General features: G+C 38.1%; 1 protein-coding gene and 1 pseudogene across 5 annotated transcripts; both read right to left on the bottom strand.

Annotated features, from left to right (window-relative positions):
• Window positions 1-1,188: 1,188 nt before the first annotated feature.
• Window positions 1,189-2,938, bottom strand: LOC101049564 (chromobox protein homolog 3 pseudogene; annotated as a pseudogene).
• Window positions 2,939-9,545: 6,607 nt separating this feature from the next.
• TMEM267 (transmembrane protein 267) lies at window positions 9,546-52,793 on the bottom strand. Of its 5 annotated transcripts, none has more exons than XM_074386072.1 (4): window positions 52,711-52,793; window positions 49,502-49,663; window positions 21,234-21,619; window positions 9,546-10,351 (listed from the first exon to the last, which is right to left on the bottom strand). In XM_074386072.1, exons 3-4 carry the CDS (start codon window positions 21,543-21,545, stop codon window positions 10,016-10,018), a joined length of 648 nt encoding a protein of 215 aa, XP_074242173.1. In that variant the 5' UTR covers window positions 21,546-21,619; window positions 49,502-49,663; window positions 52,711-52,793; the 3' UTR covers window positions 9,546-10,015. The 5 variants fall into 5 exon arrangements, with proteins under 5 accessions (XP_074242173.1, XP_074242178.1, XP_010334934.1 ...); XM_074386077.1 differs by lacking the exon at window positions 52,711-52,793 and adding an exon at window positions 52,631-52,664; XM_010336632.3 differs by lacking the exon at window positions 49,502-49,663 and having other exon boundaries at window positions 52,711-52,760.
• Window positions 52,794-53,207: the final 414 nt, after the last annotated feature.

Raw genomic sequence — 53,207 nt, 5'->3', positions numbered from 1 at the left:
GTCTAAGGAAGATCATGGTATGTGCTAGAACTGTAAGTTGACATTCCCCTCCTGTTCAGGGAATTATGGGGCTGGCGGAATTGGAATGCTGCCCAGACTCTGAAGCAACAACATTAATAAGCAATACTGGATATGTAAGTCAAACTAACTCCTTGTAAAGTCAGAAGAAATGGTAAAATGCTTCATACACCCTTTCATTATTGTTGTTATTTCTGGCAAGTAAAGAAATGCCAAGGAGATGCAGGTGGCAGAGCCTCAATTTATGCAAAGTGCAAAGTAATTGTGGAGACTGATTATTAACATGAGTTTCTCAGAACGAAATGGCTGTGAATCTTCTGGCTCGGCATAGATCTTGCTATGTAGCTGGAGTCTGATGAAATAACAAATTACATAATAAGGACAGCTGTGTGGGCTTAAATGAGGTACTGAATCCAATGTGGAAATAGAGTAGCTTATCAATAGCTCACTGACCCAGCAGGACAATCAGCACCAGTCTGAGGTGCGTTGCAGAGAGAGTCAGGCGCTGGTGTCAGGTCAGACTTGCTCTGTAGACTGAGAACTGGATTTGTGATAGGAAATGGAGATACCTCTGTGTCATATAAAAGTATACATGCTTATTGTAAAACATGACACAATATATAAAGTAAAGGCAGAAGTTCCTCATGACCCACTTTCCAATTCTTGAGGGTTGTGAATCATTGTGAATTGCCTGGTAGCTAGGTTTCAGAACTGTTTTCTACACTACACATGTGTATGTGTCTATTTTACAAAAATGGAATCATCTTGTTTTATTACTGGCTTTTATTTTAAAAATATTTCATACAGACATTTTTGCATATCATTACATATATCTACTTCATCCATTTAAATGATTTAGCCATTAGTATTTCATTGTTTGTTGCTAATCCTCTAGTTAGACTTTCAGGCAATTTCCAGTTTTGTCTCGTTTTATTTTTGCCATCTGAAGCAGCCAACAGAAATCCCTCTCCTTTGTAAACTTACCTGTTTGTTTCTTAGAATAAATTCCTAAAATAAAATTTGAGTGAAATGGCTTGTACTTTTAAAACATCTTACCACATTTCTCTCTAGTAAGAAAGTGTGACTTTATTGTTTCACCAACACTGCTCATTTCCTTACACCTCTTGCCAAAACTATTATCAATCTTTTAAAAATGTGTCAAACTGAGAATTTTTTTAAAGGAATATAAAATTATTTATTAACCACTGTTCACCAGTATTTACAATAAAGTAAACAATATACAGAACCAGTAAAGCAAGTAACTGAAAGACTGAGCCTACATGGAAGGAATGAGTTGGAGTAAAGAAAAAACATGCAGGTCAACAGGTTAGATTACAAAAGGTTGTTCATACATTTATGTCAGCAAGTCATAAACTGCCAACATCTCCATCTGATTAGGTTTCTATGAACCAAATCTTAAGAAGTTCCGTGAATCATGACCTTTTAGTCAATGTAGCAACAGGGATTTCAACAGTTTGTTAAGGAATGGCCTTCTAGCAGATTTTTCAATGTTCATTTAACTTAGTTTTATTTAGCTAACGAAAACACACTAGCACTTGTCTAGTTTCCTCATATGGATGGGGAAACCTCCTGTAATGGTAGTGATAAGTTTTCCTTTTAGGAATTTTGCCAACAAAAAACTGCATTTATATAGATGCTTTAAAATTATCCAATTTAAACTGTCCTATTAATTAAAATCACTTACTTCTTCCCATACTTGAAATGTATGGCTTCAGGAAAAATTTTAATTTAACTTGAAGTGATTAGCTCTTATTTTGCTCAGAACAATGGCATCTCAGAAACATGGGTTTACTTGTGACTTTTTGGTGAATGTTTAAAAACAACAAAAAAATTTTACATATGCATTTTATGTATAGATACATACACACACACACACACACACACACACACACACACACACAAATATATAAAAAACCCAGAATGGTCCTTAGGCTTATGAGAACACAAATTTTGATTTAGTAATGGCTATGCACATTTCCCCTAACATTTAGAAAAGCTGTTAATGCAGAGAAAATAATATACCATGGTATCAAATGTTCTTTTCTGATCAAGGAAGCAATTACAGAAAGCTTTTATTGATTGGTTCAAAGTAACCAGTGCTATGGATGCAAAAAACCCCCAACAACTCTTCCAACACTACTTTCAAAACGAACATATCAAACTTGATTTTCATTGGATGTAGTTATTTCGTCACACTAGTAAACCAAAAACAAGACCCAAATTATATATATATACACATATATATATACAAATATATATACGTATATATATAAAAAAGTGAACAATTATTGAGCTTCATCTTCTGGACAAGAATGCCAAGTTAGTCTTTCTTCATAAAAAGCAATTACAATTTGAGGACACTTCATATTTGCCTCTTTCGCCAGCACCAAGTCTGCCTCATCTGAATCTTTCCATTTCATGAGAAACATCAATTCTCCACTGCTGTCTGTGGCACCAATTATTCTTTCAGGATCAAGACCTCTGGCGAATCTTCTTGGTTTGTCAGCAGCATCTCTTTTCTTCTTTGATTTGCTGTCATCAGATTCACTGTCAGATAATGATTTTCTTTTTGTACCATCTTTTTCTTTGCCAGCTTTTTGAGAATTAAGAAATGCTTCAATCAACTCTGGACAATCTAAATTTTCTTCAGGTTCCCAAGTATTGTCAGCATCTGTAAATCCCTTCCACTTCAGGAAATACTCCACTTTCCCATTTACTACACGTCGATCTAGTACTTTTTCCACCACAAATTCTTCAGGCTCTGCCTCTTGAACTTTTTTACTCTTTCCATTCTTTTTCTTTCCTATTTTTTGCAATGTATTTTTATTGGAGGCCATTATTTATTGCAGACTTGAAGAGCTATTATTCACCGCCTCCGAGCTGCTCCGGGTCGCGGGTCTGCGGTGTCTTCCCAAACTGAGAATTTTAAAAAATGCTCTTTGATGTTTTATTTTGCATTTTAGTTATATTAAATATCTTGGGATTTACATTTTAATAGATTGTTTCTATAACATAATACTTACAATACTTGTAATAATTTGCAATAATCATAAATAAACGTTTATTTTTTGAGATGGAGTTCCGCTCTTGTTGCCCAGACTGGAGTGCAATGGTGTGATCTTGGCTCACTGCAACTTCCACCTCCTAAGTTCAAGCTATTCTCCTGCCTCAGCCTCCCAAGTAGCTGGGATTACAGGTGCCCACCACCATGCCCAACTGTTTTTTTTTTTTTTTTTTTCATATTTTTAGTAGAGACGGTTTCACTATGTTGGCCAGCTAGTCTTGAACTCCTGACCTCAGGGGATTTGCCCACCTTAGCGTCCCAAAATATTGGGATTACAGGCATGAGCCACCGTGCCTGACTGGGAATAAGCATTTCTTGATGTAACTGAGAAGTTAAAAGTACCCCAAACACAAAATATCTATAAATTCATAACAAAACTAGATAAAAATCAACCTCTTACCACATCTGCCAATTCCATTAGAATTAAGTATGTCTTTTCATCACATGAAACAGACATAAAGAGTCACATAGAAGAAATTACTAAATAAGATATTCTTTAAGGGCTCTAGCTTTAGAACTTTGTGAATAAAATTTAGATCAACATTTTTTTTTTAAGGTCATGATTTGGGCCCAGAGGGAAAACCATAGGAAAACAAATAGAAAACTTTTGACAGACACATTATTATTATTATTAGTAGTATTAGTATTAGTATTTTGAGATGGAGTCTTGCTCTTGTCGCTCAGCCTGGAGTGCAATTACATGGTCTTGGCTCACTGCAATCTCTGCCTCCCTAGTTCAAGCAATTCTCATGCCTCAGCCTCCCAAGAAGCTGGGATTACAGGTGCCTGCCACCATGCCCAGGTAATTTTTGTATTTTTAGTAGAGATAGGTTTCACCATGTCGGTCAGGCTGGTCTCGAACTCCTGACCTCAAGTGATCTGCCCACCTTGGCTTCCCAAAGTGCTGGGATTATAGGCATGAGCTGCTGCGCTGAGCTCAAACACATTATTATTTGGTCATATATGTATTATATTTTGTAGTTAGTGCATCACGGACCACCTAACATGACAGATATTTGGCAGAATGCTCTGGCACACTGGTGAACTCCCATTAAATTCTTTATCTCCCCTACATGCATGTGTGATGACATTCGAAAGAGGGTATGAAATATATAAAACTACAGTAAACACCACTTGCTAAATGATGCATAACTGTTTTCAGTCCCATACATTTCCACTGAGATCCAGCCATATACGGCAGGGAAGAAACCAGCAAAATTGTCAAAAGTGCTTGCTCATGGTAGCTAAACTCCTCAGCATGGCACCCACACCAGCCATCAAGGAGTGAGAGTCACTTCTATGTCCCATAAATAAGAAGACTTTCGTAGTTTCTAATTTGTGGGGTAGACATGTAGACTCATCATATTTGTATTTTTCTGTTTCATAATCTGGTATATGAAATGGATTATGGTGGCTAAGTTTGCTTTTCAGGGAGAATTTTAAATACAACACAATATATGTCATTATCCATGCTCAGGAGGCCATGGCAGATTCAACAGAATTGCACACTTAGAGGTTTGAGTATGTTACCTACTCCATCATCCTGATGTTTGCATTGTTGCCATAAAATTGTGCAAGGTGCCAATGAGTCTTATAGCTCTGTTATACCACAAATCAGACTGTATGTTCAGACTGCATACAGATAATGTGGAAAAAAAAAAACAACAACCCTTGTTTTCTTTGGAGCAGGATATAAAAAGCAGAAAGACTTTGAAATTCTCTTGGAAGCTGTAAAAGTAGGCTTGACGATCACTGGGCTCATCCAATTAGAAGGCAGAGCATGGGATTGAATGACCTCACTCATCATTCTGTAACTCTGGGAAATGGAGTCCATCAACCAAACCTCCCAGTAAAAAAATATATCCTTCAATAAAAGTCCACGGAATGGATTGAAAAATGCCCTCGGCTTTCATATAAGTTGAAAACATAAGCCAGGTGCAATGGCTCACACCAACACTTTGGGAGGCCAAGGCAAAGGATCACTTGAGGCCAGAAATTTGAGACCAGCCTGGGCAACACAGTGAGATCCTGCATCTACCAAAATAAATAAATAAATAAATAATTAGCAGGCATGATACTGCACCTGCAGTCCCAGTTACTTGGGAGGCTGGGGTGGAAGGATTGCTTGAATCTGGGAGGTCAAGGCTGCAGTGAGCTGTAGTCGTGCCACTGCACTCCAGCCTGGGTGACAGAGCAAGACCTTGTCTTAAAATTATATATATATATATATATATATATATATATATATATATATATATATACCTTTACCAGTTTTTCATACTTTGTGGCTTGTGCTGTCTGCTTTCTCTTCTCTAAGGTTCTAAGGTGCTTTCTCTTCTCTAAGGAGTTGGTCGAAATTTCTTCATCAGGCCAATTCCAAAGACTCTAACCTGCTGTCAGTTGGCAACACTTGGGTCAAGGGTCAAGGGCACACTCCTATGGTATGTCAGTGTGGGGGAGGGGGGAATAGAGTGGGGTCATGTGGTATGATCAGTTATGCTTAAGTACCCACCCAAGTCTATGCCACTATCAGAAAGATGTGGTGTAGCAGATATTCCGTGTTACAATATTACACTACAGTCTTTAGTAGTGAGCAACACATTATCAAGTACATGGCTGAAGTTAAGATTGCATGAGTTGTAGTAAGTCAAGTCAGCACACTTCCGTAACTACTTCAAAGACGTGGCCTAAAGTCGAAATGGGAAAAGCCGACTACATGGATTATTCTGGATTGACTAATTGTATGGTACATGAGGAAATGTACAGTAATTTACACTGTACTGTACATTGTACTGATGGGTGACTGAACTTATAGCACTGTACAGGTAGGGCCTGGGAAGAGTTAAGTGTATCCAGCAGAGGGCTGATGGACTTGGTGATGAGGGATATTGAAGAACAATTGAAGATATCAATAAGGTAGTGTAACTGGCTCAATTAAAAAAAGAGAGACGAGGAAAATGAAATTAAAGAAGTACAATGGATCCAGAGTAGTGGTCTTCAACATATCATTCCTGAACAGTGGCATTGGCATCAATTGGAAATGTGTTGGAAATGTGTTAGAAATGTAAGTGATCAGGACCTACCAAATCAGAACTCAGGATGGGTCCCAAGTGATATGGGACCCCAGTCCATGTTTTAACAAGCCCTGAATGTGATTCTGATGTATGGGAGAATGTGAGAACTACTGGTCTAGAGAAAGGAAGCAAAGCTTAAGATCTCAGAGGTGACAGTATCATCTAAGAAGGAGGTACAGAGGCCCTCTGTACTGTTAAGTGGCTGATATGATGTGGCAATGAGAGTAGTGGCATAGATAGGGGAATGCACAAGTCGAGGTTTCAGGCAGGTCATCTGTAAGTGAGAGAGAGAAAAGCAAGCATTGGAATAAAAGGAAAAAGCAGATCCTTTTTGCTCATATCATCAAAGAAGGGGAAAGTGAGTCTTAGAAGGTGAGGAGGACATGGAGTGAGCAACATAATGAGCTATCAAATGAAAAAACAGAGAACTCTGCAGTGGTGAGCAAAGACCAGTTGGTTAAACGAACCAAACTAAGTCATCATTCCACCAGCCACAACAAACAGGAGCCAAGGGTGTCTGCCTAAGGGTCAGAGTGGAAGGGCTGCTGCCTCAGAGTAGAAAGGGCCAAGTTAAAGAGGGGAGGATTAAAAGAGGAGTTTTAGCTGGGCACAGTGGCTCATGCCTGTAATCCCATCACTTTGGGAGGCCGAGATGGGCGAATCACTTGAGGTCTGGAGTTCAAGACCAGCCTTGCTAACATAGTGAAACCTGTCTCTACTAAAAATTCAAAATTATTGCTGGGTGTGGTGGCGGGCTCCTGTAATTCCAGCCACTCAGGAGGCTGAGGCAGGAGAATCGCTTGAATGTGGGAGGCAGAGGTTGCAGTGAGCCAAGATCATGCCACTGCACTCCAGCCTGGGTGACACAGCAAGACTCTGCCTCAAAGAAAAAGTAAAATAAAATATAAAATAAAATAACATAAATAAAATTTAAAGGCGAGTTTTTACCCATTCACAACAGGGATTCTTAAGCCTCCATTAAAGAAAGCTGGGCTTGGGGATGAGTAGAATGTAGTTCAGTGGTGGAAGTTGTCCACAAGCCAACATGAATAACACAACTCAAGAAAAGAGAATGGTAAACTGGGAGGTTGGATCAGTGAAACAGCAAAGAGACAAACAATAAGTGAAGGCAGTTAGTCTGGAGGATTGAGAAAAATGCACATGTGCAAATAAGGTACAATTTAACTTTCAAACACAATGTTATATTGACACAAATTCCTTCACTACCAGCAAGAATAAAGTGCTGGCACGGGGAAGTGGTTGCTGGTTTTCCAGAGATTACAATCACAACTTTGGGGTCCATTTAAAGCAGGGGTCCCCAACACCCAGGCTGTGGACCGGTACTAGTCCATGGCCTGTTAGGAACTGGGCCACAGAGCAGGAGGTGGGCTACAGAGCAGGAGGTGAGCCACAGAGCAGGTGGGTGAGCGAGCATTATCACTTGAGCTCCGCCTCCTGTCAGATCAGCTCCAGCATTAGAGTCCCATAGGAGCAGGAACCCTATTGTGAACTGCACATGCAGGGATCTAGGTTGCAGATTCCTTATGAGAATCTAATGTCTGATGATCTGAAATGGAATAGTTTCTCCCGAAACCATCAGCACCCCCACCGCTCCCCAGCCATCTGTGGAAAAATTGTCTTCCACAAAACTGGTCCTTCCAGTCCCTAGTGCCAAAAGGCTGAGGACTGCTTATTTAGAGGACAATGAAGATTTCTGATGGTAGAGGTAGGAACTAAGATGAACCCACATGTAAAAAGGGCAGTATTGTTTAAGCAAAGAGTCATGGTCAAAGGTGGGTTCCCATTCTAATAAAGGAAAATTTTGACAACCCCAAAAATGCATTCTTGTTTATTTTATTTTTTATTTTTACTTTTAAAGACAGTTTCCCTCTGTCATCCAGGCTGGAGTGCAGTGGCCCCATCTCAGCTCACTGCAACCTCTGCCTCCCAGGTTCAAGCCATTTTCTGTCTCAGCCTCCCGAGTAGCTGGGACTACAGGTGTGTGCCATCACATCTGGCTAATTTTTGTATTTTTAGTAGAAACGTGGTTTCACCATGTTGGCCAGGCTAGTCTCGAACTCCTGACCTCAAGTTACCAATCTGCCTTGGCCTCCCAAAGTGCTGGGATTACAGGTGTGAGCCACCGTGTCTGGTTGCTATGTAGCATTCTTAAATAAGGCCCTATATTTTAATGATATTTATTTGTTTAATATGAAGAAAGAAAAAGTAGAAAAGGTTTTATAATTTAGTCAGGAATTGCTACACAAGATACAGACTTTATTTCCATGTATTTCTGAAGTTGGATACTTAAAAAAATCTCTAATCAAATTTATCCCCCTATATAATACTATTATACCAACCAAACTTATACAATAATTACTCTTGAAAAATAATAAGTAGACTGTAGTATCTAATCAATTGAAAATATAATAAATTGCAAGCAATTTGTTAACAAGGAAAGAAACTCCCCTAAAGAGCTTGAAGCTTCATAATAATTTACAGAATTCTGTTTAACTTAATATACAAAAAAATCTGCTGTGGATAAGGCATTGCTTTATGAACCCTCCACCCTTCCTCAGAGAATAAGGCACAACAATCACCAGCATTATAAATCACAAAACTGTAAGAAAATCTGAAGACAACAGATGGCACATATGCCAAAAGAAAAGCAGGTACCTTTAGGTCACTGACTTGAGTATCAAAGTAACATGAAACTGCAAATTTAAGATGTATAGCAACTAAATTTTCCTTCTTTACTAAAGAGGAATCATTTTAATAGAAGATCAACCTGAAAGAAGAAAGGAAAAAGCAAATTTCCTAAAAATTTATTTTGAAAAAAATATATCCTGTCTTTCAGTATCAGGATGATAAAAAAAAAATTTAACTCGTAAAGTGTTTTAGAATAGTATATAAACAAACTGATAGCAACTAAAACAATTTTGATGGTACATTCAGGAATTTACATTTGAAATGACATTCCTGGTCATTATTTTTTTACGTGAATTAAAATGTTATGGTTATGATCCAAGTATCAATATTTTATTAAAGTTATTTATTAACAAATATTAAATTTAGTTTTTTTTTTCAAAACAGTTAAAACACTAACACACAAGATTCTAGGCTAGAGATACTAAAAAAATACAACTTCAGTAAAGTGTTACTATAGCTAACATGTTTTAATAATTATTTCCTAAATTAATTTCTGAAATAAGCTAGATCTAATGTTAGTTACTGGATATTATAATGATGTGTCACAAGTGCTCTGAAGAAGATTCTGCCAGTAATCATAACTCATAAAGCATTCTGCAAATTAAACCAGTCAGGATCAACATTTATGAAAATAAATACATATTAGCATTAACTATACATTTGTTCAGTTAAATGATTCATATCATTTATTTGGCAATTTCACTATTTCAATATCTCAAGAAAATGTGGATCCAAATACAATGTTAACACTTTAAAAATTAGTTATCCTAAAATATGAGCTGTTTTTCATTAAGAAATGGACAAATTTCAGGTGTATTTCCAGAAAATTAACAGGATGTTAATCTAACAGAACTACTAGTAATGCCAGATAAACAGAAAAAAAACCAATAAAAATATATCATGGAATAAATAAAACTCTAATATTGCACTAGAGTTGTCATAGAAGAGAGAAATAGAATAATAAAAAGTATAATTTTTTTAAAGTTGTACATGCTTCCTGAGCAAGAGCAGAATTATAATAATTAAATAATATAAACACCTGTGTTTTTAAAAATTAATTTTAATGGTGGCTACTCTTAATTATCATCATCTGAGCCATTTGCTTCTCTATGACTGCCGTGTGGTTACCTCAGACATCAATACGAATTCCATGTTTTGAAGACATCATTTGTCTGGTTCCTGTTAAATACATAACGAATGAACAGATATGAGGTAAAGATGATGTGATTATTACATAAAGCCAGAATGGCAACGGAGAAGTTTTTCCAAATGGGCATATCCACAAACCATGACGAATCCCATCTCGGATATGGTGTGAAGTCCAGGATATAAATAACATCCAGGGAAGAAAGCACCATGAGTCTTTGAGCTTGAAAAGGTGCATAGTAAATTTCAGGGTCAGAACCACAACAGGTATCACAGAAGAACAGTGAAGGAAAGGTCTTCGTGGAAGAGTCAAAGCGGCCTGAGGGAGCAAAGTAGTAGCGAGTATCATTTCCTTTTCAGCAAACAAAATTTTATACATGCTTCTTAATATTTTAAAATATTTTCCACAGTCTATTGGACATGCAAAAGAAACATGTTCTATGCCACTTCAGAATACATATACCAAAATTACATATAAAAAAAAGAATATAAAAGTGTGAGCAGGATATCCTTTTCATTAAAAATAAAATCAAGGTCTCAGAAATATGGTGATTAATTTTTTAAGCTTCCCATTATTTGCTTAGAAAATTCACAGTATGAACATAATTTATATCCTAAGCATATTGTTTGTGTAATTTGGAGTCTTTATACAATTATCCAGGGCCTCTAAGAGTTCTGAAACAATATCTCACAACCAGATAAAATATTCTTTAGTTAATGAAGGCAAAAAGGGGAAATATTTTTAATATACCCATTTTATATTAGTTGTAAACACTTTTGAAATTTATTTACAACATTTAGAAAAATTATATTATTTTAAATATGTATTCTAAAATTGAATTGAATAAACTTCAGTAAAATTTCTAAACCACTACTAAAAAATATACTCAATATCTGAACGAGTAAAAATTTCAGGCTTAACCCTTGAATGATTAATGAGTAGGGTTTTGTTCCCACTTACTTTAAAGACTAATTTATAGCTAGATAATCCCTAAACAAAAATAAAGCTGAGGATAATGATGAATGTCTAAATCTGAATCTCCATACTTATCCTCTAAAAATATTATAAAACATGAAGGACAAATAAAATGATATAAAGTCTCAAACCCTCTGCATAAATAGAAGTCAGAGAATGCCCAAATTTGAAATTACTCGTAAGTATTAAAATGAACACCAAAACAGAGGGTTCTGTCTCTCACACTTTCATCCAAGTCAGGAAAAACTCTATTGAAGAGAGAAGAGGGGAAATCTAAGATTGATCTAAAATTAACACTAGGAAGTTCAGTTTAAGTGTGAAAATACTGAAGAGTGTCCTAGTAGGTCAGAGCATTGATTACAAGAAAAGGACTTAAAAGTGGGCCTTCAAGGCTCTGAAAGGTATTGATTCTGGGGAAGAAGACGGTAAGAAAGGGTGAGGCACCCTTTGGAGACTGGATGGTGAAAAGGAAAAGAAGTAGTAAAAGGAAGAAATTTAGTTTCCTGTCCAAACAAACAAAAATCGGACAATGTTCCCATCATGAAAAAGTTACTTATTAAAGAGACTGTACCTTGTCCCACTGTCAAATCAGACCACGCTTAAACAAGGAATCCTATAAACTCTCTCTTCAAACTAGTATACTTTACCTCCCACCTACAACTGAACATCAAAGACTTTATTTGATGCTCCTCTTTCCCTGCCTTCTCCTCCACATTTTGTTTTACTTCTACTTCATCAGAACATGGATCATTTCTATCTTATTATTCTACTTTTGTCTTCACCTTTGTTTTACAATTTTATATCCACAATATGTTAAGTTCATCATTGGTCCTTTTGTTAACACTGCCTTAACCAAGAATATGTTAGAATAAAGAATCACTTAATGTTATGAAATAAAGTGATAAAATAGAACAAATCTATAAAAAGATAGTATGGGAGAAAAATAGAAACAATAAAAATACCTTACTCTTGAACCCTGTTCCTAGAAACAAATACAAAAAAAAAAAAAAAAAACCCAAAATGATTTTTAAAAACTACAAAAAGCATATAAAAATTTATATCACAAGACTCCAAACTAAATTAAATCTCAAACAACCATATGGGGATATTAAAAAAATTGTGAATCAAAAATTCAAAAATGGAAAAAAAAAATTTAAAAACAAAGATAATAATTGATTAAACTCAGTATGGAAAAAAAATTTAAGAAATGACTATATTGCAATGTGTCCAAGGGAGAATAGGTAAAATGAAAGTTTAATAAGGCATATTGAAAAAATGAATATGAAAATTAGCTGGGTATGGTGGCCCATGCCTATGATCCCAGCTACTCAGGAGGCTGAGGCATAAGAATCCCTTGAACCTAGGAGGCAGAGGTTGTAGTGAGCTGAGAGTGTACCACTGCACTCCAGACTGGGCAACAGAGCAAGACTCTGTCTCAAAAAAAAAAAGAAAAGAAAAAATGCAGGAAATCAATCATGGGAATAAAAATGACATGAGGAAAAATGTAAAAAGAGTCAGGTAGAAAATAGCTGAAATAGAACACAGGCAAAAAGAAACAACATATGTATAATTGAAGGCCCTAAAGAAGAAAAACAAAGGAATGGAATGGAACTAATATTTAAAGCTACAATCCAAGAAAACTGAAAATAAAAACTCAAATCTATGAAAAGAGCTCATCTTAAAAAACCGACTCTAAGGGATATGCAGAAGATGGCCATCAGAAGGCAACACCTGAATGCAGCTCCCAGTGAATGAGATGCAGAGGGCTAGAGGACTTCACGATTCCAAACGAGGTGCTGGGTTCATTTCAGTGGGACTGATAGGACACTGAAAATAGCCCAGGGAAGAAGCTGCAGGGCGAGAGCTGCCCAGGGGCCAAATCAAGACGGGAGGACATGTCCCCATCTGAAACGTGCAGCTGGCTCAGAGGGTCAGGGGACTTCACCCCCTCCTCGGTGCTCTAATTCGGAATCTGTGCTTGTCTTATCCCTCCTACAAGCCACAGTCCACAAGAGCCCTGCCAGACTGTGGGGTGCTGTGGGTTGTTGATGCAAATCTGAGAAGCAGCTCCTGCTAGGAATGGCAAGTAGTCACATAGATCTGGGCGGAAGTTTGAACTAATGCCAGGGGGACAGACTGTCCACAGAGGGAGGCTGAGTTGAAAGCAGGGAAACAGACCATAAGGCCTGGCAGGCCCCATTTCCATAGAACTCAAAATATGCCCTCGCTAGAAAGCTTGGCAACAAATACACCAGTTTGACCCCAACCAGGATGATCTAGCTCTGGGAGAGATGCCATTGGGAAGGCGGGGCCGATCTCACCTGCAAACAAACTCCAGGGAAGGACCACCTACCCAACAACCTGACTAAGCCTGAGAGAGCCCAGCAATGCCCTCTACAGGCCAAAAAAGATATAGCTCCAACCTCAACAGAAAAAAAGCATCTACTGAGACTCCTCCTGAAATCACCCACCTCAAAGATCAAAGGGAGATAAATCCACAAAGATGAGAAAAAGTGCAAAAAGGATGAAACCATCAAAGAACAGAACATCTCTTCTCCTCCCATCAAGAGAATGAAAAAAGACAGAGAATGAATTTGATGAATTGACAGAAGTAGGCTTCAGAAGGTGGGTAATAACAAACTTCTCTGATTTAAAAGATCATATTCTAATCCAATGCAAAGAGACTAAGAACCTTGAAAAAAGGATAGATGAAATGCTAACTAGAATAACCAGCTTAGAGAAGAACATAAATGAGTTGATGGAGCTGAAAAACATAGCATGAGAACTTTGTGAGGCATACACAAGTTTCAACAGCTGAATCGATCAAGCAGAAGAAAGGATATCAGAGATAGAAGATCAAATCAATAAAATAAAATGAGAAGACAAGATTAGAGAAAAAAGTGAAAAAAAAATGAACAAAGCCTCCAAGAACTATGAGATTATTTGAAAAGACCTAATCTACACTTGATCAGTGTACCTGAATGTAATGGAGAGAATGAACCCAAGTTGGAAAACACTCTCCAAGATATCATCCAAGAGAACTTTCCCAACCTAACAAGGGAGGCCAACATTCAAATCCAGGAAATACAGAGAACATCACAAAGATATTCCTCAAAAAGAGCAGCACCAAAGAACATAATTGTCAGATTCACCAGGGTTGAAATGAAGCAAAAAATCCTAAGGGCAGCCAGAGAGAAAGGTCGAGTCACCCACAAAGGAAAGACCATCAGACTCACAGCAGATCTCCTGGCAGAAACCCTACAAGCTAGAAGGGAGTGGGGCCAATATTCAACATCCTTAAAGAAAAGAACTTTCAACCCAGAATTTCATATCTGGTCAAACTAAGCTTTATAAGTGAAGGAGAAATAAAATCCTTTACAGACAAGCAATTGCTGAGAGATTTTGTCATTACAAGACTTGCCTTATAAGAGCTACTGAAGGAAGTACTAAACAGGGAACAGAACAAGCATTACCAGCCACTGCAAAAACATACCAAATGGTAAAGAACAACAATGCAATGAAGAAGCCATGTCAACTAACGGGCAAAACAACCAGCCAGTAACAAAATGGCAGGATCAAATTCAAACAACAATATTAACATTGAATGAAAATGGCCCAAATGCCACAATCAAAAGACAGAGACTGGCAAACTGAATAAAAAGTCAAAATCCATCAATGTGCTCTATTCAGGAAACCCATCTCACACGCAAAGACTCACATAGACTCAAAATAAGGGATGGAAGAAGATCTACCAAGCAAATGGAGAGCAAAGAAAAGCAAGGATAGCAATCCTAGTCTCTGATAAAACAGACTTTAAACCAACAGAGATCAAAAGAGACAAAGAAGGGCATTACATAGTCGTAAAAGGATCAATGCAACAAGAAGAGCTAACCATCCTAAATATATATGCACTCAATGCAGGAGCACCCAGATATATAAAGCAAGTTTTTAATGACCTACAAAGAGACTCAGACTCCCGAACAATAATAGTGGGAGACTTCAACACTCCACTGACAATATTGGACAGATCAATGAGACAGAAGGTCACGAAGGATATCCAGGACTTGAACACAGCTTTCGATCAAGCGAACCTAATAGACGTTTACAGGACACTCCACCCCAAATCCACAGAACACACATTCTTCTTAGCACCACATCGCACTTACTCTAAAGTTGACTACATAATTGAAAGTAAATCACTCCTAAACAAATGCAAAAGAATGGAAATCATAACAGTCTCTCAGACCACAGTGCAATCAAATTAGAACTCAGGATTAAGAAAAGCACTCAAAACCACACAATCACATGGAAGCTGAACAACTTGCTCCTGAATGATGAATGGATAAACAATGAAATAAGGCAGAAATAAAAATCTTCTTTGAAACTAACAAGAATGAAGACACAATGTACCAGATTCTATGGGACACATTTAAAGCAGTGTCTAGAGGGAAATTTACAGCAATAAATGTCCACATGAGAAACAAGAAAAGACCTAAAATCGACACCCTATTGTCAAAATTGAAAGAGCTATAGGAGCAAGATAAAGAAAACTCAAAAGCTAGCAGAAGACAAGAAATAACTAAGATCAAAGCAAAACTGAAGGAGATAGAGACACAAAAAACCCTTCAAATATCCATAAATCCAGGAGCTGGTTTTTTTGAAAAGATCAACAAAATAGACAGCTAGCTATACTAATAAAAAAGAAAAGAGAGAAGAATCAAATAGATGCAATAAAAAAACGATAAAGGGGAGATCACCACCGATTCCTTGTAAATACAAACTACCATCAGAGATTACTAAAACAACTCTATGAACATAAACCAATAAATCTGGAAGAAATGCATAAATTCCTGGACACTTGCACACTCCCAAGACTAAGCCAAGAAGAAGCTGAAACCCTGAATAGACCAATAACAAGGTCTGAAGTCGAGGCAGCAATTAATAGCCTACCAACCAAAAAAAGTCCAGGTCCAGATGGGTTCACAGCCGAATTCTACCAGACAGCAAAGAGGAGGTGGTACCATTCCTTCTGAAAATATTCCAAACAATACAAAAAGAGGGAATCCTTCCTAACTCTTTCTATGAGACCAACATCATCCTGATACCAAATCCCAGCAGAGACACAACTAAAAAAGAAAACTACAGGCCAATATCCATGATGAACATTGATGAAAAAATCTTCAATAAAATACTGGCAAACTGATTGCAACAGCACATCAAAAAGCTTATCCATCATGACCAAGTAGGCTTCATCCCAGGGATGCAAGGCTGGTTCAACATACACAAGTCTATTAACATAATCCACTACATAAACAGAACCAAAGACAAAAAAAACCACATGATTATCTCAATAGATGTAGAGAAGGCCTTTGAAAAATTCAGCAGCCCTTTATGCTAAAAACTCTCAATAAACTAGGTATCAAAGGAACATATCTCAAAATAATAAAAGCTATTTAGGACAAACCTACAGCCAATATCATACTGAATGGGCAAAAACTGGAAGCATTCCCTTTGAAATCTGGCACTAGACAAAGATGCCCTCTATCACCACTCCTATTCAATATAGTATTGGAAGTTCTAGTTAGAACAATTAGGCAAGGAAAAAAAAGGGGGTATTCAATTATGAAAAGAGGAAGTCAAATTGTCTGTTTGCAGTCGACATGATTGTATATTTAGACGAACCTATCATCTCAGCCCAAATCTCCTGAAACTGATAAGCAACTTCAGCAGAGTCTCAGGATACAAAATCAATGTGCAGAAATCACAAGCATTTCTATATACCAATAACAGAGAGCCAAATCAAGAGCAAACTCCCATTCACAACTGCTACAAAGAGAATAAAATACCTAGGAATACAACTAACAAAGGATGTAAAAGATCTCTTCAAGGAGAACTACAAATCACTGTTCCAGGAAATAAGAGAGGACACAAACAGATGGAGAAAAATTCCATGTTGATGGTTAGGAAGAATCAATATTTTGAAAATGGCCATACTGCCCAAAGTAATTTATAGATTCAACACTATCCCCATCAAGCTACCAATGACCTTCTTTACAGAGTGGGGAAGAAAACCACTTTAAACTTCATATGGAACCAAAAGAGAGCCTGCATAGCCAAGACAATCCTAAGCAAAAAGAACAAAGCCGGAGGCATCACACTACCTGATTTCAAACTATACAACAAAGCTACAGTAATCAAAACAGCATGATACTGGTACCAAAACAGAGATATAGACAAATGAAACAGAACAGAGGCATTGGAGCCAATGCCACACATCTGCAACCATCTGATCTTTGACAAACCTAACAAAAAGAAGCAATGGGGAAAGGATTCCCTGTTTAATAAATGGTGTTGGGAAAACTGACTAGCAGTGTGTAGAAAGCAGAAACTGGACCTCTTCCTGATACCTTACACTAATATTAATTCCAGATGGATTAAAGACTTAAACCTAAGGCCTAACACCATAAAAACCCTAGAAGAAAACCTAGGCAAAACCATTCAGGACATAGGCATAGGGAAGGACTTCATGACTAAAACACCAAAAGCACTGGCAACAAAAGCCAAAATAGACAAATGAGACCTAATTAAACTCCAGAGCTTCTGTACAGCAAAAGAAACAATCATTAGAGTGAATTGGCAACCAACAGAATAGGAAAAAATTTTTGCAGTCTACCCATCTGACAAAGGGCTAATATCCAGAATCTACAAAGAACTAAAACAGATTTACAAGAGAAAAGTAAAGAAACCCATCCAAAAGTGGGCAAAGGATATGAAAAGACACTTTTCAAAAGAAGACATATATTAGGCCAACAAACATATGAAAAAATGCTCATCATCACTGATTATTAGAGAAATGCAAATCAAAACTGTTGAGATACCATCTCACACCAGTTAGAATGGTGATCATTAAAAAAGCTGTAGACAACAGATGCTGGAGAGGATGTGGAGAAATAGGAACACTTTTACACTGTTGGTAGGAGTGTAAACTAGTTCAACTATTGTAGAAGACAGTGTGGCGCTTCCTCAAGGACCTGAAAATAGAAATTCCATTTGACCCAGCAATCCCATTCCTGGGTATATACCCAAAAGATTACAAATCATTCTATTATAAAGACACATGCACATGTATGTTCATAGCGGCACTGTTTACAATAGCAAAGACCTGGAACCAACTCAAATGCCCACTGATGATAGACTGTACAAGGAAAATGTGGCACATATACACCATGGAATACTATGAAGCCATAAAAAAACGATGAGTTCATGTCCTTTGTAGGGACATGGATGAACCTGGAAACCATTATTCTCAGCAAACTGACACAAGAACAGAAAATCAAACACCGCATGTTCTCACTCATAGGTGGTGTTGAACAATGATACACAAGGACACAGCGAGGGGAGCATCACACACTGGGGTCTGTTGGGTGGACCAAAGGAGGGACAGCAGTGGGGTTCAGGAGAGACAACATGAGGAGAAATGCCAGATATAGGCGACAGGGGGATGGAGGCAGCAAACCACATTGCCATGTGTGTACCTATGCAACAATCCTGCATGATCTGCACATGTACCCCAGAACCTAAAGTACAATTAAAAAAAAAAAACAAGGAAAAAAAAACCAATAGTGCTTCTAAATGAATTAAAGGATAAATACACTGTGTAGTCTGAATACCTTTTAAAATTATAATAGAATAAATTCTAGATGAATGCATTTATGAATTACATACTTTATAATACTTCATAGCTTATCCCAGTCTCTAACATTTATTGTTAATATTTACCAGGCCATGTCACTTATCATGCCTACTTAATCCTCACAACAATCCCACAAGGTAAGTAATGTTATAATCCAAATATATAGATGAAGAAATTAAAACCTAAAGAACAGGGGACATAATTAAACTACAGAGCTTCTGCACAGCAAAAGAAATAATCAAAAGATTAAACAGACAACCTACAGAATGGAAGAAAATAAGGGCTCATTTGACGAAGGGCTCATACCCAGAACCTACAAAGAACTCAAAACAACTCAACAAGAAAAAAACAACCCCATTAAAAAGTGGGCAAAGCACATGAACATATATTTTTCAAAAGAAGACATACAAGCAGCCAGCAAACATGAAAAAATACTCCACATCACCAATAATCATAAAAACGCAAATTAAAACCACAATGAGATGCCATCACACACCACCAGAATGGCTATCATTAAAAAGTCAAAAACCAACAAATGTTGGCAAAGACGCAAAGAAAAGGGAACACTTATACATTGTTGGTGGGAATACAAATTAGTATAACCTCTGTGGAAAACAGTATGGAGATTTCTCAAAGAACTAAAAATAGAACTACCTTTTTATCCAGGAATCCCACTACTGAATATCTTCCCAAAGCAAAAGAAGTTATTATATAAAAGAAATAATTGCTGGGCACAGTGGCTTATGCCTGTATTCCCAGCACTTTGGGAGGTTGAGGCGGGAGGATCACTTGAGCCCAAGAGTTTGAGACCAGTTTGGTCAACATAGGGAGACTCTGCCTCTACAAATAATTTTTTAAAATTTAGCCTGGCATGGTGGTGTGTGATTATGGTCCCAGATACTCAGGAGGCTGAGGTGGGAGGATAGTGTGAGCCCAAGAGGTTGATGCTGCAGTAAGCCATGATCACACCATTGTATTCCAGCCTGGGCAACAGAACAAGACCCTATCTCAAAAAAAATCATTATATAAAAAAGCCACCTGCACTTGTATGATTATCACAGCACTATACACAATAGCAAAGTCATGGAATCAATCTAAGTGTCTATCAGTGGATGACTCGATTAATATGTGGGATATAATTACACCATGGAATACTACTTGGCCATAAAAAATAACAAAATCATGTATTTTACAGCAACATGAATGGAACTGGAGGCCATCCTTAGTGAAATCATGCAGTAACAGAAAGTAAAAAAACACATGTTTTCACTTGTAAGTGACAGGTAAACAATGGGCACACATGGACATACAGAGTAGAATAATAGACATTGGAGACTCCAAGAGGTAGGAGGGTGAGAGGGGGTGAGAGATAAAATACTATTTGGTACGATGTACAGCATTTGAGTGATGGGCACACTAAAAGCTCAGACTTCACCACTATGCAATATATACATGTAATACAACTGTGCTTGTAGTCCTAAATCCATTAAAAAAAACTTAAAAGAAAAGTACTCCGCTAACACCAAACAACCAGGATTCAAACTCATCTTCTCATTTCAATCTTAAACAAAATGTTATGCTAACTCTACTTATAGTAAAAAAGTTTATCTTTAATTGCAATTACTGATTCTTTATTAAGTTTCTAAATAAGTGAAACCATTTCTGAGAAATGCCTGGAACTTGACATATAATAGGAAAATGAATATTTCTCATTCATTCCACAAACATTTCCTGAATATCTACTAGGTAAGCCAGGCATCGTTCTAGGCGAGGGGTGAATGAAACAAAGTCCTTGCTCTATGAGTTTAGATTTCTTTCCTGAAATATTTATGATTATAATCACATAAAAAGTAAGCAAATCTTACATTTAGAAAACATTATCTGAACCAACATTTTAAGTTTAGTTCATTTGTGAACTATATAACTAAACTCCTGAATGCCTCAGTGAAATTCCTCAATTTCTCCACAAGGGACTGTGTTCTAGCTAGTCCACTGAAATACATGCCTTTGGCCCCAAAAGGGACTGGAGGAATTAATCCGTTCAAGTCATTCCTCAGGACTGGGAATCATCTTAAAACTATTCAACTTTTATGGAGTACTTAGGAGCTGCATACTAACTGTAAAACATAAAGAATAAGGGAGAAATGTTAGGTGTGCTCCTGAAGAAAATAGACTGATACAAAAAGAACTAGGACCACCTTGAGAATGACCCTTGTTAATCTAAGGCGGTTTGCTAATACTTTCTTCAAGACTTGGCTAAAAACATCTTCTATAAGCCAGCACTGAACTCCTTAGGTATGTTTAGTGGGTCTTTGCTCTATGTGAACCCATAGCAGTTTGTGATGGCAAATCATTTGATTAGCAGCATGTCTGTGTGTAGCTTTAGGGAAGTACTAAGTGATAAAAAAGGTTAAATGAATGTGCTTGCCTATTTTAAGACAAATCCTCTCTAGCCCTAAATTATGCTATAAAGATCAGCAAAATAGTGCTAAGGAAAGTAAAGACCAGAAAAATTAAACCTACACATTTTACCTTTAAAGATAGGGATCCAGCTAGAAAAAAGTGGTCTACATCAATAACAGATGCTAAAAATCCAGCTAAAATGATTTCTCCGAAGTCAGTCCTCTTCTTGATTCCAATGACTACTGCCCATGACCACATGCCAATCATACAGTGTACTGCATTATCTGAGAGAGCGCGAAGCCAGTCATTTTGCTGAATTGTGGAAAACTGAAGAAGTCTGTCAGCTACAAGGCAAAATACCCCCAGACCAAGGCTGGAAATAAGAGATTCAGTGCTACAAGTCTGCAGTAAAGCATGGGTCTTTTCAGTCTCAGATGCCATCACAAACAATATGTTAGTATAGACTAAAAGCCATCAGGAATGAACGGTCTATTCTTCTTTATATTTTCAGCACCCTAAAGGAGAAAGTAGAGAAAAATGTGAATGAAGATTATGGACTGCCATACAATGTTTAAACAAAACAGTATCAGCAATAATTGCACAAATATAAAACCAAGATGCAAATACTGTCATTTCTTACATGTTATATATAATATGCCACACAGCTCAAGGAGAATAGTATATTTAGGAACAACAGGGTACATGGTATGCATCAAGGAGAATTTCAGAAAGCCCACCAACTGCAATCTCTTGCTTTAAGGTCATCAAATAGTTCTATCTCTCAGCTGTGTGTACTATAGGGTGGTGAATATCCATTCAGTTTGTGTATCCAACATCTGACAACAGTAACCCCTTCCTTTGGGAAAACTTTCTCACATTAAACTTCAGAATTCACCAATTAGAGTTTTCCATTTCCCTAATAATGGTGATAAATTTAGTAATGAAAGTAGCCAATCAGACTCCTTTCCAAAACTTTTCTTAGTGGAGCTGGTAGAGAAAGTTCCTCTTCATCTCGAAGGCCATGGGCTTCACTACATGAAAAAGCATAAGAAAATAAAATCCCAGAGAGACAAGACAGGAGAAAGGCTAATAGAATCATGAAGACAGTGAGTACTTATGTCCAATGTCTAAAGGTTCTCAGAGCTACCCTAGATCTTGCAGCTCACCCTCCACTTCTATGAGCTACCCTAGCATTTTCCCAATAAATCCCCTTTTCATTTCTGTTGCCTTGAACCAAATAACCTTAGCTGATATAAAACTGATATAAAAATTCAATCATAATTCTATGCTGAGTTCTCACCTGGCACAGAATATTGACATTATTTACCTAGCTAGAAAGTATTTGTCTACCCCAGTCTCTTGAGTAGCTGGAGCCATAGGTGTGTGTCACCATACTTAATTTTTTTTTTCTTAAAAGAGACAGGGTCTCCCTATCTCAGGGAGGCCTCAGACTCCTGGCTGGTCTTGAACTCCTGGCCTCAAGTGATCCTTAGCTTCTGAAAGTGCTGGGATTACAGGTATGTGCCACCATGCCCAGCCTTGTCAATTAATTTTTGATAAAGGTGCAAAGATACATCAATGATGGAAAAATATTCTCTACTGCAGCAAAGATGGCTATGCTGGTGTTTGAATTGCCTCTTGGGAAGGGTTGCAGATTTTATAGTGCAGCATAATGCCATGTGCGTCCATGGATGAGACGACACACATGTTAAGTTTTGTGGCCTTCCAGCACTTATTATTTTCAGCTTTAAAGCATGCTTAGAAGGAAAAGCTTATCAAAAGTATATTTTGACGTTTAGTTTTCCAATAATTATAATCTTGCCCATAGTATTTACCTCATTTTTGTGTGTTTTGCTGTGGGTAAGCTTTATAAGATAAATAATGTCTATATATGTTTCTAATGTTTAATGAGTAATCAACAAAATCTGCCAGGGAGTCCCTCTGGAACCATATAAAGCTCCTGGCTTTGAATGAGCCAGAAGTGTTTGTCCACATGGCAAATGATCCATGTTAAATGTAAATACTTTTTAGTGTTAATGTCTGTTCTCATAAGCAGGTATATTATGATGAAACGTACCAATTCTGTCATCATTGTGATCTTTAAAAACCTGCATTTAACAATCTAATTGAGGCCAATTGTGGTGGCTCATGCCTGTAATTCCAGCAATTTGGGAGGCCAAAGTGGGCAGATCATTTGAGGTCAGGAGTTCAAGACCAGCCTGGCCAACATGGTGAAACCCTGTCTCTACTAAAAATACAAAAATTAACCAGGTGTGGTGGCACACAACTGCAATCCCAGCTACTCAGGAAGCTGAGGCACAAGAATTGCTTGAACCTGGGAGGTGGAGTTTGCAGTGAGCTGAGATGGCACCACTGCACTCTGGCTTGCGTGACAGAGTAAGATTCTGTCTCAAGAGAAAAACAAAAACCTAAAACCAAAACAAACAAACCAAACAAAAAATCTAATTGGAGAACTAAGTTAATTTATTATTTGCCATAAACCAAGCAAAAGTAAATGTAATAATTTCAAAAGATTTATAAACAAATCTGAGGTATGGACAAATCTTTTTTTTTTTTTTTTTGAGATGGAGTTTCACTCTTGTTATCCAGGCTGGAGTGCAATGGCACGATCTCGGCTCACCACAATCTCTGCCTCCTGGGTTCAGGCAATTCTCCTGCCTCAGCCTCCTGAGTAGCTGGGATTACAGGCACGCACCACCATGCCCAGCTGATTTTTTGTATTTTTAGTAGAGACGGGGTTTCACCATGTTGACCAGGATAATCTCGATCTGGATAAATCTTTCACTTATTTTTTATTGCTCTTTAGTAAAGCAAGGCACAAAAAAGAAAATATCCAGGTCTCTTGTGTTATATCAGTGTGGTGACTGCATAAAATCGACAATGCTTGCCTGTGTAAATTTATGTCTTACTGTCAAAGCTTCATTCTTGACTGCATGTTGAAAATATGATTAAAATTAATAGAGAAGATAAAATAAGTATTTGAGATTTTTTTCAATAACACTGAACTTCTGCCAGTTTTTTCTGTCTGCTATTGTAGGCTTCGCAGCCTCATCAATCATTTGCTTGTGCCTGGACTAAAAAGTGCACTTGCTGATGCCAAGGCATGTTGGAATTTTCTTAATTCTCTTTCAGTGAGTGGAAAAAAAAAATACTTCCAAAAATATCCTACACATGAAAACAGAAGGGAGCCTTAAATAAAAATTCCCTTTGTACCACAGACAGTTTTTGGAATGCGATTGATTGCCAACATATCATTGAATGAATGTTGTAACCAAGAAATTAAGATTGTGTGAGTGGAAATATATGCTTAACCGTGGCTACTACACTTGTATAGCAAAGGTTTCTGTTAGTTTGCATTCATCTCATGTGAAAAATAAATACTTTATCAGGCTGGGTGCAGTGGCTCAAGCCCTGTAATATCAGCACTTTGGGAGGCTGAGGTGGATTGATCATGAGGTCAGGAGATCAAGATCATCCTGGCCAACACAGTGAAAGCCCATCTCCACTAAAATATGAAAAATTAGCCAGGTGTGGTGGTGCGCGCCTGTAGTCCCAGCTATTCGGAAGGTTGAGGCAGGGGATTGCTTGAACCTGGGAGGCAGAGGCTGCAGTGAGCCGAGATTGTGCCACTGCACTCCGGCCTGGCGACAGAGCAAGACTCTGTCTCAAAAAGAAAAAAAGAAAAAAACTTTACCTTAAAAAAAATAGTATCACTATTTTGGAAAAACAGTTTTCCAATTTCTCAGAAAGTTAAACATACTCTTACCATATAACCCAGTCATTCCACATGTAGGTATTTTCCCATAGGCACTGCGTACAGAAAGGCTTACACATGAATGTTCATAGCAACTTTATCTGAATTTGTTCCAAGATGGAAATATCTATAACATGTAAATAAACAAAAGGTGGCCTAAAAAGGAACATACGACACACATAAAAACATGAATGAATCTTGATTATAGTAAGTGGAAGAAGCCAAACAAACAAAAAGTACACAGTTAAAACCCATAGAACTGTACAACACAAAGGATGAACCCTAATTTAAAGTATGAACTTCAGTCAATAACATATCAATATTCATTCATTACTCATAACAAATATACCACACTATTGCAAATGTTAATAATGGGGATTATGCAGGGCAAAGAACATCTATGGGAATTCTCTATAATATTGGCTCAATTTTTCTGTAAACCTACAACTGCTGTTTAGGTTTATGTATTAGCCTGTTCTTGAATAGAACTACCTGAGACTGGGTAATTTAATAAAAAAAAAAAAAAAGGTTTAATTGGCTCATGGTTCCACAGGTTGTATAGGAAGCATGGCTGACGAGGCCTCAGGAACTTACAATCATGGTGCAAGGTGAAGAGGAAGGAGTCACGTCTTACATGGCCAGAGTAGAAGAGCAAAGTGGAAGGTGCTACACACTTTAAACGGCCATGATCTTGTGAGAACCCACTCACTTTACTATCATGAGAACAGCTAGGGGGAAAACTGCCCCCATGACCCAGTCACCTCCCACCACGTCCCCTCCTCCAATACTGGGGATTACAATTTGACATGGGATTTGGTTGAGGACACAAATCCAAACCATATCAGTTTATAAAGTTTATTAATTTCAAAAACTTACAAAAACTTAAAGTCCATTTATTTTAAAAAATTAAATAAATGAAGTAGTCACCAAAAAATATTATAAATTTAGGTGACAGGCATACTGCAGTTCATTATATTGTTCTCCACTTTTCTGTATGCTTGAAATTTTCATTTAGAAATGTTTTTATTAAACTTATTTATTTTTGGAACAGGGTCTCACTGTGTTGCCCAGACTGGAGTACAGTGGCTTGATTTTGGCTCACTGCAACCTCGACATCCTAGGCTCAGGTGATCCTCCTACCTCACCTCCTGAGTATCTGGGACTACAGGCATGAGCCATCATCCCTGGCTATATGTTTCCATTTTTATTTATTTAATAAAAAAATTCTTTATTTTTTGAGACAGAGTCTTGCTCTGTTGTCCAGGCTGGAGTGCACTGGTGTGAATATAGCTCACTGCAATATCTACCTCCTGGGCTCATGAGATCCCCCTACCTCAGCCTCCTGAGTAGCTGGAACCACAGTCAGAGTTGACCATGTCTGGCTAATTTTTTTGTAGAGATGGGATTTCGCCATGTGACCCAGGCTGGTCTGAAACTCCTGGCCTCAAGCAATCTTCCCACCTCAGCCTCCCAAAGTACTGGGATTACAGGTGTGAGCCATTATACCTGGCCTAGAAATATGTTTTTAAAAGGAGTATACAGTATAATTCTACTTAAAAATCTACAAAATACAAACTTATTTACAGTGACAGAAAGCAGATCCATAATTTTCTGGAGACAGTAGAGGCAGGAATAATTAAAAAGGAGCATAAGAAAACTTTGGTAAGAGACACATATGTTCATTATCTTGACTGTGGTGATATTTTAATGGTTCACAGCTTCACACATATGTCAAAACATATCAAACTGTACCTTTTAAACATATACAGTTAATTACATGTCAATTATACTCCAACAAAGATGTTAAAAAGTTAGGAAGGTACACTTTATTGATTATAAAACAGCAGGCTTTTGTTAAAAAGGAGGAATATAAAAACCAGAAACTATGGAAATGAACAAGTTGATTACTCAAATAAAATCTCAATGCAAAGTCTACTATGCACTGAAGCAATGCACAGTAGCATGAGTATTTCAAACATCAAAATTAGTAAATGAGAACATTTGCAAAGATTTTTTTCCCAAAGCTTAAGGGGAAAATACAAGACAAAGAGTTGGGCATTGAAAAAATTTTTCCAAAAATAAAGAGAAAACCTTTAGAGTTTCTGTGTCAAAAAAAAAGTTATCTTCAAAAAAGAATGTGATGATCATCAACCCTAAATGTCAGAATATTGTGAGGTAACATTTACAGAACTCTAAGAGAAAAAGATCATAGACTATAGCTTTCTACACATAGCTAAATTCTGGCACCTATGTGGCAACTGTGAATTTTAAAAGTTTTGCCTCAGAAATTACACACCCATGTAAGATTTTAAGGGGTAGGGGAAACTGAGGAGTAGAATTTCTCAATCTCTAGCAGGAAGGGAGGCAAATAAAAAAATCTGATCAATACAGCAAGACAGAAAAGAAAAAAAAAGAAAACCTTACTTCCCCCCAAGCTCACCCCAACTCTGCAAAAAGCAATAGGGACAAAATAAAATACAAATACCACAACAAATGTAAATGTGTTAAATTTCTCTATAAGGAGACAAACATCATAAGATTGGGATGAAAGAAAACATCACTAAGTTATTGTTCAAAACAAAACACCTCAAACAAAAAGTCTTAACAATACAGAAAATAAAGAGATAAGAAAATGCATGTCTAAGAAATACAAACAAAATGAAGTAGCAATGGTAATATTAATAGCAAACAGATAATTCAAGGTAAAAATGATCAATTAGAATTGAAAAGGATAAAATACTCATATCACCATAAAGTTCTATGGGGTAAGAGGATGACTTACATGTCAAACAACATAGCAGTAAAAAATTAAATCAAGTAGTCAAAAAAGGCATAATCTGAATAATATGATTTATAAAGTTTATCTCATACTCAGGTGTACAACTTCGTATGCTATCAAGTGGTGGTCCCAATCCTTTTTGGCACCAGGGACTGGTTTTGTGGAAGACAATTTTTCCATGGACTGGGGAGGGGGATGGTTTGGGGATGATTCAAGTGCATTACATTTATTGTGCACTTTATTATTATTACATTGTAATACATAATTAAATAATTACACAACTCACCATAATGTAGAATCAGTAGGAGCCTTTATCTTGTTTTCCTGCATCTAGACAGTCCCATCTTTGCACGGTGTGGGCAGTGACAGATCATCAGGCATACGATTCTCATAAGGAGCACACAAACTAGATCCCTTACATTCACAGTTCACAATAGGGTTCACTCTCCAATGAGAAACTAATGCTGCCACCGATCTGAAGAGGGGAGCTCAGGTGGTAATGTGAGTTATGGGGAATGGCTGTAAATACACGTGAAGCTTCACTTGCTAGCCTGCCGCTCACCTCCTGCTGTGTGGCCTGGATCCTTGGGCCATGGATCTGTACTGGTCCATGGCCCAGGGATGAGGACTTCTGCTATAAACAATACACATTCTTTTCAAATGTTCATGGAAGGCTCATAAAGTTAACCACATATTTGAATTAGGGAGGCAAAATCAAATAGCAGAATAGAAGGCTCCACTAATCATCCCCCAACACAAGTTAACAACTATGTACACAGAAAAAAAAACCTTTCATAAGAACCAAAAATCATGTGAGAATAATAGTATCTGGTTTTAACTTCACATCACTGAGGAGAGACAGAAGAGATTTTTTTAAAAAATAAGAGTCCTGAATCACTGTCGCCACCCCTCCCCTACGCCCCAGAAGTGGCAGAGTGTGGCAGATAATATCTCTGGGCACTGAGGGAGGGAGAACACAGCAGTTGTGAGGCACTGAATTCAATGCTGTCCTGTTAGAGCAGAAAGAAAAACCAGACTAAACTCAGCTGACACCCACCTACAGAGGAAGCATTTAAATTAGCCCAAGCCAAAGGGGAAATGTCCATTCCATTGGTCCAAATTTGAGTCTCTGCAAGCCTTGCTACTGAGGGTTACAGTGCCCTTTGTCTCAAAGTAGATTTGAAAGGCAGTTTAGGACATAAGGACTGCAACCCTTAGGTGAGTCCCAGAGCTGAACTAGACCCAGAGACAGTGGACTGGGTGGGCATATGACATACTGAGACACCATCTGGGGTAGCCAAAGGCGTGCTGGCACCACCCTCACATAACTACATGCTGCATATCTTGAGGTTCCAAAAAAGACTTCTTTTTGCTTGAGGAGGGTATCAGCTCAACCACAGCAAGACAGGACACTGGTCAGAGTCCTAAGGTCCCCATTCTCGGCCCTAGTCCCCAGCTGTCATTTCTAGACATACTCAGAGCCAGAAGGAAACCTGCTGCCTTGAAGGAAAGGACCCAGAACTGGCAGCATTCATCACCTGGACCCTGAATAACCAGCAGTGATACCCAGGTACAACATCAAGGGCCTTGGGTGAGCCTCTGAGACTTGCTGGCTTCAGGTGAGACTCAGGACTTTATCAGCTGTGGTGGCTATGGGAAAAACTCCTGCTTGAGAAAAGCAGAGGCAAAAGTAAAGGGGACTTTCTCTTTCATGTTAGGTACCAGCACAGCTGTAAGAGGATAGAGCACCAAGTAGGCTCTTGGGGTTCCTGATTCCAGGATTTCACTCTTGGACGGCATTTCTGGACCTTCCGTGGGCCAAAGAGGAGCCCACTGCCTTAAAGGGTGAGTCCCAGAATAGGCAGCCTCCATCACAAGCTGATTTAAGAGACCTTGTCACTTAAGGGACATCAGCAGTATTCTGGCAGTACTCTTTGTGACCTGGAGTGGTGAAGTCTATGGAGTCAGGATCCTTTGCCTTTGGAAAGGTGAGAGAAAAGTGGGAAGGACTGCATCTTGTGATTTGAGTGCCAGCTCACCTGTAGTGAAACAGAAAGCCAGGTAGATGTCTAAGGTTTTGACTCTAGTCCCTGACTCCCAGATGGCACCTCTAGACCCACCCAGGGTCTGGGGAACTTCACTGCCCTGAAAGGAAGGACACAGACATGTCTGGCTTTGCTACTGGCTGACTGTAGAGTCCCAGGGCCTAGAGAAAACACAGGCAGTAGCCAGTAAGTGATTATAGCAGGCATTAGGTGAGACCCAGTGCCATGCTGGGTTCAGGTCTCACCCAGCACAGTCATAGTAGTGGTGGCCACAGGGGTGCTTGGGATACTCCACCCTAGCTTTAGGTGGCTCAGAACACAGAGAGAGACTCTTTGTTTGAGAGAAAGTAAAGGAAGAGAACAAGGGTCCTTGCCTGGTAATCCAGAGAATTCTCCCAGATCTTGTCCATGACCACCAAGGCAGTATCTCTATGAGTCTGCAGGACACAGCATTACTTAGGAGGACTTAGAGTGCCTCCTAAAGCATATATAGCTTAGATTGTAATACCCAAGTCCTTTCAAATATCTGGAAAATCTTCCCAAGAAGTAAGGGTACAAATAAACCCAGACAATGAAGACTACAGTAACCTAAGTCTTCAATGCCCAGATACTGAAGAATATCTACTAGCATCAACACCATCCAGGAAAACATGACCTCACCAAATGAATGAAATAAGGCACCAGAGACCAATCTTGGAAAACAGAGATATGTGACTTTTTACACAGAGAATTTAAAATAGTCGAGGAAATTCAAAGAAATTCAAGATAACACAGAAAAGAAACCAGAATTCTATCACATAAATTTAACGAAGAGATTGAAATAATTAAAAAGAATCAAGCAGAGGCCGGGCGCGGTGGCTCAAGCCTGTAATCCCAGCGCTTTGGGAGGCCGAGGCGGGTGGATCACGAGGTCAAGGGATCGAGACCATCCTGGTCAACATGGTGAAACCCCGTCTCTACTAAAAGTGTAAAAAATTAGCTGGGCATGGTGGCATGTGCCTGTAATCCCAGCTACTCAGGAGGCTGAGGCAGGAGAATTGCCTGAACCCAGGAGGCGGAGGTTGCGGTGAGCCGAGATCGCGCCATTGCACTCCAGCCTGGGTAACAGGGGCGAAACTCCGTCTCAAAAAAAAAGAATCAAGCAGAAATTCTGGAGTTAAAAAATCCAACTGGCATACTGAAGAATACACCATAGTCCTGCTGGATATAGTGAACTCCAAGTTTCTCTTCAAAGAATCAGTATGCCAGTGTTCAGCTCTCTTACTCTTTAATTCTCCATTTTAAAGTTTAACTTCCTTGCAGTTTCAGTAAACAGCATTTTCTACCAGTTCTAATTAGTAGTTCACATCTGTTCCCCCAGTCCCCTGCTCTGTCCTGACTCATCCCAGTCACCTGCTCCAGTCACCTGCTCTGGTCACCTGCTTTGACCTGAGTCACCTCTGGTCACGAGCTCTGACCTGTCCCATAACTGTCTTTCCAGCCAAACTACCCACGCTGTCACTCCAGCTGGTACCCCTGTTCTCTTTAAAATAGCCAATTAGAATTAGCTTAGACTGTGCAGTCTGTCTCTATCCAATAGAAGAATGATACAGCAGAAGGGGCTACCTGCATCAGGAATAAGAACCCCTTCCCCACCCTTGTCCAGGTGTGTATGCACCATTGTTCCATCTTTGAGCCGCACCCTTCTATAGAAGTAAATTGCCTTACTGAGGAAATTTATATTCAAGTGCTACTTCTTTTGCAGCACCAAAAAATTTTACATATAACAATTGGTGGCCCATATGGGGACCCATTCCCCTCCAGGGGCAGTCTCTGGTTCTCTCTTGTGACGAGGCATGCCTCTGCTGCCTCGTTACAGTGGCCTCATGAGTGAGAAGTCAGGACCCACCAAGGCGAGGAATAAGCCCCATACTCTCAGCAATGCAGAAAAGAAACTGGCTGGCAACTTGGGGTAAAGGATCCTCACATACCGTGGGGACCATGCAAATCTGAGCACAGACCAAGGAAGGAAATGTCCGGGAGCCAGCAAAGTATTTCCCTGGTGGTCGGGATAGACTAAGGTAAGAGTAGCTGTCGGGGAGTGGTGATTCCTTGGTCGGGATATATCAAAGTAAAAGAAGCTGTGAGTAAGCAGTGAATTATTCTTTGATCAAGGTGTCTGGGGGAGTTAAAAAAAAAAAAGGAGAGACATTTCTGATAAGGGAAATTGAGTCTCATCGCAAAAGGCAAGACATTTCTGGTAAGGGAAATTGACCCTTACCCCCAAAATGGGAAATACAAGTAGGGTAAAGGATAAAAAGGATAAATCTAGCAACAATAATATTCCCCCTAATAATCCCCTAGGCCTAATGTTAAAATATTAGAATAATAATGAAGGGACCAAGAACAAGAAAAAGCAGCTGCTGTCCCAGACTCTTCTCCTATCCTTATCATCTCCCTCCTTATGCCCCTGCCTCTTGGAAACTGTCCCAAGAACCCAGTCACTACCAGCCTGAGTACCCTTCCCTAAAAGGACTTCAACATGAGCTAGAACAATGTAAAAAAGATATTCACAACTTCCCTTTCCTATCTTCTTGGGGGAAAAAAGAGGTATGATCCTTAGAGCTGCTATGGGAGCCTAGGAACGTGAACACCTCTCCCCAGCCAAAACATTCCTAGAGCAGATCAAAAATTTCCCACCCAAGACCCCCTGGTGGGACAATAACAATGCAGCCCACTGAGAACATACGCAGGTAAATAAGTTGGTCTAGGTCTCAAGGATCCTTTTGGGCAGGGAATGTTAACACTTCATTTTGTCACTAACAATTTGCCAAATATTAACAAGAAATTACAAAAAAGAACTAGAAAGAGAAACTTGTAAAAAAGCTTCTAAGAGAGAAAAAAAATCATACAGGAGAAAGACTGACAGAGAAAACAGGAAATCAGAGAGAGAGAGAAAGGGGGGGAGGAAGAGAGAGAGAGAGAGAAAGAGAGAAAGAGAGAGAGAGAGAGAGAGAGAGAGAGAGTCAATGAGAGAGAGGAAAAAAAGGGAGAGATAGAAGTAGTAAAGAGAAAGCAATGTGCCCTATTCCTTTAAAAGCCAGAGTTAATTAAAAAGTTAAACTTGATAATTGAAGGTCTTCTCTGTGATGGGTTTCTTAAACCCTGTTATTCCCAATCCTTTTACTACTACAATCACCATTGGTTTACAGTAATAGATTTAAAAGATGCCTTCTGGGTTTGTCCATTGGCAGAGGACAGGCAGGACCTATTTGCCTTTGAGTGAGAAAACCCTCACTCCAGTTGAAAACAGCAATACCAATAGACAGTCTTGCCCTAAGGGTTTGCAGAGTCTCCAAATTTATTTAGTCAAATATTAGATCAAGTCATTTAATTAGCAAAGGTAAATGGAAAATTGAACTTGAACAAATTAAAGGCATCATACTCTTGTCTCTGCTGGAGACTAAACAAGAACTTAGAAAATTTTAGGATTAGTCGGATACTGTCATCTATGGATAGACTCTTATGCCCTAAAAACAAAGCCCTTATACAAAAAGCTAATGCAAGACCGGTCAAACCCCCTCATTTGGCATTACCAGAAATTCAACAGATGGAAAGGTTAAAACGTCTATTAGTAATTGCTTCAGTCCTAGCTTTGCCCTCCTTAAGCAGCCATTACATCTTTTTGTCAGCATAAACAGGGTATAGCCTTGAAAATACTTGCCCAAAGGCATGGAGGCCACTGACAGCGTGTATGTAGCCTTCCTGTTGAAAATCCTTAACCCAGTGGCCCACGGATGGCCCAAATGCATTCAATCTGTAGCTGCAACTGCTTTGCTAATGGAAAAAAGTAAAATCAAAACAAAACAAAACTTTTAAAGGAAATCTCTTTGTGAGCATACCTCACCAGGTCAGAACTATCGTTAAGTCAAATAAATAAATAAATAAATAAACAAATCCCCAAAACAACAACAACAAAAAAGAAGAATAATAAAAAAGAAAAGGCAAAAAGGTAGCTGACTGACTCAAAAATATTAAAGTATAAGGCTATTCTGTTAGAAAAAAAGAAAAAGAATTTGACATTATCCACCAATAAGTCCCTTAACCCAGCAGGTTTAAACTGTTCCTTCTGGGTAATTAAGGGAAAAAGACACAATGGATATTCAGTAATTAATACAGAAATTCTTGTAGACATAGAATTGCCTAATAATTATCCTAACTTCTAATCTTGTGGTCTTAGGTAGTCTAGTCCACAGACATGAAGAAAGTTTGCTTTGAAAAATAGTTATCATCTTAGACAAAAAAAGGGAGAATTTATGTTAAAAAAAAATCTTAAATGATAAATTCTTGTCCTAAAACAAATTAACTGGCTGTTTAACGAAAGGGACATTTGCAAGAAGTCAGAAAGTTGAGGCATGTCAAAGATTGTCTGTTAAAGTTGTGAAAAATGTTACAAAAGGAAATTTATGCAAGAAATGTTGTATAATTTAAAAGTAGGCCTCCAGAATATAAATCTATTGAAGAAACCATTTATGTGCAAGAAAAGTAAAATATACTTTTGGTAAAAGGATTATAAGGAGGCATCAGAATGTGGATTTCTACCTACATTAAAAAGAAGTAAAAAAAATTATTTTGAAGGTTTAAGCAAGTTTTAAAATGTTAATTATAAAGGAAATTCTATGTGTAAACATATTAGCTAAAGTTAAAGGGAGATCATCCAGTTTTTCTGTGGATGATCTCCCTTTAACTTTAAAAGGAATTTGGTTCCAGCAGCATCAAAGGACCTATTGGAGGTCTCAAGCCAATTGTGATGCAGTCCTCAGAGTTTATGGGTACATAAGGGTTTATACCCTGGCCAAATAGGTTAAAGACTGTTGCTTAGTATGTAAGAAAATAAACTATAAAAAAATTACCCCGTTGGGGAAGGAATCTGGGCTTAAGGCCATTCCAAAGTATCCAGATTAATTACACAAAGATGCCTCCAATTGATCGTGTGAGGTATTTATTGATTCAGATAATAGAACTAATTTTACTGCATATGTTATTGGGAAATTAGACCAGGTACTGGAAATAACATGGAAATATCATACTCCTGGGCACCCACCTTCATCAGGACAAGTAGGAAGGCCTATAACCCTGTTAAGAGTCCAAACTGCTCCCCAAAAAGACACTCTACTACTAATCTCTCTGTGTTTGAAACAAAAAATCAGTTTCTCAAAAATTATATATTGGTTTATCTTCCACTTTCCCCTCCCTCAGAACTAAAGGTCTTTTAGCACAGATACCACCCCTGGAGTTTCCAGCACACAGCCTGGGGATGACATCCTTGTCAAAAGTTGGAGAGAAGGAAAAGCTCAAACTGGCCTGGGAAGGACCTTACCTAGTGTTCCTAACTACTGAAACTGCAGTCCAGACAGCAGAAAAAGGACGGATCCATCACACCCAAGTCAAGAAGGCGCCCCCACCTTCGAGAGTTATGAGCTATTGTCTCAGGGGAAAACCCTACCAAATTCAAGCTAAGAAAAATTTAACTCTCTTTCATCTATTCTATTACTCCGTCTTCTTTCCTTGCTCTATTGCTGACCACCTAGTTATTAATGTAACCAAGTCAATTTCACCTCAAACTATTATATTTGATGATTGCCTTGTTATACCCTGTGGAGACTTGCCAAGTCAGAGGCAACTCTCAACTTCAGAAAAGTATCTTTATCCTTCCTAATTTGCCTCAGACAAAAATAAAAATCCATTAACTGGAATAAGTTTCAGAAGAGTTTGACAAAGACTCCAGTATAAACTGGAAATCTTGTCCTCCTAGAACAGAGCTTCTCTGCCAAAGCTGGTCCAATGTTTTATAAAATACTGAAGACAAAGGATGGACCACCCCAACTGGTACTTTCAGTTTCTTGAAACCATATATTCATTTTACCAAAGGAGTTACCCCTCCCCATTGTCAGACAGATTACCATCTCTGCTTCCCAAAGTTCTTCCCCTTCATCAAGCCATTTCTATGGTACAGGAGCAAAAGTCTCAGGGAGGGACCCCACAGAATCCTTTAAAATGTGCTTCATTGCCTCCTTACCTCCTGCACCCTCTTTGCCATCTTTTAACCTCTCTGTAACCAAACCTTCTCTCATTATCTACCCAATGATAAAACCAAAGTAGTTGTTGCAGAGGTTAAATATTTAAAACAAACTATAGCAACCGAAACAGGCAGGGTATCAGAATGCAAATGCTTGGCTGGAATGGATTAGATATTTTGTTTGCATGCTAAATGGGTAACTGTTACACTTGTGCAACAGGCAGGCCAGAGACCCAGATTTCCCCTTTCCACTTGGGTGTTCCTCTCACAGATCAGGCACAAGCTGTATGGTAGCTCTCTTCCTGAACTCCACAGCCTGGGGCAATAAGTCATGCAAGACTTTTTCACTGCTGATCCCTAAGGTTAAGAGCCCTGCGGGTCAGCCCCCGAGGACCATCCGGCCTCCAGCCCCCAATGTTTACTTCACCTTGTGCCTTCACAGCAGGGGGAAAAGTTGGCATTCCTTGAAGACTTAACAGAGGGCTGTGAAACCAAGCCTTTTCAAGAGCTTACCAATCAATCTGCCCTTGTTCATCCCCAAGCAAATGTGTGATGGTATTACAGTCAACTACTGCTGGGTACTCTGCCAAGTAATTAGAGCAGCACTGTGTTCTAGTCCAACTGGCCATTCCTTTTCACCCTAGCATTCCATCAACACAATAAAAAAAGAAAAAGAAAAGAAATCATAAAAAAAGAAATGCTTCACATGGGTTCTTTAACTCCCATGTTTATATAAACACTACTGGAGTTATCAAATACATTTAAAGCCTGAGATCAAATAGCTGCTGGATTTAAGTCAATATTTTTGAAGGTGACAATTAATAAAAATGTAACTTAAATAAATTACATCTATTATGATCAGCAGTGGTTTATTAATTACATCAGGGATGCTATCAAAGGGGTCCCCTAACAGGATGCTGCCAAAGGAACAACTAAGCCAAGACATGTTAAGGAAGTTTGAAGAGAAAAGAAAAAAAACTGTAAAAAATTCAAGATGGGAAATTGTCAGATATAGTGCACTCCAAGTTTCTCTTCAAAGAATCAGTATGTTAGTATGTTTAGCACTCTTATTCTTTAATTCTCCACTTTAAAGTTTAACTTCCTTGTAGTTTCAGCAATCAACATTTTTCTACCAGTTCTAATCAGTAGTTCACATCGGTTCCCCTGGTCCCCTGCTCCATCCTGACTCAGCCTGGTCACCTTCTCTAGTCACCTGCCTGGGTCACTTGCTTTGACCTGAGTCACCTCTGGTCACTGGCTCTGACCTGTCTCATAACTGTCCTTCCAGCCAAACTACCCAGCCCACCATTCCAGCTTGTATCCCTGCTCTCTTTAAAATAGCCAATTGGAATTAGCTTATACTGTGTGGTCTAACCCAAGCCAATAGGGGAATGACACAGCAGCAGGAGCTACCTCTGTCACGAAAAAGAACCCCTTCCCCTCCCTTGTCCAGGTGTGCACTTGCCATTGTTACATCTTTGAGCCACACCCTTCTGTAGAAGTAAATTGCCTTGCTGAGGAAATTTACATTCAAGTGCTACTTCTTTTGTGGCACCAAAAATTTACATGTAACAGTTCTTTAATAGAAAAAGTGATCAAGTAGAAGAATTAGTGAGCTTGAAGACAGGATTTGAAAATATAGTCAGAGGAGACAAATGAAAAAAGAATTTTAAAAATGAAGTACACTTACAGGATCTAGAAAACAGCCTCAAAAAAGCAAATTTAATAGTTATTGGCCATAAAGATGAGACAGAGAAGGAGATAGGGGTAGAAAGTTTATTGAAAGGGATAACAGAGAACTTCTCAAACTTAGATATCACTATCCAAGTACAAGAAGCTTGTAGAACACCAAGCAGATTTAATCCAAAGAAGACAACCTTAAGGCATTTAGTAATAAAACTCCCAAAAGTCAAGGATAAAGAAACAATACTAAAAGCAGCAAGAGAAAAGAAACCACATACAACGGAGCTCCAATACACTGGGCAGCAGACTTTTCAGTGGAAACCTTACAGGCTAGGAGAGAGTGGTATGACATATTAAAAGTGGTGAAGGAAAAAAACTTTTATCTTAGAATAATATGTCTGGCAAAAAATCCTTCAAATATGAAGGATAAATGAAAACTTTCCCAAACATACACAGAGTGATTTCATCAACACCAGACCTGTCCTACAAGGAAAGCTAAAGGGAGTACTTCAATAAGAGAAAAAAGGATGTTAATAAGCAATAATAAATCATTTGAAGGTATAAAACTCACTGGTAATAATAAGTACACACACACACAAACACAGAATATGATAAAACTGTAAATGTGGAATGTAAACTACTCTTATCCTAAGTGAAAGGAATAAATGATGAGCCAATCAAAACTAATGCCTACAACTTTTCAAGACATAGTACAATAAGACATAAATAGAAACATCAAAAATGTGAGGGATGAAGTTAAAGCATAGAGCTTTTAGTTTTGTTTTTGTTTGTTTGTTTATGTGAACAGTGTTAAGTTGTTATCAGGTGAAACAATGGGTTGTAAGAGTATCTGCAAACCTCATGGTAACCTCAAATCAAAAAACGTACAATGAATACCCAAAAAATAAAAAGCAAGAAAGTAGATCACATCCCCAGAGAAAATAATCTTCACTAAAGTAAGACAGGAAGGAAAGAAAGAAGGAAGAGGCTGGACACTATGGCTCACATCTAATATCCCAACACTTTTGGACGCCAAGGCAAGTGGATCACTTGAGGTTAGGAGCCTGAGACCAGCCTAGCCAACACAGTAAAATCCCAGCTCTTCTAAAAATACAAAAATTAGCTGGATGTAGTGGCACATGTCTGTAGTTCCAGCTACTTGGGAGGCTGAGGCAGGAGAATTGCTTGAACCTGGGAGGTAGAGATTACAGTGAGCTGAGATTGCACCACTGCACTCCAGCCTGGGCAACAGAGAGAGACTGTCTCAAAAAAAAGAAGAAGAATAGAAGAAGGAAGAGCCTGGGTGTGGTGGCTCAAACCTGTAATCCCAGCACTTTGGGAGGCCGAGGCGGGTGGATCACAAGGTCAAGAGATCGAGACCATCCTGGTCAACATGGTGAAACCCCGTCTCTACTAAAAATACAAAAAAATTAGCTGGGCATGGTAACACGTGCCTGTAATCCCAGCTAGGAGGCTGAGGTAGGAGAATTGCCTGAACCCAGGTTGTGGTAAGCCGAGATCACACCATTGCACTCCAGCCTAGGTAACAAGAGCGAAACTCCATCTCAAAAAAAAAAAAGAAAAGAAAAGAAAAGAAAAGAAAAGAAAAGACCACAGATAATAAACAGCAAAATGGCAAGAGTAAGTCCTTACTTATCAATGATAACATTGAATATAAATGGACTAAACTCTCTAATCAAAAGCCACAGAGTGGCCAAATGGCTGAAAAACCAAGACCCATTGATCTGTTACTTACAAGAAAGAGTTCATCTATGAAGACACACATCGACTGAAAATAAAGGATGGGAAAAGATAGTCTACGCTAATAGAAGCCAAAAAGGAGCAGGAGTAGCTACACTTATATTAGAAAAAATGAATTTCAAGACAAAAAGTGTAAGAGACAAGGTCACTGTATAATGACAAAAAAGTAATATTATTAGAGCTAAAGAAATATTATTAGAGCTAAAGAAGAGAGATAGGCCCCAATACAATACTAGCTAGAGCCTTCAACACCCCACTTTTGGCATTGGACAGATCTTCCAGACAGAAATTCAACAAAGAAACATCATTCTGTGAAATGAAAATATCTTGGGTCCTTTCAAACTTGGAACTGTTCCGGAACAGTTCCGGAACAGTTCCAGAACAGCAAATCTGCCTCCCATTCTGTTTGAGTTAACCCTTCGCTAACAGAGACAGATGCATATTCTGATTGCCTTCTTTGGATAGATTTATCAGAAACTCGAATGCAACCGTCTGTTTCTCACCTGTGACCTGGAATCCCCCAGTTGGGGGTGAGGGTTACTTTGAGCTGTTTCTGTTTTTCTGGATGGAACTAATGTACTTCTTACATATTGACTGATGTCTCATGTCTCCCTAAAATGTATAAAACCAAGCTGTGCCCCGACTACCTTGGGCACATGTCATCAGGACTTCCTGAGGCTTTGTCATGGGTGTATCCTCAACCTTGGCAAAATAAACTTCCTAAATTAACTGAGACCTGTCTCAAATTTTTGGGGTCCACAAGACTTAATCTGCACTACAGATCAAAGTGATGTAATAAATATTTACAGAACATTTCATCTAAGAGCTGCAGAATATACATTCTTTTCCTTAGCACATGGATATTCTTGGGGATATGCTATATAAAACAAGTCTTAAAACATTAAAAAAAATTGAAATAATATCAAGCATCTTCCTGGACCACAGTGGCATAAAATTAGAAATTAATAACAAGAGAAATTTTGGAAACTATACAAATACATGGAAATAAAACAATATTTTCCTGAATGATGAGTGGGTCAATGAAGAAATTAAGAAGAAAAATTTAAAATGTCATGAAACAAATAATAATGGAAACATAACATACCCATATAAAAATCTATGAGATATGGCAAAAGCAGTACTGAGGTAAGTTTACAGCTATAAATGCCTACATCAAAAAAAAGAGGAACTTTATATGAACAATCTAACAGTGCATCTTAACTAGAAAAGCAAGGGCAAACCAAGTCCAAAATTAGTAGAAGAAAAGAAATAATAATGATCAGAGAAGATATAAATGAAATTGAAGTGAAAAAAATACAAAAGATTAATGAAACACAAGGTTTTTTTTTTTTTTTTTTTTGACAAGTTAAACAAAGACACATCAAAAAAGAAAACCACAGGCCAATATCTCTGATGAATATTGGATGTAAAAATTCTCAATAAAATACTATAACAAACTGAATTCACCAATACATTAGAAAGATCATTCATCACGACCAAGTGGGATTTATCCCTGGGCTGCAAGGATGGTTCAACATACAGGATCAATCAGTGTGATACACCATATCAAAAGAATGAAGGGCAAAAACCGTATGATCATTTCAATTGATGCTAAAAAAGGGCTAGATAAAATTCAACATTTATTTCTTTTAAAAACCCCACAAATAACTGTGTATAGAAGGAACATGCCTCAACATAATAGAAACTGTATATGACAGATCCACAGCTAGTAGCACACTATGACAGGAAAAGAAATCTTGGGACCCTCAAATCACTAAGTCGAGAGAAAAGTCAAGTTGGGAACTATGTAAGGCAAACCTGCCTCCCACTTTATTCTCAAATAAGATAGCTACAAAGATAAAAAGCTATATATTTCCCTCACAATTTGCCCACAAGTAACTTCCTTGTGGACCTCAAGATCTTTACCCTGAAACAGTTTCACTGAATTTCACTCTGGTAATGTAAATTGATGGCTTATCTTCACAGGTGCAGGACAGTAGATCATCCCCCTGCTCATCTGAGAGAAATGCATATCTGATTGCTTCCTCTGCCCTATTTACGTAAAAATGCAGATTCACTGAACCAGACGAAATTGTGTATTCAGTGAAAGGCTGGGACAGGACTCAAAATAACGCAACAACCTTTTATCTCTTATCTACCTAAGACCTGAAAGCCTTCCCTAGTTGTCCCACCTTTCCAGAAGGAACCAACATACATCTTTTTTATTTTTATTTTTATTTTTCCAGATGGAGTCTCATTCTGCTGCCCAGGCTGGAATGCAGTGGTGCAATCTCGGCTCACTGCAACCTCCGCCTCCCAGGTTCAAATGATTCACATGCCTCAGCCTCCAGAGTAACTGGTATTACAGGAGTGTGCCACCATACCCAGCTAATTTTTGTGTTTTTAGTAGAGATGGGATTTCACCATCTTGGCCAGGCTGGTCTTGAACTCCTGACCTCAACTGATCTACCACCTCAGCCTCCTAAAGTGCTGGGACTACAGGTTTGAGCCACTGTGCTCGGCCCCAACATACATCTTACACATACTGACTGATGTCTCATGAATCCCAAAATGTATAAAAGCAGGCTGTATCCTGAACACTTTGGGCACATGTCATCAGGACCTTCTGAGACTGTTTCATGAGCACATCCTTAACCTAAACTTCCTAAACTGATTGAGACCTGTCTCAAATATTTTGCATTCACAACACTGAATGGGGGAAAATTGAAAGCTTTTCCTCTAAGATCTGGAACAAGACAAGGATGCCCATTGTCACTACTGTTGTTCAACAGTAACAGACAACCTAGCTAGAGCAATCAGATAAGAGAAAGATACAAAGGACATCCAAATTGGAAAGAATGAAGTCAAATTACCCTGTTTGCAGATGATATGACGTTATATTTGGAAAAACCTAACATACACATGAAAACTAACATGCCACAAGAAAACTATTAAAAGTATTAAACTAGAAAAGCATGAGTAAACCAAGCCCAAAATTAGTAGAAGAAAAGAAATAATAAAGGTCAGAGAATAAATAAATAAAATAGAAATAAAAAATACAAAAGATCAATGAAACAAAAGGTTGGTTTTTTGGAAAATTAAACAAAATTGACAAACCTTTAGCCAGACTAAGAAAAAAAGAAGGAAGATAAAAGAGAGAAGATAAATAAGTTTAGTAAATTTGCAGGATACAAAAGTAATATACAAAAATCACTAGCATTTTTACATGCCAATATTGAACAAAGTGAAACAAATTTTAAAAGTAATCCCATTTATGATTGCCACACATAAAATTAAATATCTAAAAATTAACTTAACCGAAGAAGTGAAAGATCTCTATAATGAAAACTATAAAGAGTGAAGAAAGAAATTTAAGAGGACACCAAAAAAAAAAAAAAAAAAAGGAAAAATATTCCATGTTCATGGACTGGAAGAATCAATATTGTTAAAATGTCATTACTACCCAAAGCAATCTATAGATTCAATGCAATCCCTATCAAAATACCAATAACATTCTTCACAGAAATAGAAAAAAATCCTAAAATTTATATGGACCCACAAAAGGCCCAGAATAACCAAAGCTGTCCTAAGCAAAAAGAACAAAACTGGAAGAATCACATTACTTGATTTCAAATTATACAACAGAGCTAGAGTAACCAAAACAGCATGGTTCTGGCATAAAAACAGACACATCAGCCAATGAAACAGAATAGAGAACCCAGAAACAAATCTGCATGCCTATAGTGAACTAATTTTTGACAAAGGTGCCAAGAACATACACTGGGGAAAAGATAGTCTATTCAACAAATGGTACTGGGAAAACTAGATATGAATATGCAGAAGAATGAAAGTAGACCCCTATCTCACACCATATTCAAATCAAAATGAATTAAAAACTTAAATCTAAGACTTAAAACTATAAAAGACTACAAGAAAACATTGGTGAAAATCTCTAGGTCATTGATGTGGGCAAAAATTTCTTGAGCAATACCTCTCAAGCACAGGTCACCAAAACAAAACTGGACAAATGGGATCACATCAGGCTAAAATGATTCTGCACAGCAAAGGATACGATCAGTGAAGAGAAGAAAAAAACACAGAGAATGGGAAAAAATATTTGCAAATTACCAATTTGACAAAGGAGTATTAACCAGAATATATAAGGAGCCCAAACAACTTTATAGGAAAAAATCTCATAATATAATAAAAAATAGGCAAAAGATTTGAATAGACATTTCTCAAATGAAGACATACAAATGGCAAACAGGCATATGAAAAGGTGCTCAACATTTTTGCAGAGCAATGCAAATCAAAACTATAGTGAGATATCATCTCCTACAGTAAAAATGGCTTATATTCACAAGACAGGCAATAAAGAAAGCTGATGAGGATGTGGAGAAAAGGGAGCCCTTGTACACTGTTGGTGAGGATGTAAATTAGTACAGCCACTATGGAGAACAGTTTGGAGGTCTCTCAAAAAACTAAAAATTGAGCTACCACATGATTCAGCAATCCCACTGCTGGATATATACCCAAAAGAAATGAAATCAGTATATCAAAGAGATATCTGCACTCCTGTGTTTCTTGCAGCATTGTTTACAATATCAAAGATTTGGAAGCAAACCAAGTGTGTATCAACATATGAATGAGTAAAGAAAATGTGGTACATACACACAATGTACTATTATTCGGCCATAAGAAAGAATGAGATCCAATTATCTGCAACAACATGAATGGAAGTGGAGAACATTTTGTTAAGTGAAATAAGCTAGGCACAGAAAGACAAACATCACATGTTCTCACTTACTTGTGGGATCTAAATATCAAAACAATTGAATGCATGGACATAGAGTAGTAGAAGCATCATTACCAGAGGCTGGTTGGGTAGTGGGGGTGGGGGGCAACAGGGGGTGGTGGGGATACTTAATGGTTACAAAAAAAGTAGGAAGGATGAATAATATCTATTACTTGATAGCACAACAAGGTAACTACAGTCAATAACAACTTAATTGTACATTTTAAAATAAAGAGTGTAACTGGATTGTTTATAACTCAAAGAATAAATGTCTAAGGGAATGGATACCCCATTCTCCATGATGTGCTTATTTCACATTGCATGCCTGTATCAAAACATCTCATGAGCCCCACCTCTATCTATTTATATATGTATACACACACACACACACACACACACACACACACAATGTAACCACAAAAATTAAAAATTAAAAAAAGTTCACCACTTACTCAACCACAAGAAAACTTCACCAAAATTTAAAAAATGAAAACATTCAGGCTAAATTATCTGACCACATGCAGTATCATTCATCACATTTAAACAGGTTAAAAAATTACATGGTGGTGCAAGTAATACCTTTAGATCCAAAATACTTGTCTATCTTTCAAGTATTTATTCTCTGTAAACATTTCAGGAAAGAAAATAAAAGCTCAGAGAATAAAGACTTTGTCTACTTTGTTTATCATTACATCTTCAGTAAGGGCTAAATCAATATTTGTTAAATGAATCAATGGAAAATTATCATATATTGTATCTGTTTTGCACCAGGTATTACATATTAAATACTAAGAAAGAATTCAGTAAAATGTAACACCCATTCCTGTGAATTTGCATTTTTAGTAAGTATGCATATCAGGTAAGTCTTACGTTCACTAAACATTGAGGACCAATAATTTACAAAGAATGATGAAACCATTTGGTTTAGGAATGAAAATGATGAAAACCCAGAAACATTGCCTTAAAAGTCAGAAACAGTATAGCTATTATAACATTGTTCTGGCAGTTTTAATCAATGTAATGAGGAAAAAGAATAAAGGCAGGAGATGGGAAGAAAATGTATCATTACATTGACAGGAGATGGAGGGAAGAAAATGTATCATTACATTATCAGCAAGAAAAAGATAATTACATTAGCTTGCAGGTGAAATGACTGCCTACCCAAGAGAACCAACAGGAAACTTGGAATTTAAGTTGAAAAATGTGGTTTTTCAAGATATGAACTAAAATAATTTTTCAATATAATAGCAATAATCTTAAGAATAAAAATGGGAAAATGAACATTCACAACAGCAACTCAAAATACCAAGAATTAAAATATCAAGAATTAAATAAACAAGGAATGCATATGAAGAAAATGATAAAACTTTATTAAAAGATGAAAAAGATCAATTAACAAGAGCTCTAGTAGCTTTCTACTGTATCAACTCAGCTAAGTTGGACTTAAAAACATTTCCCAGAATTTCCTTCCTTACATAGTTCTGGGCACTGTTGGCTACAGCAGACATCAAGTGAAGTCACAAGTGAAGCAACATTATCTTTTACACTGTGAAGGCCACTGCAGAGCACATTGTGAAGGTTGCATGTGCTGCTGATCTGTTAGCTCACCTTGCTGGCATGGGGAAGAAGCTGGACCTGCAGCTCCTTCAACTCCCATCAAACCTCTTCACTTCTCCAAATCATGGGCCCAAAGTGCAGCTGATATCAAAAGGGTCATCCTCTCCTGCATGTTACCCAAGCAACAAAACTAGGGTTGGTGAGAGGCTGATGCAGGTTCCATATGTCCCCAAGGGTTTCAATTTGTCCTTGGTCTCATCCACATCCGGTATCCCTGCCTGACTGCCAGTCTAGCTGGCCTGCAGCAACTTTTGGCTGAACAAGAGACTCGGAGGCAACAGTCTGAAGATTGCTCTACTACCTCCCACAATTCCACAGGTCTTTAGCTCACAAAGTAGTTCTGCTTCTTTGATGGATCCTAACTGATACACAAGCCAGACCGTTTTCTTGCATAAGAAGACAACGTTGGGCCGGGCACAGTGGCTCATGCCTATAATCCCAGCACTTTGGGAGGCCGAGGCAGGCAGATCACCTGAGGTCAGGAGTTCGAGACCAGCCTGATCAACATGGGGAAACCCTGTCTCTACTAAAAATACAAAAATTAGCAAGGTGTGGTGGCACATGCCTGTAATCCCAGCTACTTGGGAGGCTGAGGCAGGAGAATTGCTTGATCCCGGGAGGCAGAGGTTGCAGTGGGCCGAGATCACACCATTGCATTCCAGCCTGGGCAACAACCGTGAAATTCTGCCTCATTAAAAAAAAAAAAAAAAAAAAAAAAAAAAGACAACATTGGTGGTGTTATTCTCTCCAAATTAATCTATAAATATAATGTAATTTTAATCAAAATCCAAAAGGGATTTTCTTCTAGGAACTTCACAAAATAATTTAAAATTTTATTTGAAAGAGTACATGCTAACAAATTTTTGAAAAAAAGTAGTGTAATGTGAGTACTGAAAGGAGAATACAAAACCAAGAACCAGACCCAGTATGTATATGGTGGGGAGAAATGTGTACATAATTCCAAACTGGTAGAGGAATTATGCATTATTTAATCCAGATCTCATTAACAGTTAGGATTCTAAGTGCAAGGAAGGGCAAACTATTTGGCAAAAACATTTTTGTGTAAGTAAAAAAAAAAAAAATTTAAATTTTTGGGGCCAGGTGTGGTAGCTTCCACCTGTAAAGCCAGCACTTTGTGACGCCAAGGCAGGAGGACTGCTTGAGGCCAGAGTTTTAGACCAGCCTGGGCAACACAGATGGTCTGTACTAGAAATAATAAAAAAAAATGCCAGGTGTGGTGGTGTACACCTGTAGTCCTAGTTACTTGGGAGGCTGAAGTGGAAGGATCACGTGTCCAGGAATGTGAAGCTGCAGGAATGAACTATGATCATGCTATTTCACTAAGTGACAGGGTGAGATCCTGTCTGAAAAACAACAAAAATAATTAAGAATATTAGGAAATTACAGACTTGTCAGGTTTTGAAAACCAGGCTTCAAAACTATCCCTCAAGAACTTCAGTCAAAACAACACCAGACAACTGGTCTGATGATCTCCCTGCCACGAAGTCTAGCTTGCACTGCCCAAACACCTGTCACCAGATATTACCAATGGCACTGCTGCCAGTGCTGCCCTGTCTGCTGCTGCTATAAAAGATTCTTGGCAGTATTTATTTCCTTGCTCTCAATACAAAATTTGGAGTGGGGCAAGGTATGTGTCTAACTGGCTAAGTCTAGGTCACATGCCCACACCCAAGTTGCGAGGCTGGAGAAGAAAGTACAGTATGTGGCCTTTTCAGTATATACAGACAGTCTCGGCCTATGATGGGTCAATTTATTATTTTTTGACTCTACAGTGGGTTTGTGAGCATTCATGTATTTTCAACTCATGAAATTTTTGACTTACAATGGGTTTATCAGGACATGACACCATCATAAGTAAAGGAACACTTGTATAGAAGAACATGGGTTCTATCTTCCTTCACAATGGATTGGAAGAAGAACCTCCCAAATATATTATATTGAACAGAAAACGACCTGTCTATACTGGTAATCAGTAGGTAGAAAAGGCTATAATTACTAAATACCACTGAAGAAAATTGATCATCAGACAAAACCTAGACTGGATAATCAACTTTTAGTGTGTATTATGTAATTATATATATAACTTTAGATTTTAAAATGTCACACTCATATGTTTCTCTAATTAAATTAAGAAAGGGAATCAGTTTGGTTGATTACTTGCCTGGAAAACTTTCATGGTTAGACAGCTTTTGTAATCAACTGTGTTATCAAATTTAGGATATCTATATGAATTTGTAAACAGAATTCTATATAGTCCAGCTAGCTAGAGGAGCTCAAAATTATTTTTAAAAATCTGATAGGCATGACTATGCAATAATGTAAAGCTTCTGTATGGCAAAATTAAAGACAGATAAATGGAGGAAATTTAGAACATTTATGGCAGAGAAAGATTAGTAGCCCTAATGTATTAAAGGCTCTTAAAATTAATTAAAAAAAATAAGCATTCCAATAATAATGTGGGCAGTATACATAAAAAGACAATTTGGAAAAGAAATACAAATGGTCAAAAAATACGAAAAGATTTCAACTTTATTAGTAATCAGTTGAATTCAAATCAAAACAATGAGATTTCAATTTGTAAGACTGACAAAAGATTACTAATATTCTGTATTAGTAGGAGTAGGGAAATAATGATCACACTCAAAGATTATTAGCAAGAGTATAAAGTAGTATAACTTTTCTATTGGTCAATTTGACTACGAATCAAAAATCATAAAAAATAAGCAAATACTTTTGAGGATACATTTCCAATTCTAGGAAAATAAGGAAATAATTAGATAAATATGAATAGCTATATATGAATGTTCAGCATAGCATTGCTCTTACGAGAAAAAATTTAAAACAATATATATGTCTAAAATATGGTACTAGTGAAATAAATTCCACAAATACACAGCCATTAAAAAATACTTATTCTCATACTTACTGACCTAGAAAGATGTTCAGTAAATAGTAAATTTTAAGAGGTAGCCTATAAAATAATATGTAAAAAATTACATTTTTGTTAAAACATATATACACGTATATTCAAAAATCTGGAAGGCCGATCATTTGGTTTATTTTTCAGTGGTGGGCTACAAATATAATTATTACTTTTTTTCTTTTTTTTGAATGTTTGAAAAATTTCAAAGTCTTACTATTATGACCATAAAACCAATAAAGCTACTTTGAAAATTTGAAGCCAGAAGTAATTAAACTCATACTTGATTATTAAAGTCAGCCTCTTAAAAGTGTAATTTAAAAAATGTAATTTTAAAAAATTATAACATTATACACATATATTAACAAACATATTAAATATATAACACTAATTGGTATTAATAAAATTACACCCAATCTCATAAATCAAATTTATGGTATAATATAAAAACAATTTGTTCATAGTTATGCAATAATAGATACAAGAAAAGTCCATATTAAAGATTTCTATATCTTCACATGAAATAACTTATGCAGATTCCTTATGTGAAGAATACTTACTATGCAGATAACTATTGTTTACATGATAATGGAGTCAACAACAATCCTCATTCTTGGTCATTTGCAATAATGAAAATTGTTCTCTAAAGCATTAAGATGGGTTATTTTCTATAGATTCTTCCAGGATCTGGAAATAATGATTTTCAGGTACTCTCAACCAAGAGATGTGACCAAAATGCAAAAAAATGCAAAAGATGCCTCCATTACACAGTCATGAATCCTTTCCATAAACCTCAGGATTTATAGCATCACAAATTATGAATCGTCTCCTTTAGAAAATAAACATACAATACCTGAATGGATAAAGAAGTCAACATATTTAAATATTTAATACATATAACTTTAAAGTTGATTAAATGTCCCTTTGAACAAAAAATAAATACCCTTATCCACTTAGCTGGACTGAAACTGGGACACTGAAAACTTGAATTAATGGCCAACCAAGCAGCAGCAGCAGCAGCAGCAGCAGCAGCAGCAGCAGCAGCAGCAGCAGTGTAAGCAGCAATATTCCCCTCCTTCAGTAAGGTGTGGCCTGTAAGGTAGCCCTAAGGAGAAAGAAGGCCATTCAGGTATGAGAAGAACCTAGGCTGGGCGCCGAACTACACAGATGCCCAACTAAACCCATGTTTATGTATACATTTAATCACAAATTTTCTTTTCCTGTCTTAGAAACAAAGTCTTACTCTGTCACCCAGGCTAGAGTGCAGTGGCACGGTCCTAGCTCACTGCAGCCTCTAACACCTAGGCTCAAGCAATTCTCCTGACTCAGCCTCCTGAGTAGCTGGGACTACAGCCAAGTGCCACCAAGATTAGGTAATTTTTTCTTTTTCTTTTTTTTGAAAAGATAGGGTCCCTCTATGTTGTTCAGGCTGGTCTCAAATTCCTGGCCTCAAGTAATCCTCCTGTCTCAACTTCCCAAAGCAACTGAGATTACAGGAGTGAGTCACTGAGACTGATCTAATTACGAATTTATTTTCAACTCTCGTTCCAGAAGGGAGACAAAAATAAAAAGCCAATATCCACTTAACTGCAAATTTCATGATGTCCTTAAAAAGCCAGTGCACTGTATCTTCTTTCACTCAGGGAGAAATTTTAAATAATTACAATATATATTTAAATGTTAATAACCTTACTTTTTTTTTTTTTTTGACAAGGTTGCTCTGTCACCTAAGCTGAAGTGTAGTGGCATGATCATAGCTCACTATAACCTTGAACTCATGGGCTCCTGCTTCAGCTGCCTACGTAGCTAGGACTACAGAACTGCACAACTATACTTGGCTAATTTGTTTTTTAAGTGTTTTGTAGAGATGGGGGTCTCACTGTGTTGACCAGGCTGGTCTTCAACTCCTGGCCTCAAGTGATCCTCCCACCTTGGCCTCCCAAAGTGCTGGGACTACAGGCATAAACCACCATGCCCAAACTACTAACCCTACATTTTACATGATGAGTTCAGATTTTAAAAGGATTAGTTGGCTAATAAAGTGTCATGAGCAAAGCGAAAAATCAAAAGATTACTTGAACAATTTACACGATGATTCAAATTTAAAGCAACCTCAAAAAGTGAAATTTACTGTTTACAAATAACTGTATCATGGTTTATGAATAGGAACACATATATTATACATAATGGGTGTAATATGAATGCATTTTATCAATGGAAAGTACAAAACAGCTTGCTCGATCAAAGAGGAAGGAAAAGCTCACAGTGAACTTGGAAACATTCCTTCAGTCCGTCAAGCCTTCAGATGCTCACAGCCACGGCCGACATGCCGATTACAATTTCATGAGACCCTGGGCCAGAACTGCCCAGCTAAGTCTTGACCCCACAGAAAGAATGAAATTATTGTTCACTGTTTTATGCCTCTAAGTTTTGGTGTTATTTGTTACACAGGAAATTCTGAGAACAGTACTATTCCTATTTTTAAGAAAGGTATAATTGCAGTTCCAGAACCCACACTTCTGGCATCTATTCTACTCCAACTACTGATGCAGATATTTAACATCTGGCTTAGATTCTGAGTATTAGAGAAAGAAAAATTTACTAAGTGTTCTTCGTGTATTACTCATTGTCTCTGAATAATACACCTAAGGGTACCCATTTTTTTGCTTAAACTTATTTTCCTTTTCCACTTCTTATTCCTCCTCCTACAAATAAAACGGATTCCTGAATCTCCTAAATTCATAAGCCTTAAGTTTATTTTACATATTCACTTTGAGAAGATTTCTTAAGAGTAGTGATTATAATTTTCTTTTAAACTTGTCATGTATAAAATCCAATGTGCTCAAGGTATTTAATAAATATTCCATTTTACTAATACAAGGGGTAAGCACATAATCAATCCTCAGCCTATGAACTAAAGATACTGTTTGGGATGAATTCTCTGACATAATCGACATAGAAATTTCTTCCTATGACTTGCAGAAGCCACTTTCTGCCATGGCCAAACTTTGTCACACCCCATCCTCCTTATAGCAAATGCCACTAACTTTGGGACCTTCGGAGTATACATAGCAGTACTCTTCTCCTTCCTGAATTCCACGAACATATAATTAGCTGGTCACTTTAATTATACGTTATCGTGTATTGTTTGCTAATAATCCCTTAGACATTATTTCTGTCAAAACAAATAGATGATAAATTCTCTAAGTAAATGTCATTTGTTTTAACTTTCTCTCTCCCCACCAACCTTACAAATTATATGCAAAAACCTAAGGTCAAAACTTGTTCCAAATTCCAGAAATGGCCTTTATTATGCTCTACCAGTAAGTCCTCTTCACTGTAGTTGCTGTGAAACTTAATAATTTAATTTCTTTAATGGAAAAATACCAAAGCAGATGACAAATCTGATGCAACTGACAAAGGAAACACAAATCTTGCTTACTTTCACTGAAACTTTTTAGAGCCATCAGATGTCTGATGTTTAATTCCTATGCCCATTATGAATAAAACAAAATTCTGAATTTCAACGTGTTTGAACATTCTTAAAATGTTTAATTCCTATGCCTATTACGAATAAAACAAAATTCTGAATTTCAACGTGTTTGAAGCCTCAGAAGTTCCCACACATCCTTTTCTGAGGCTAGTGTGATGCAATAATTTTTAAAATGTCATTAAAAAAAATGGACCAAGCTGCAGGGAAGGGACAATGTCACACTTTGAGCATTCAAGCCTCAAGAGCTCCAGGAAGCGACGGGCTCTTAAACCGGTTAAGGACAGCAATGGGCTCCTCCGTCAAGTCCCCCGGAACCCTACGCTTGGCCAGAAAAAGGCTAGGAGCGCGGAGCCCAGGCGGAGGGATGGGGTCTAGGGGGATCTAGAAACAGCGCGAAGCCGGAGGGCGGCGCCAGGGCTCCTCGCAGACCCTAGGGCCGCGGGACAGTGCCAGCTCGTGGGTCGCACGCACCCGGCAGGCTCCTGGCTCCCGCGTGCCTGACGTTCCAGCATGCCCTCCCACACGCAACCGGACCCTCCATACACCAGACTCAGGTGGTCCCCGTCTCCGGTCTCCCACCTCAGCACGCAGTTCCGCGGCGTCCATCCCGCCCCCTCCCCCGCCCACGCAGTCCCTCGCGGAGGCTCCGCCGTACCCACCCCGGGCTCTCAGAGTTCAAACAAGCAGCAGCTCCAGCAGCAGCCCCGCCCCTCTCCTCCGCCCCTTGGTCGGCACCATAGAGATGTCGGTTGCCGGCCAGAGCGGCTTCAGACCCGAGCGTCGGCCGAGAGGATGCCGGGATACTGGGCAGCGCCAAATCGAAAGGAAGCGTCCCTTGAGTGCTGTTTGGTGCAGTGGGTAGATACTCCAAGTTTCTCCTCGCCCACCCTAGACCCCGACACCCCAGAAAGAAACTTTTGGGTCGCCGGGGTGAGAGGAGAGAAGTGCCTTGTTAGCTTCCTTTTGTCAAACCCTAGGATTCGTTTCTTATATTGGCCGGAGCCGTGCCACAAACGTTGCCGACTTCGCCACGTGGGGACAGAGAAGTGTCCTCCCGAATGCCAGGCGCACAGGCTTTACTGCGAGACGCTTGAGCTAGGAGCCTCGGCCGTCGGGTCTCGAAGGTGTAGCGATACTGCTGACTTCCTTCCGTGAA

The sequence above is a fragment of the Saimiri boliviensis genome, chromosome 1, assembly GCF_048565385.1.
Source record: "Saimiri boliviensis isolate mSaiBol1 chromosome 1, mSaiBol1.pri, whole genome shotgun sequence".
Taxonomy (NCBI): domain Eukaryota; kingdom Metazoa; phylum Chordata; class Mammalia; order Primates; family Cebidae; genus Saimiri; species Saimiri boliviensis.
The sequence above is the reverse complement of the archived record's forward strand: the minus strand, read 5'-3'. Positions and strand labels throughout refer to the sequence as shown.

Excerpts from the sequence above, each read along its gene's own strand:
- TMEM267 (XM_074386072.1), bottom strand. The coding sequence starts at position 21,545 with ATGGCATCTGAGACTGAAAAGACCCATGCTTTACTGCAGACTTGTAGC. Across the intron at positions 10,352-21,233 it reads CTGGATCCCTATCTTTAAAG|GCCGCTTTGACTCTTCCACG; the intron begins GTAAAATGTGTA and ends TTGCTCCCTCAG.